The following is a 72,089-nucleotide window of genomic DNA, read 5'->3' as shown; positions in this document are numbered from 1 at the left end:
GGTCACCATAGAGTACCTTTTTGTTTCTCTTATTTCAAGTGAAGCATTGGGCAGCCAGTCCTCTCCTCTTGCATGAACCAGGCTGAACTAAGCACTCACAACCAGTCTTCCAAATGGGGTTTTCCACAAACTTTCCAGCTTGTCCTGTTCGAATCCCAGTTGTTGCTCCTGACTGTAAAACTGTTGAACTGATCGGTATCCCCCCCACCTCTCGCTCTCTGAGAAAACCTGTTTTACTCTGTCTGCTTACAAAATCACATGACCCCCATAGAACAGCAAGTTCCACTCTAGATCATCTGTGGCTCCGACAAGTTCTTTCATCTTTCATTACTGAAGTCTCTTGGGCACTCTCCAAAGCTTTTGCAAAGGCTCTGGGGCCAACAAATCTAGCATTAGCAGAGCTCCAGTATTTTAAATAAGATCTGTTTTTAAAGTGTTTGTATGTGACCTACACTAACAAACCTGCCCCAATTTATCTCCCAAAAACATATCTATATACTGTCACAGTATGTTATCCATGATCTCATGACCAGAGTTTCCTACTTCATCTGGCTTAATATTCTTTTTCTTAATGAATAAAAAATATCATTTAAAATTTCCCCATCTCTTCTGGCATTTCACATAGCCTACCCCTCTGATCCTCAAGGGGCTCGATTTTAATCGCTCACTATTCTTTTTCTTTTAATGTACCTTTAGAAATCCTTTGGATTTCTTTTTACCTTGCCTGCCAAAGTAGCCTCATCTCCTTTTTGCCTTTCTAATTTCTTTTTTTTTTAAATATGCACTCCTTAAATTCTTCAAGCACCTCATCGATTTCTTTCTGTCAAAACGTGTTGTACATATCTTTCTTCTTCAGAACCAAATTCCCAATGATAACCAAGGTTCCCAATATTTTCTAACCTTTCCTTTAATCCTCATTGGGACATACCAACCCTGTACCCTCAAAATTTCCCCTTTGAATATCCTCCATTTATCAGTTACATCCTTCCCTAAAAATAAATAATCCCAATCCACCCCTGTAAATCCTTTTGCATCTCTTCGAAATTTGCCTTTGGCCAATCAAGAATTTCAACCTTGGGCCCAGCCCTATCCTTCTCCATTATTAACCTAAAACTAATAGTATTATGATCACTAGACCCAAAGTGTTCCCCAACACACACCTGTCACCTGACCTATCTCGTTCCCTAAAAGGAGATCTAATACTGCCCCCTCTCTAGTCAGTTCTTCTATTTAATGATTTAGAAAAATTTTCCTGAAAATATTTGACAAACTCCAACCCATCCATCCCTTCTATAGTATGAGTGACCCAGTCAATGTGTGGAAAGTTAAAATCTCCTCTAATCACCACCTTGTATTGGTACACTTGGAGGGAATGGCCAGAACCAGTGCGAACAGCTCATGTCTAGACACAACAGCCACAAGGCATAGTGACTAACCAGCACCCATAGGTCTACTGAGAAGTCCTGGCCTTCTCAACTTAGCTATGTCATGAGGTTGTCAGCACTTCAGATGTCATGACACGAGGTCACATGTTTTGTGTCTATATTAAGCCTGATAACACTTGTGGCGGTACATCACTGGCCTACTGCAGGGGGAAACACCTGTACCTGCAGGAGTGTAAGGGGACAGGACAACACCTGGTCAGCTGTCAATCAGTCGACCTGAAGGGATCAAGCCCCACCCGGTCAGGTGTCAATTAGCCTCCAGGATACAAGCCTGTGCTGGCCTCCCGAAGCTCACTCAGAGTTACTGCAGCTACAGCCAGCCTGGCTCTGTGGAAGTCTTTGTGGATTAAAGACTGTTGTACAGTCTTTATCTTGTGTGTGTCTGATTTTGGCTAACAGAACACCACAATTTAATCCACAAAATTTTCCCACGGCTGCCATGGAAAAACTCCTGAATGCAGGGAGCCTCGAAGTCGACCCATGCCACCTGAAAGCCCAGACACATTTCGAGATCTGGCAGCACGCTGTCGAGGCAATCATGGAGGCACACGAAGGCGGCATCTTAGACTCAGATCGGAAGAGGTTAGCCCTATTCCGGTCAAAGCTGGGTCGCCACACCTTCCAGGCAACCAAAGGCTGCTCTACATACAAGAGCGCAATGGACACTCTTGAGAACTTGTACAAACCACCCATGAATGCAGTCTGTGCAAGGTACCTCCTCAACACCAGAGCCCAGCAACCTAGGGAGACAGCCGAGTCTTACCTGGGACACCTGCGAGAGTTGGCCCGACAATGTCTGGCTGAACCCGGGGTAGGTGCAGAGGAGGTCGAGAGGCTGATCTGGAATGCCTTCGTCCGAGGGCTACGCTCGAGGGCCACCCGGCAGGAGCTGGTGGAAGACAATATCTACGCCCTAACCAAGACAGTGGAAGTGGTCCAAACCCTGGAAGCAGCACCCCTGCACATTGAAGCCTTCGATTCCATGTTCCCCCAGGCTCCCTCATGCCCCTCTCACACTGCAGCTGCAGCCCCAGACTGAGCTGGGGAGGAAAATGTTGCTGTGGCAGGTACCCGGCACCCTATAAGTTCTGTGGGTCCTTGTGTGGGTCAGACCGATGATCGCACCAAAAGTGACTGGCTAGGAACCAGTATTGTTCCCAATGCAGCAAGAAAGGCCACTTCGCTAAAGTGCGCCTCTCAAAACCAGCTGGCAGCTCAGCGGCCCTCTATGACCTCCCCACCTCCCACACAGACCCCTCCACATGCGCATGCTGGGCAGCACCATTGTCCCCACTACGACTTCTGCCTTTCCTGACCTCTACAGTGAACATCCGGCCCCACCAACAACTGTCGCAGCGTGTGCCCCGAGCACCTGGACCAGCCCCCACCCTCGCCAGCGCCGCTCGCAAAGAACGACAGTGACGTCACTTCCGGCTCACAGTGAGATGTCACTTTTGGCTGACGTAATGATGTCACTTCCCCTGGCTGTGATTATGTCATTTCCCTGGCACAACGAACACGGCTGGGGAAGGAGGCCAGCCATGCAGTGGGTCCCCACGTGCCGCTGCCATCTGGGGCTAGGCAGCGGTCAACACAGAGGGACCCTGACAATGTTGAGAACGACATGATCAACACGGGTGGTGACCAGGTTGCCCTACCGACGCTCCCCACACCTCCCGATGCCAACAAATGCTGCACGCCACACCCCACAACTGACGTCTGTCTACGTGGTCAACATGGGCAACAACCAGGCCGCCATACTGACGCGTTCCATGCCTCCGGATGCCACAAATTGCTGCGCACAACCAGAGAGTGATGACTCAGACTCCGAGACAGTCCTGGCCACCATCGCACATCCAGGGATATCCCTCACAACCTCGGGCGCTCTATGATGGACGTGCAAGTCAACGGTCAGGTAACAAAGTGCCTGTTCGACAGTGGCAGCACCAAGAGCTTCATTCACCCAAGCGTTGCCCACTCCCTGAGATTAAAAGTCCACCCCACCACCTGTTCGATAGCCCTCGCTGCCAAGGATAAGACTGTTGGTACCCTAGGGTGCTGCTCGGCCGACATAACTGTGGGAGGGGAGACTTACACAGTGTTCAGGCTCCTGGTCATGCCCAAACTCTGCGCCCCAGTCCTCATTGGCCTAGATTTCCAGTGCCACCTGCAGAGTGTCACCCTTGCCTTCAGAGGGCCGCAACTTCCATTCACGTTACACAGCCCTGGCCAACCTGTGGCCTCCCCACACTGCGCATCACCCACCAGCGCTCTTCCCACATCTTTCGCTAGGGTGCAAGCTGATCGCCGCCAGAAGTAGGTGCTATTGCGCCGCAGACAGAGACTTCATCAAGGCGGAGGTGCGCCGACTCCTGGCGGAAGGTGTCAAAGAGCCCAGTAACAGCCCTTGGAAAGCCTAAATCCTGGTGGTCAAAGGGGGAAGTAAGCAGAGGATGGTCGTGGATTACAGCCAGACCATTAACCGGTACACCCAGCTGGACGCCTACCCCCTGCCAAATATCAATGACATGGTCAATGAGATAGCCCGCTACTGGGTTTTCTCCATGATTGACCTGAAGTCTGCGAATCACCAAATCCCCATCCACCCAAAGAACAAGCCCTACACCGCCTTTGAGGCAGACGGCCACCTGTACCAGTTCCGCCAAGTTCCCTTTGGGGTCACGAACGGGATCTCAGTTTTCCAGCGGGAGATGGATCGAATGGTAGACCAGCAAGAGCTGAAGGTGACGTTCCCGTATCTGGATAACGTCACTATCTGCAGCCATGACCAGCAGGACCACAATGCTAACCTGGAGAAATTCATCCAGACGGCTGGGGAGCTGAACCTCACTTACAACAAGGAGAAGTGTGTGTTTAGCACCACCCGCCTCGCCATCCTGGGGTATATCATGGCCCATAGAGTCGTCGACCCAGATACAGAGGGATGCGCCCATTAATGGAGTTACCTCTTTCCTCCCCCACCCCACGCTAAAGGCCCTCCGCAGGTGCCTTGGCCTTTTCTCTTATTACTCGCAGTGGGTCCCTCGCTTTCTCAGACATGGTCTGCCCACTGGCCCAAGCTACAACTTTTCCCTCCCACCCAAGGCGCAGGCAGCCTTCATCCGCATCAGGCAAGATATCGCAGAAGCCATGATGCAGGCTGTGGATGAGGACTCCCCCTTCTAGGTGGGGAGAAATGCCTCCGAGGTATCCATCACCGCTACCCTCAACCAAGAGGGGCGCCCTATCATTTTCTTCTCCAGGACCTTCCACGGCTCTGAGCTAGGGCATTCGACCATTGAAAAGGAGGCCCAGGAGATTGTGGAAGTGGTCCACCACTGGCGCCACTACCTGGCCAGCAGGAGATTCACCCTCCTCACGGACCAGCGGGCCATGGCATTCATGTTTAACACTACCCACAAGAGCAAGAACGACAAGATCCTGCGCTGGCAACCTACAGCTATGACATCCAGTACCACCTCAGGAAGTTTAACAACTCCTCCAATGCCCTCTCTCGCACCTGCACATCTACACACAACAACAGGCTGCAGGCATTGCATGAGTCCCTCTGCGATCCGGGTGTCACCAGGATGTACCACTTCATTAAGTCCCGGAACCTGCCGAACACCATCAGGGACGTCAGGGACATGACTGAGGTCTGTTGGGTCTCCGTGGAGTGTAAACCCCATTTCTTCTGCCCGCCCCAGGCCCATGTTGTAAAGACTTCTCAGCCTTTCGAGCATCTCGGCATGGACTTCAAAGGGCCCCTACCTTCCACGAACCAAAACATCAATTTCCTCACAGTAGTGGACGAGTACTCAAGCTTCCCTTTCGCTATCCCTTGCCCGGACACCTCCACGGCCACCGTCATCAGGGCCCTGGGTCAGATCTTCTCCATGTTTGGCTACCCACCTTCATCCACAGCGACCAGGGAGGTCTAGTTTCATGAGTGACGAGCTGCGCCAGTACCTGAAGGCAAGGGGCATCGCAACCAGTCGCACGATGAGCTATAACCTGAGAGGCAATGGGCAAGTGGAACGCGAAAACAGGGTCGTCTGGAAGGCAGCCCTCCTGGCTCTCAGGTCAAAAGAGTGGGGTGTTGAGTACTGGCAGGATGCCCCGCCCAAGGCACTCCATGCCATTTGGTCGCTGCTGTGCACGGTTACCAATGAGACCCCCCATGAATGTCTGTTCTCATTCCCCAGGAAGTCGGTGACTGGAATGTCCCTCCCAGCATGGCTCACATACCCAGGACCAGTGCTCCTGTGTAAATACGTACGGACACACAAGAGCGAAGCCCTGGTCGAGCAGGTCTTCCTCCTACATGCAAACCACAACTATGCCTATGTTAGGTTTGGCAGTGGCAGGGAGGACACCGTCTCAACCATGGACCTGGCACCAGCAGGAGCACCCACCACACCATGCCATCCTCCAGCCCAGGATGATGCTGACCGTGCATACACCCCCGTCCCCAGGCAGCTATGGGGCACGCAGGACCTCCTTGACCATCAGGGCCCCGCTTCAGCCCTGGGAAATGGACGTGACCCACCCCACCCATCCAATATGACCCTCATATGTCGACTCCGGCCCCCCAGCCACCCCTCCGCGCGGCACCATACCAGTCACACAGACCTCTTCCGCCAGCCTCCCCTCTTCCCCTCCGACCAGTGACCAGGAGCCAGTCTTACAACGGTCACAGAGTCCCCGGCAGCTGCCGGACCATCTCAACCTGTAAATATTGTATGTGTATAGTGGGTACGATTCCTTGTTACTGGGTACCTCCCCCCGGGACAATTTTAAAGAAGGGGGTGAATGTGGTGGTATACCACCAGCCTACTGCAGGGGGCAACCTCTATACCTGCAGGAGTGTAAGAGGACAGGACAACACCTGGCCGGCTGTCAATCAGTCAGCCTGGAGGGATCAAGCCCCACCCAGTCGGGTGTCAATCATCCTCCGGGATATAAGCCCGAAGCTCACTCAGAGCTACTGCAGCTCCATCTTAAAGTATGTTGTGTAACTTGAGAACTTTGATATTCCAGTAATAACAATGAATGGTCCGAGACTAACCTTACCTTATAATCCACAGATATAACCTTATCCTGTAAATGTGCCGAAATTAAAAAATAATCAAGTCTTGAAATAGAATTATGTCGAGAAGAATAAAAAGAAAAGTCTTTCTGTGTAGGATTAAATCTACGCCAAATATCAACTAAATTCAAATCTTTCATCATATTAGCCATATGTATCGCCATCTTAGATTTCTTAATTACCTTTGGATACTTATCCAATAACGGTTCTAATACCATATTTAAATCCCTCCCATCATCACATTGGAATTAGCTTGTCCCAATAATAAAGATATTTCTGTAATAAAAGCAGTGTCTTCAACATTTGGAGCATAAACATCAATCAAAGTCCAGGCTTCATTAGAGATCATACAATTCAACTTAAGTAGTATTCCTCCATTTTTCTCCTCGTCTTGCAATTGAAACGGTAAATTCTTATGTACCAAAACCACAACTCCTTTTGCCTTTGAATTAAATGAAGAATAGAAGACTTGTCCAACCCAGTCCCGCTTAAGTTTCAAATGTTCTTTATCTGTCAAATGAGTTTCCTGTAAAAAGGCCACATCTACTTTAATTTTTTTAAAATAAGCAAGTACTTTCTTACGCTTTATAGGATTATTCAAACCCTGAACATTAAGAGAAGCAAATTTAAATTTCAACATGTCTTACAACAGTTAGAAAAAAAACCCCAACTCTTACCCCCTTACCCTCTCTTAATACGATCAAAAAAAAAGAAAAAAAAGAAGAGAAAAAAAGGGAAAAAAAAATTTTTTTTTAAATTATTTAAACAAAAAAAACCCTTCACTCTTTAATCTAATAATACAAAAAAAAAGAAAAAAAAACGGGTAGGAGGTTAAAAATACCCCCTCCCGTCTAAACTGCGCAATGCGGTAACTCCCAAAAATAAAAATGGGTGTGAGATAACTCACACGTAGCAGATGACTTTCAGAAAATAGTGCCTATCCAGTTCTCTCCCCCAACTCTCACTTCATCTTAAACTAACATCATCATTATTTAATATCCCTTTTTAAAAAAAAGCATTAGAAAAAAAAAGGACAACTCTTCTTTCAATCAGCTCCAACTGCCGAGTCACCATTATGACCATTCCTTCTTGGAGCATGGCTCTTTTCTTCCATCTCTTGTCTCCTTGGAGATCGCGGCGGACTATATCTCTGTTGAAACTGAGTGATTGGCAGCTCTTGAGCAAATGCTATAGCTTCCTTTGGAGAATCAAAGAACTTTGATTGGTAACCATCTTGAAAAACCTTCAAAACAGCTGAATATCTAAAGGTTGCCTTATAACCTTTCTTCCACAACAACTCTTTAGCAGGGTTGAATTCCCGTCGTTGGAACATAACCTCTTGACTCAAATCCGCATAGAAGAAAACTCGATTATTTTGAAGCATCAAGGGTGATTTTCTCTGTTGTGCATTTCTAATAGCCACTCGCAAAATTATTTCTCTGTCATAATAATTCAAGCAACGAACCAAAACAGGTCTTGGACTTTGACCTGAAATAGGTCTTCTACGCAAAACTCTGTGAGCACGTTCCAGTATTATACCTTCCGGGAAATGTTCTTGACCCAGCACCTGCAGAATCCATTCAGTAAAAAATTTTCTTGGGGCTGGTCCCTCCATACCTTCCGGCAAACCAATAATCTTTATATTGTTCCGTCTGGATTGGTTTTCCAAATAATCATTCTTTTTCACCAAATTTTTATTTTGAGTTTGGAAGTCTTCAACCATTTTGGTCACATCAAGAACTTTTTTTTTTTTTTTTTAAATTTTTTTATTTTTCACACCATAAATCACATTAGCCATGATATACACTATTTCTTTTCACACATATACAGTGACTTTTTCTCCCCCCCCCCCTTTCCTCCCAAACCACCCCCCCACCCCCCCCTCTCATCCATTTTAGGTATACAATCTAGGTTGCATTAAGCCAGTCAGACAATGTTGTCATTCAACAAAATTACACCAGAAATTCTACTGAGTCCATTCTTTTCTTTCCTTCTCCTTCCATCAACTTAGGTAATGTTTGTCCCCGGTAGGTTTTCGCTATTGTATTTAATGTAAGGCTCCTATACTTGTTCGAATATTTCAATGTTATTTCTTAACCAATATGTTATTTTTTCTAATGGAATACATTTATTCATTTAAATTTGGTAGTTTCTTCCTTTTAATTTGGTTATGTATTCCATTAATATTTAAAGACATATAGTTTAGCGTAGCCCTTTTATATTTTGTTTATCTTCTCTTTCCGTTTTTCCATCATTACCTTTCCTCCTTTTCCATTTCTGTTTTCTTATTTTCAACTCTTTATAAGACAACATTCCTACAACATCCAACATTTTCCTTATTCTCCTATTTCTATCTTATTTATCCCCAATCTCCCCTTCACCTCCTGAGTTGTCCTTTATCCCTTGTCGGACAACCACATCTCCCCTCTCCATTTGGATTTGCGAATCCACTCGCAAGCGTCAACTGATTTTGCAGTGACCGCTATTTCCCCCCACCCCGCCTCCCCCAGAAAAGATTTCACTTTTCATATGTCACAAAGGTCCCTCTTTTAATTCCCTCCTTATTCTCTCTATTCCATTACCTTCCCTTATTAATTCTTGTCTATACTATCTATATTTTCCTCTAAGTACAGATACATTCATGTATGCTCATTGTCTCTATTCACTCTTATACCTCTTTACCTGCATACATATCAATCGTGATCATTTTTACTCTCATTACCCGTCTTCATCCCTCAGTCTATTTTTGTCTTTACCCACATACATATCAGTCGTGATCATTTTAACTCTCATTACCCGTCTTCCTCCCTCAGTCTATTTTTGTAATTGTTCTGCAAATTTTCGTGCTTCTTCTGGATCCGAGAATAGTCTGTTTTGTTGTCCTGGAATAAATATTTTCAATACCGCTGGATGCTTTAGTATAAATTTATACCCTTTCTTCCATAAAATCGCCTTTGCTGTATTGAACTCTTTTCTCTTCTTTAGGAGTTCAAAACTTATATCTGGATAAATGAAGATTTTTTGCCCTTTATACTCCAGTGGTTTGTTGCCCTCTCTTACTTTTTCCATTGTCTTCTCCAGTACCTTTTCTCTTGTAGTATATCTTAGGAATTTTACTACAATAGATCTTGGTTTTTGTTGTGGTTGTGGTTTAGAGGCCAATACTCTATGTGCCCTTTCTATTTCCATTTCATGCTGTAGTTCTGGACATCCTAGGGTCTTAGGGATCCACTCTTTTATAAACTCCCTCATATTCTTGCCTTCTTCATCTTCCTTAAGGCCCACTATCTTTATGTTATTTCTTCTGTTATGGTTTTCCATTGTATCTATTTTTTGAGCTAGTAGTTCTTGTGTCTCTTTAGTTTTTTTATTAGATTTCTCCAATTTCTTTTTTAAGTCTTCTACCTCCATTTCTGCTGCTACTGCCCGCTCTTCCATCTTGTCCATTTTTTTTCCCATTTCTGTTAAGGTCATCTCCATTTTAATTATTTTCTCCTCTGTGTTGTTTATTCTTTTTCTTAAATCCTTAAATTCCTGTGTTTGCCATTCTTTAAATGACTCCATGTATCCTTTAATAAGAGCAAGTATATCCTTTACCTTGCCTATCTTTTCTTCTTCTATTTCACCATACTCTTCCTCTTCTTCTTCCTCTGGGTTGACCATCTGTTGTTTCTTTGTTGCCCTTTCCTCCTCTTCTATCTTGTTTCTATTGTCTTCTGTGGTCTCTTCTTGCTGCAGGTGTTCTGCAGCTGTCGTTGCCGGCTGTGGAGATCGACTCCCCAGCTGGTCCCCCCTCCCGTCGGTGTGTTTTTTTTCATTCGCATCGCGCATGCGTGAAGTTTCGCGCATGCGCGGTTGCGCACTTTTGCTCGGCTCTGCGAGCCATTTTTGTAGTCCATTATTTACCGACCTGAGGGAGCGGGTTTCTCTCTCCGCAGCGGGCCTCTTCGGACAGGTAAGGCCTTCACCTTTTTCCTCCTTTGTCTTCTCTTCCTCTCTTCTTACCGTTGCTTTCGACTTTTCTTTTTTTGTCGCCATCTTCTTTCCACCTTTATACTCACTTTTCTGTAACTTTTATTTCTGTGCCTTTGTGTTTTCTCTTGTTTTTCCCGACTTTTCTGGAGAGGGCTGGAGTTCACCGTCCGGCCACTACTCCATCACGTGACTCCTCCCATCACATCACATCAAGAACTTGATCCCGTATTTCGTCTATATCTTCTTCACACGAATTAAATTTATCTCTCACTTCAAGCTTAAAAGCTCCAAACTCAGCCATCTGTTGAGAACTCAAATCACTTGCACCAACAAGCAGCTTGCTTGCAGTAATGCTCCAGTGGTCCAGGAACAAATGATGGACTACCTGACCCAGCTGAACCTACTTTCACACTGCTCCAGTTGACCGTAGCTTCGAATGACTGCAAATCAAACATTGTCACATCTCAAGAGGCTAGTCGTTTTTCCCTTCACGGTCCTCCAAACAAACAGCAAGGCGTGTCGAAGAAGGTAACTGTTTGGACGTTTGAAAGACTGTTTTACAACCTACTCAGGCCAAGCTGTTGTCTACTGTGCCTCGTGAACTTCACAGCAAGTCTGGCCAACAAGTTGCAAGGTCAGGGTAATACTTATCAGCAACATTTTAAACTGTCTGCAGACATCAAAAGACTGCATGTTTTTGCTCGACACAGCATAGCATTAGTGCCTCAGTTTCTCCAAAATGTTACTGCTCCCAGCACTCCATTAAGCTGAAGTGGTTGTTTATCAGCAAGTTGTCTGCAGCCGGCAGCACAGAAATTTAAAACTTGCCTGTTCGAACTTCAGGAGGTTTGCATTTCAGCAGCTGTGACCGGAGGGAACATCCCCCATGTTTCACCAGCCTCCCCCAAGGAAGACCACTTGATCCAGGAATGACCAGCAACCCCTCCTTGAGAGAAGCCTGCAATCCAACCCCTACTTGAGAGAAGCCTGCAATCCAGTGGACACTTTCTCCCCCATGGTAAGATCATGCGACCCAGGGGGTAGCCAGCCTGATGGAAGATTCTGTGACCCAGGTATTAACCTGCGAACTAAAGCATTTTAAAAAGCTGCCTGTTGATGATGCCATTGAGACCTTTTCCTGCCGACAAGGCAGATTGTAATAGGTTTTCAGTTATCCGCTCAGTAAAACATTGCTTGTCGTTGATGCTACTGTGACCTTTTCCTGCCAACCAGTCATATAGTAGATTTTTCAGTCCCAGCACAACACTGCTCAGTATAACATTGCCTGTCGTTGATTGTACTGAGGCCTTTTCCTGCTGACTAGGTAGACTGTACAGGTTTTTCAGTCCCAGCACAGCTTACCAGCCCGGCAGCCAGCCAGCAATGGACAGTTGCTCAGCAGAGCGCTACCTATCAGCTCCTGGGTTATTGCAGACTTTAGCTGCTACTTGACTTTCTACAGTTAAATCTTTCCTACCAGAGATTAAGATTAGCACTAGACTCTCACAGTTACCAACAACCTGCTTACAGTATGGACTTTCAGATTTGGTAATGCATCTCAAATGTTTGATACTGTTCTGGATTTTTCATGAGCCTCAACTGTTTTCTTTTTCTTTGGCTTGGCTTCACGGACGAAGATTTATGGAGGGGTAATGTCCACGTCAGCTGCAGGCTCGTTTGTGGCTGACAAGTCTGATGCGGGACAGGCAGACACGGTTGCAGCGGTTGCAAGGGAAAATTGGTTGGTTGGGTGTTGGGTTTTTCCTCCTTTGTCTTTTGACAGTGAGGTGGGCTCTGCGGTCTTCTTCAAAGGAGGTTGCTGCCCGCTGAACTGTGAGTCGCCAAGATGCACGGTTTGAGGTGATATCAACCCACTGGCGATGGTCAATGTGGCAGGCACCAAGAGTTTTCTTTAGGCAGTCCTTGTACCTCTTTTTTGGTGCACCTCTGTCTCGATGGCCAGTGGAGAGCTCACCATATAACACGATCTTGGGAAGGCGATGGTCCTCCATTCTGGAGACGTGACCCACCCAGCGCAGTTTGATCTTCAGCAGCGTGGATTCGATGCTGTCGGCCTCTGCCATCTCGAGTACTTCGATGTTGGTGATGAAGTCGCTCCAATGAATATTGAGGATGGAGTGGAGACAACGCTGGTGGAAGCGTTCTAGGAGCCGTAGGTGATGCCGGTAAAGGACCCATGATTCGGAGCCGAACAGGAGTGTGGGTATGACAACGGCTCTGTATACGCTAATCTTTGTGAGGTTTTTCAGTTTGTTGTTTTTCCAGACTCTTTTGTGTAGTCTTCCAAAGGTGCTATTTGCCTTGGCGAGTCTGTTGTCTATCTTGTTGTCGATCCTAGCATCCGATGAAATGGTGCAGCCGAGATAGGTAAACTGGTTGACCGTTTTGAGTTTTGTGTGCCCGATGGAGATGTGGGGGTGCTGGTAGTCATGGTGGGGAGCTGGCTGATGGAGGACCTCAGTTTTCTTCAGGCTGACTTCCACGCCAAACATTTTGGCAGTTTCCGCAAAACAGGATGTCAGGCGCTGAAGAGTTGGCTCTGAATGGGCAACTAAAGCAGCATCATCTGCAACTTTAGTCGACATATGAGCCTCAACTGTAATTATCTATAATCAACACTGACTTTTTGCATACGTTAAGTGTCTCATATGATTCCTACTGTATTTATTTGTGTTGTCAATAATTGTCTGCTGCTTTCTACTTGATTGAGCCCTATTAGGATGTACAATACATATCACTTCCTCCCCCAGCAGCTTCATACACGATGCACTGGCACAGAGCCACAAATGGCAAGTTGGTTTTTGCTCTCCCTGCTCAGTTCTATGGCAGAACATCTGCATTAATTCAGAACCGCTGAGCCAGTTGGTCACTTACTGCTGGTTCTGGGGGACAGCTGTGTAGTGGTACGCTTGGAGGGATGGGCAGAACCAGCGCTAACAGGTCCCATCTTGTGACAGCTAGACACAACAGCCTCCTATCTACTGGCAACTAGCCACTACAGCCACGAGGCATAGTGACTCAGCAGCACGTTAAGAAGCCCTGGCCTACTCAATATACCTATGTCATGAGGATGTTATCACTTCAGATGTCATGAAGCCAAGTCACATGTTTTGTGTCTATATTAAGTCTGATTACACTGTAATAAATGCTCTTCTCTTCACTGGCTGACAACTTCAGGCGTGGTCTCATTGTTTCAACAACATCCGCCACAACCTTATTTCACATATATGCCAAATCTCCTTCCAAATTTGCTCCTCTAATTTTCTCTGTCCGTTAAGGACCTTTTCCATTCCTCAATTTCACCCAAACAGCCTCAATGGACGAGCCCTCCAATCTATCCTGACACAGCACTGTTGTAATGTCTTCTCTAACAAGCAATGCAACTCCTCCACCTTTTATCCTCCACCTTTTATTACCCCCCCCCCCCACCCCATTCAATCATGCATACAACAACAGAATCCTGGAATATTTAGCTGCCAATCATGCCTCTTCTGCAACTAAGTTTCACTGATATCATATTTCCATGTGTCAATCCATGCTCTAAGCTCATCCACCTTTCTTGCAATGCTCCTTGCATTGAAATATACACACTTGAGAGAATGCCCCACACATACACTTCTTTGATTGCCATCTGCTTTAACCCACTCCGCCACCCCGAATTAACCTTAACATTCTGGTTCCTCTCTCCCATCAAATCTAGTTGTTTTTCTAGTCTAATCTCCATACTCTCATTCAGATTCCAAACCCCACCCAAACCACTAAACTAGTTTAAACCCTTCCCAACAGCTCTAGCAAACCTGCCCACCAGGTTATTGGCTCTCCTCCAGTTTAAGTGCAACCCATCCCTTTTGTACACATCAGAGCTTCCGCAGAAGAGATTTCAATGATCCGCAAATGTGAACCCCTGCCTCCTGCACCAACTCTTTAGCCACACATTCATTTGTTACATCTTCCTGTTCCTACTCTCTCTAGCACATGGCACAGGCAGCAATACTGAGATTACCACCCTTGAGGTCCTGCTTTTTAACTTCTTTCCTAACTTCATATACTATTTCTTTAGGTCCTCATCCCTACTCCTATCTATGTCATTCGTCCCCACATGGACCACAACATCTGGCTGCTCGGTCTCCCCCCTCAGAATGTAATGTACTCCGAGACATCCCTGACCCTGGCACCTAGAAGGCAACATACCAACCAGAAGCCCCAATCTCATCCAGCAAACCTCCTGTCTACTCCCATAACTAGCTGTGGTGGTACTGCAGGGGACAACACCTGTACCTGCAGGAGTGTAAAGGGACAGGACAACACCTGGCCGGCTATCAGTCAGCCTAAAGGGATCAAGCCCCACCTGGTCAGCTGTCAATCACCCTCCGGGATATAAGCCTGCGGCAGCCTTCTGAAGCTCACTCAGAGTTATTGCAGCTACAGCCAGCCTGGCTCTGTTGAAGTCTTTGTGGATTAAAGCCTGTTATACAGTCTTTACCTTGTGTGTGTCTGATTCTGGCTAACAGCGCACCACAATACTAATAAACGCTCTTCTCTTTGCTGGCTGACAACTTCAGAGCGCAATGGACATTCTTGAGAACTTGTACAAGCCCCCCCATGAATGTGGTCTGTGCAAGGTACCTCCTCAACACCAGAGCCCAGCAACCCGGGGAGACAGCGGAGTCTTACCTAGGACACCTGCGAGAGTTGGCCTGACCGTGTCTGGCTCAACCCGGGGTAGGTGCAGAGGAGGTCGAGAGGCTGATCCAGGATGCCTTCGTCCGAGGGTTATGCTTGAGGGCTATCCGGCAGAAGCTGCTAGAAGACAATATCTACGCCCTAACCAAGACAGAGGAAGTGGTCCAAACCCTGGAAGTGGCAGCCCTGCACATCGAAGCCTTCGATTCCAGGTTCCCCCAGGCTCCCTCACACTGCAGCTGCAGCCCCAGACCGAGCTGGGGAGGAAAGTGTCACTGTGGCAGGCACCCAGCGCCCCTGTAAGTACTGTGGGTCCTTGTGTGGGTCAGACAGATAACTGCGCCAAAGCTGCTACACTGGGCTGCTCCTTCAGCTACCCCTTTTTTTATTGGTCCCTGCCAATTACCTCAATTACCCAATTACTAACTCTCCCAAATCAACTCTAAATTAGTTTAACTCTACACTCCATTTTTAAATAGTCTCCCCCCCCCAAAAAAAATTCAAATCACTGTTTACTCACCAGCCACTCACCCCACCTCCAATTGCAACACCCTTGCCTGAAAATGAAACCAGAAAGCTGGTTTCCTGGGAGCATTGCTTAAATAGAGTTCAAAGAATTTTAGACAGTCCTTTCTCCAAGCACACAGTATTTCTGACCCATTACCATCAGAAAGAGATCCAGGGGGAGGAGTCACGTGATGGAGTAGTGGCCGGTAGGGGAACTCCAGCCCTCTCCAGAAAAGTTAAAAAAAGATAGAGAAAAAGCAAAGGCACAAACTTAAAAACCAAAACAAAGTGAAAGTAAAAGTGTGGAGAAAATGGCAGCGAAGAAAGAAAAACCAAAAACAACGGGAAGAAAAGAAGAAGGAAAGACGTCGGAAGAAGAAGGTGAAGGCCTTACCAGTACGAAGAGGCCCGTCGCGGAGAGAGAAGCCCGCTCCCACAGGTCAGTGGAAGTCCCGGGCTCGGGACTACAAAAATGGCTCACAGAGCCGAGTAAAAGTGCGCAACCGCGCATGCAAAAAAACACACTGACGGGAGGGGGGAAAAGCTGCGGAGTCGATCTCCACAGCTGAGAGACACCTGCAGCACAGCAGCAGGTGCAGAACACAGACAATAACGACAACAAGAAAGAAGAGGGTAAAAAGAAAACAAGGAAACAACACATGGTCAATCCAGAGGAAGAAGAAGAAGAAGAACAGAAAGAAGTGGAAGAAGAAGAGAAAAGCAAGACAATGAATGTATCTTTTTTTAAAGAATATATGGAATCAGTGAAAGAATGGCAATTACAAGAATTTGATGAGATAAAAAGAACAATTAAGAATGCAGAAGAAAAAATGAATAAAATGGAAATGGCCATATCAGAGTTGACAAAAAGAGTGGAAAATATGGAAAAACGAGAAACATTTGTAGATATGGAAGTAGAAGACTTAAAAGAAAAATTAGAAGAATCTAATAAAAAAGCTAAAGAGGCACAGGAGCTGTTAGCTCAGAAGATAGATATAATAGAAAACTATAATAGAAGAAATAATATAAAGATAGTGGGCCTTAAGGAAGATGAAGAAGGCAAGAATATGAGAGAATTTATAAAAGATTGGATCCCCATGGTCCTAGGAAGACCAGAATTACAGGAAGAAATGGAAATAGAGAGGGCACATAGAACTTTAGCCCCGAAACCACAACGGCAGAAAAAACCAAGACCATTTTAGTAAAATTCTTAAGTTATACAACAAGAGAAAATATATTGGAGAAAGCAATGAAGAAAGTAAGAGAGGACAAAAAGCCACTAGAATATAAAGGTCAAAAATTTTTTTTCTATCCAGACATAAGTTTTGAACTCCTGAAGAAGAGGAAGGAGTTCAATACAGTGAAAACGATCTTATGTAAAAAAGGATATAAGTTTATGTTAAGGTACCCAGCGGTACTTAAAATAGTTATTCCAGGGCAACAAAACAGACTATTCTCGGATCCAGAGGAAGCAAGGAAATTTGCAGAACAACTACAAAACAAGCAGAGAGATGAAGACATGTAATGAGAGTAAAAATGACCACGAACTGTATGTATGTGTATATAGGGGTATATGTGTGTATATATATATATATATATGTAGTGTGTATACATGAATGTATCCGTATTTAGAGGAAAATATATAGAGTATAGACAAGAATTAATAAGGGAGGGAAATGGAATAGAGGGAATAAGGAGGGAATTAAAAGACTGACCTTTGTTACATATGAAAATTGAAATCTTTTCTGGGGCAGGCTGCGTGGGGAGGAGTTACAGTCACTGCAAAATCAGCTGACGTTTGCGAGTGAATTCGCAAATCCAAATGGAGAGGGAAGATGTGGTTGTCCGACAAGGGATAAAGGACGACTCAGGAGGGGGAGGGGAGAATGGGGTTAAAGAAGTTTTAAATAGGAGAATAAGGAAAATGTTTGATGATTTAGAAATATTGTCTTATAAAGTGTTCAAAACAAGAAAGCAGAAATGGATAAGAAGGAAAGGTGATGATGGAGAAACGGAAAGGGAAGATAAACAAAGTATAAAATGGCTACGCTGAACTATATGACTTTAAATATTAACCGAATACATAACCAAATCAAAAGGAAGAAACTGCTAAATTTACTGAAAAAAGAAAAAATTGATATAGCATTTGTGCAAGAAACACATTTAACTGAATTGGAGCACATGAAATTAAAGAGAGATTGGGTAGGACATGTAACAGCAGCGTCGTATAATTCAAAAGCAAGAGGAGTAGCTATATTAATTAGTAAAAATGTGCCAATTAAAATAGAAGAGGAAATAATAGATCCAGCAGGGAGATATATAATGATAAAATGTCAGATATATTCGGAGTTTTGGAATCTACTCAATGTATATTCACCTAACGAAGAAGATCAAAAGTTTATGCAAGATATTTTTTTGAAGATAGCAGATATGCAAGGGAACATATTAATAGGAGGGGATTTCAACCTGAATTTGGATTCAAATATGGACAAAACTGGGAAAAAAATTAACAGAAAGAACAAAGCAACCAAATTTATAATTAAATTCATGGAAGAAATGCAACTTTTGGATATATGGAGGAAACAACACCCAAAGGAAAAGGAATATTCATATTACTCGGCTAGACATAAAACATACTCAAGAATAGACCTATTTTTGTTATCAGCTCGTATGCAAAATAGAGTAAGAAAAACAGAATATAAAGCTAGAATATTATCGGACCATTCACCCTTAATATTGACAATAGAGTTAGAGGACATCCCTCCAAGAATGTATAGAGGGAGATTAAACTCCATGTTACTCAAAAGGCAGGATTTTAGAGAATTCATTGAAAGACAAATTAAAATGTGTTTTGAAATAAATACGGAATCAGTGAAAGATAAGTTTATACTGTGGGATGCAATGAAAGAGTTCATTAGAGGGCAAATAATAAGTTATTTAACCAAGATGAAGAAGGACTATAATCAGGAAACAGAGCAGTTGGAAAGGGAAATAGTAAATATAGAAAAAGAATTAGCAATGAAGGAAGATACAACTAAAAGAAGAGAATTGGCAGATAAAAAAATAAAATATGAAACACTACAAACATATAAGGTGGAGAAGAATATAATGAAGACAAAACAGAAATATTATGAACTAGGGGAAAAAACGCACAAAATCCTAGCATGGCAGCTTAAGACAGAACAAGCTAAGAAAATGGTATTGGCATCAAGGAAAAAAGACAAACAAATCACATATAATCCAAAGGAGATCAAGGAAAACTTTAGAGAATTCTATGAACAATTATACCAAACTGAAAACGAAGGGAAAGAAGGGAAAGTAGATGAATTTCTAACTAAAATTAAACTACCAAAATTACAAATAGAGGAACAAAATAAATTAACAGAACCATTTGAAATAGTAGAAATACAAGAGATAATAAAAAAATTACCAAATAATAAAACACCAGGAAAGGATGCATTCCCAATAGAATTCTATAAAACATTTAAAGATTTATTAATTCCTCCCCTCCTGGAAGTAATCAACCAGATTGATAAAACACAAAGCTTACCAGATTCATGTAAAACAGCAATAATTACAGTAATACTAAAGCAAGGGAAAGATCCACTCGCACCAGCATCATACAGACCAATATCATTACTTAACACAGATTATAAGATAATAGCTAAACTATTAGCAAACAGATTAGCAGAGTATGTACCGAAAATGGTAAATCTAGACCAAACTGGATTTATTAAAAATAGACGCACAACAGACAATATTTGTAAATTTATTAACTTAATTCATGCAGTAGAAGGGAGTAAAGCGCCAACAGTAGCAGTTGCTTTAGACGCAGAGAAGGCATTTGACAGAGTAGAATGGAATTATTTATTCAAAGTATTGCAAAAATTCAGTTTACCAGAGAAGTATATTAATTGGATTAAAGCATTATATAAGGGACCATTGGCGAAAGTGACAGTAAATGGATATATATCAAAGCAATTTAACTTAAGCAGGTCAACACGGCAGGGATGCCCACTATCACCTTTATTGTTCGCGTTAGCTATAGAACCACTAGCAGAATTGATAAGAACAGAAAATAATATAAAAGGGATAAAAATAAAAGACAAGGAATATAAAATCAGTTTATTTGCGGATGATGTTATAGTATACTTAACAGAACCAGAACTATCAATAAAAGAATTATATAAGAAATTGAAGGAATATGGAGAAGTGTCGGGTTACAAGATTAACGTAAATAAAAGTGAAGCAATGCCTATGAATAATGCAGATTTCTCAAAATTTAAGAAGGAATCACCATTAAGATGGCAAATGCAAGCAATAAGATACCTAGGTATACAAATAAATAAAAATCTCGTCCAACTATATAAACTCAATTATTATCCACGAATGAAAAAATTACAGGACGATTTAGAGCATTGGAAAGATTTACCACTAACACTAATAGGAAGGATAAACTGTATTAAAATGAACATTTTCCCAAGGATATTATACCTATTTCAGGCATTGCCAATATACTTGACAGATAAATTCTTCAAGGAGTTAAAGAAGATAATAAGGAAATTTTTATGGAAAGGGGGGAAACCGAGGATAGCACTAGATAAATTAACAGAATGGTATAAACAAGGAGGCTTACAACTGCCAAACTTTAAAAATTATTATAGAGCCGCACAATTAAGATACCTATCAGATTTTTATCAAACAAGGGAAAAGCAAGATTGGACTAGATTAGAATTAGATAAAATAGGGGAAAAGATACCTGAACACATATTATATAAATGGGATGAAAAATTGGTACAACATAGAAGTTCTCCAGTATTACATCATCTACTCAATATTTGGAAGAAGATTTATGTAGAAAGGAATAAAACAAATTACCAATTACCAAAACTAATATTGACACAAAATAAGTTACTCCCTTTTACAATACATAACCTTTCCTTTAGAGAATGGGAGAAAAAAGGGATCAAAAGAATAGAAAATTGTTTTTCAGGAAATAGATTATTATCCTTTGAACAAATGAAAGATAAATACAATATAACTCAAGATACAGTGCTGGCAGATTACCAATTGAGATCCAACTTGAAGGACAAATTAGGAAGCAGTCTGTGTTTACCAGAGGGAAGTAACTTTGAATATGTGATTACAGATACAATGATAATCAAAAGATTTATAACAAATATGTATATTAAACTGCAAGAAAAGGAGAATGAGGAAACAAATGGTAAAACTAAACATAAATGGGAACAAGATTTAAATATAAAGATAAAAAAGGAAACATGGGAGAAGTTATGTTCTGGAACGATGAGAAATACAATAAATACGAGGTTACGTATGATACAATATAACTGGATACACAGGCTATACATTACACCTCAAAAGTTAAATAAATGGGACCCAATAGTATCTGATAGATGTTTTCGATGTAAAAAAGAAATGGAAACAACAATTCATGCAATCTGGACATGTGAGTAAGTAGAAAAGATTTTGGGAAGATCTAAACCAGATATTAAATAAAATCACAAAAAGCAATATACCAAAAAACACAGGGATCTTCCTCCTAAGTAACATAAAAAACAAAGAATTTGGAATTGATTTGGATGGTGCACAAAAAAGATTTGTTAAGATAGCTCTAGCCGTAGCAAAAAAATGTATTATGTCAACCTGGAAATTGGAAGATAATTTGAAAATACAACAATGGTATATAGAAATGAATAAATGTATTCCATTCGAAAAAATAACATATAGTTTAAGAAATAATAATGAAATATTTGAACAAATATGGGAGCCTTACATGAAACACAATAGAGAAAACCTACCGGGGACATTCACTACCTAAATTAACGAAAGGAGAAGGAAATGAAAAGAATTGACTCAGTGGAATTTCTTGTTTATTTTTATTGAATGACAACATTGTTTGATTGGTTTAATGTATCCTAGATTTTGTACTTTAAATGGACGGGGGGGGGGAGGTAGGGAGGGTGGGATGGGAGGAGGGGGGGGAGAAAATGGCACTGTATATATTTGAAAAAGAAAAAGTATGTATCATGGTTAATGTGGTTTATGGTGTGAAAAATAAAAAAAAAATTTAAAAAATTTTTAAAAAAAGAAAGTGATCCAGGAATATCAAAATTAGGACTGCCAGTCTGGAAAATTGCTCCTTTCTGCAAGCTGAGATCAATGAACCTGTAGTAGAGTAAATTCCAAAATAATTTATCGTTAAAATAATTTATTTTAAATTATATATTTATCTCTATGTGATTATTAATCCTAACCCTAATGTGTGTTTATGTGCACGCACCATATTCCAGAGAAATACTGTTATGTCTGGTTGCTTGCAGTCAAATGAGAATAAATAAGCATGAACTTGAGAGTTCAACTGAGCTAGTACTATTTACCTGCATTTAGATACATTAGTTAATTGTATTAAAATTCTATCCTAATAACATGATACAGATACTGTTCCTGTTGTCTGCTTCAATCATTTGCTAGACTATATGGTTCGAGAGTCCAAAATTAGTACTGTTTGCCAAGCAACATTTAAAAGGATCAAAAGTTACATTTGTTGTAGCTGTTTTGAAAATGCTTTAAATAAATCTTGCTGGATAATATTTAGAAAGTACCAAAGTTTTTTGTAACATCCATTAATACCAATGTTTTTTTTTAATTTTTTATTTTTCACACCATAAATCACATTGACCATGATACATACATTTTCCTTTTCAAATATATACAGTGTCATTTTCTCCCCCCTCCCTCCTCCCATCCCATCCTCCCTACTTCCCCCCCCCATCCATTTAAAGTACAAAATCTAAGATACATTAAACCAGTCAAACAATGTTGTCATTCAATAAAAATAAACAAGAAATTCCACTGAGTCAATTCTTTTCATTTCCTTCTCCTTTCGTTAATTTAGGTAGTGAATATTCCCAGTAGGTTTTCTCTATTGTGTTTCATGTAAGGCTCCCATATTTGTGCAAATATTTCAATATTATTTCTTAAACTATATGTTATTTTTTTCTAATGGAATACATTTATTCATTTCTATATACCATTGTTGTATTTTCAAATTATCTTCCAATTTCCAGGTTGACATAATACATTTTTTTGCTACGGCTAGAGCTATCTTAACAAATCTTTTTTGTGCACCATCCAAATCAATTCCAAATACTTTGTTTTTTATGTTACTTAGGAGGAAGATCTCTGGATTTTTTGGTATATTGTTTTCTGTAATTTTATTTAATATCTGGTATAGATCTTCCCAAAATTTTTGTACTTTCTCACATGTCCAGATTGCATGAATTGTTGTTCCCATTTCTTTTTTACATCGAAAACATCTGTCAAATACTGTTAGGTCCCATTTATGTAGCTTTTGAGGTGTAATGTATAGCCTGTGTATCCAGTTATATTGTATCATACGTAACCTCGTATTTATTGTATTTCTCATCGTTCCAGAACATAACTTCTCCCATGTTTCCTTTTTTTATCTTTATATTTAAATCTTGTTCCCATTTTTGTTTAGTTTTACCATTTGTTTCCTCATTCTCCTTTTCTTGCAGTTTAATATACATATTTGTTATAAATCTTTTGATTATCATTGTATCTGTAATCACATATTCAAAGTTACTTCCCTCTGGTAAACACAGACTGCTTCCTAATTTGTCCTTCAAGTTGGATCTCAATTGGTAATCTGCCAGCACTGTATCTTGAGTTATATTGTATTTATCTTTCATTTGTTCAAAGGATAATAATCTATTTCCTGAAAAACAATTTTCTATTCTTTTGATCCCTTTTTTCTCCCATTCTCTAAAGGAAAGGTTATCTTTTGTAAAAGGGAGTAACTGATTTTGCGTCAATATTAGTTTTGGTAATTGGTAATTTTTTTTATTCCTTTCTACATGAATCTTCTTCCAAATATTGAGTAGATGGTGTAATACTGGAGAACTCCTACGTTGTACCAATTTTTCATCCCATTTATATAATATGTGTTCAGGTATCTTTTCCCCTATTTTATCTAATTCTAATCTAGTCCAATCTGGCTTTTCCCTTGTTTGATAAAAATCTGATAGGTATCTTAATTGTGCGGCTCTATAATAATTTTTAAAGTTTGGCAGTTGTAAGCCTCCTTGTTTATACCATTCTGTTAATTTATCTAGTGCTATCCTCGGTTTCCCCCCTTTCCATAAAAATTTCCTTATTATTTTCTTTAACTCCTTGAAGAATTTCTCTGTCAAGTGTATTGGCAATGCCTGAAATAGGTATAATATCCTTGGGAAAATGTTCATTTTAATACAGTTTATCCTTCCTATTAGTGTTGATGGTAAATCTTTCCAATGCTCTAAATCGTCCTGTAGTTTTTTCATTAGTGAATAGTAATTGAGTTTATATAGATGGCCGAGATTTTTATTTATTTGTATACCTAGGTATCTTATTGCTTGCATTTGCCATCTGAATGGTGATTCCTTCTTAAATTTTGAGAAATCCGCATTATTCATTGGCATTGTTTCACTTTTATTTACATTTATCTTGTAACCCGACACTTCTCCATATTCCTTCAATTTCTTATATAATTCTTTTATTGATAGTTCTGGTTCTGTTAAGTATACTATAACATCATCCGCAAATAAACTGATTTTATATTCCTTGTCTTTTATTTTTATCCCTTTTATTTTATTTTCTGTTCTTATCAATTCTGCTAGTGGTTCTATAGCTAACGCGAACAATAAGGGTGATAGTGGGCATCCCTGCCGTGTTGACCTGCTTAAGTTAAATTGCTTTGATATATATCCATTTACTGTCACTTTCGCCAATGGCCCCTTATATAATGCTTTAATCCAATTAATATACTTCTCTGGTAAACTGAATTTTTGCAATACTTTGAATAAATAATTCCATTCTACTCTGTCAAAGGCCTTCTCTGCGTCTAAAGCAACTGCTACTGTTGACGCTTTACTCCCTTCTACTGCATGAATTAAGTTAATAAATTTACAAATATTATCTGTTGTGCGTATTTTTTTAATAAATCCAGTTTGGTCAAGATTTACCATTTTAGGTACATACTCTGCTAATTTGTTTGCTAATATCTTAGCTATTATCTTATAATCTGTGTTAAGTAATGATATTGGTCTATATGACGCTGGTGCGAGTGGATCTTTCCCTTGCTTTAGTATTACTGTAATTATTGCTGTTTTACATGAATCTGGTAAGCTTTGTGTTTTATCAATCTGGTTGATTACTTCCAGGAGGGGAGGAATTAATAAATCTTTAAATGTTTTATAGAATTCTATTGGGAATGCATCCTCTCCTGGTGTTTTATTATTTGGTAATTATTTTATTAACTCTTGTATTTCTATTATTTCAAATGGTTCTATTAATTTATTTTGTTCCTCTATTTGTAATTTTGGTAGTTCAATTTTAGCTAAAATTTCATCTATTTTGCCTTCTTTCCCTTCATTTTCAGTTTGGTATAATTGTTCATAGAATTCTCTAAAGTTTTCCTTGATCTCCTTTGGATTATATGTGATTTGTTTGTCTTTTTTCCTTGATGCCAATACCATTTTCTTAGCTTGTTAAGCTGCCATGCTAGAATTTTGTGCGTTTTTTCCCCAAGTTCATAATATTTCTGTTTTGTCTTCATTATCTTCTTCTCCACCTTATATGTTTGTAGTGTTTCATATTTTATTTTTTTATCTGCCAATTCTCTTCTTTTAGTTGTATCTTCCTTCATTGCTAATTCTTTTTCTATATTTACTATTTCCCTTTCCAACTGCTCTGTTTCCTGATTATAGTCCTTCTTCATCTTGGTTACATAACTTATTATTTGCCCTCTAATGAACGCTTTCATTGCATCCCATAGTATAAACTTATCTTTCACTGATTCCGTATTTATTTCAAAATACATTTTAGTTTGTCTTTCAATTAGTTCTCTAAAATCCTGCCTTTTAAGTAGCATGGAGTTTAATCTCCATCTATACATTCTTGGAGGAATCTAAACATCTATACATCCTCTAACTCTATTGTCAATATCAAGGGTGAATGGTCCAATAATATTCTAGCTTTATATTCTGTTTTTCTTACTCTATCTTGCATACGAGCTGATAACAAAAATAGGTCTATTCTTGAGTATGTTTTATGTCTACCCAAATAATATGAATATTCCTTTTCCTTTGGGTGTTGTTTCCTCCATATATCCAAAAGTTGCATTTCTTCCATCGATTTAATTATAAATTTGGTTACTTTGTTCTTTCTGTTAATTTTTTTCCCAGTTTTGTCCATATTTGAATCCAAATTCAGGTTGAAATTCCCTCCTATTAATATGTTCCCTTGCGTATCTGCTATCTTCAAAAAAATATCTTGCATAAACTTTTGATCTTCTTCGTTAGGTGAATATACATTGAGTAGATTCCAAAACTCCGAATATATCTGACATTTTATCATTATATATCTCCCTGCTGGATCTATTATTTCCTCTTCTATTTTAATTGGCACATTTTTACTAATTAATATAGCCACTCCTCTTGCTTTTGAATTATACGACGCTGCTGTTACATGTCCTACCCAATCTCTCTTTAATTTCTTGTGCCCCAATTCAGTTAAATGTGTTTCTTGCACAAATGCTATATCAATTTTTTCTTTTTTCAGTAAATTTAGCAGTTTCTTCCTTTTGATTTGGTTATGTATTCGGTTAATATTTAAAGTCATATAGTTCAGCGTAGCCATTTTATACTTTGTTTATCTTCCCTTTCCGTTCCTCCATCATCACCTTTCCTTCTTATCCATTTCTGCTTTCTTGTTTTGAACACTTTATAAGACAACATTTCTAAAACATCAAACATTTTCCTTATTCTCCTATTTAAAACTTCTTTAACCCCATTCTCCCCTCCCCCTCCTGAGTTGCCCTTTATCCCTTGTCGGGCAACCACATCTCCCCTCTCCATTTGGATTTGCGAATTCACTCGCAAACGTCAACTGATTTCGCAGTGACCATAACTCCTCCCCACCCAGCCCCCCCGGAAAAGATTTCAATTTTCATATGTAACATAGGTCACTCTTTTAATTTCCTCCTTATTCCCTCTATTCCCTTTCCCTCCCTTATTATTTCTTATCTATACTCTATATATTTTCCTCTAAATACGGATACATTCATGTATACACACTACATATATATATATATATATATACACACATATACCCCTATATACACATACATACAGTTCGTGGTCATTTTTACTCTCATTACATGTCTTCATCTCTCTGCTTGTTTTGTAGTTGTTCTGCAAATTTTCTTGCTTCCTCTGGATCCGAGAATAGTCTGTTTTGTTGCCCTGGAATAACTATTTTAAGTACCGCTGGGTACTTTAACATAAATTTATATCCTTTTTTCCATAAGATCGTTTTTTTCTGTATTGAACTCCTTCCTCTTCTTCAGGAGTTCAAAACTTATGTCTGGATAGAAAAAAAATTTTTGACCTTTATATTCTAGTGGCTTTTTGTCCTCTCTTACTTTCTTCATTGCTTTCTCCAATATATTTTCTCTTGTTGTATATCTTAAGAATTTTACTAAAATGGATCTTGGTTTTTGCTGCGGTTGTGGTTTCGGGGCTAAAGTTCTATGTGCCCTCTCTATTTCCATTTCTTCCTGTAATTCTGGTCTTCCTAGGACCCTGGGGATCCAATCTTTTATAAATTCTCTCATATTCTTGCCTTCTTCATCTTCCTTAAGGCCCACTATCTTTATATTATTTCTTCTATTATAGTTTTCTATTATATCTATCTTCTGAGCTAACAGCTCATGTGCCTCTTTAACTTTTTTTATTAGATTCTTCTAATTTCTCTTTTAAGTCCTCTACTTCCATTTCTACAATTATTTCTCGTTCTTCCATATTTTCCACTCTTTTTCCTATCTCTGACATTTTCCTCTACTTCCATTTCTACAATTATTTCTCGTTCTTCCATATTTTCCACTCTTTTTCCTATCTCTGACATGACCATTTCTATTTTATTCATTTTTTCTTCTGCATTCTTAATTCTTCTTTTTATCTCATTAAATTCTAGTAATTGCCATTCTTTCACTGATTCCATATATTCTTTAAAAAAAGATACATCCATTGTCTTGCCTTTCTCTTCTTCTTCTATTTCTTTCTGTTCTTCTTCTTCTTCTTCCTCTGGGTTGACCATCTGTTGTTTCCTTGTTTTCTTTTTATCCTCTTCTTTCTTGTTGTCGTTATTTTCTGTGTTCTGCACCTGCTGCTGTGTTGCAGGTGTCTCTCTCAGCTGTGGAGATCGACTCTGCAGCTGCTCCCCCCTCCCGTCAGTGTGTTTTTTTGCATGCGCGGTTGCGCACTTTTACTCGGCTCTGTGAGCCATTTTTGTAGTCCCGAGCCCAGGACTTCCACTGACCTGAGGGAGCGGGCTTCTCTCTCCGCGGCGGGCCTCTTCGGACAGGTAAGACCTTCACCTTCTTCTTCCAACGTTCTTTCTTCCTCTTTTCTTCCCATTGTTTTCGACTTTTCTCTCTTCGCTGCCATTTTCTTCTCACCTTTATTTTTACTTTATTGTAAATTTTAATCTTGTACCTTTGTGCTTTGTATGTTTTTTTTAAACTTTTCGGGAGAGGGCTGGAATTCCCTGACCGGCCACTACTCCATCACGTGACTCCTCCCCCATTAATACTAATGTAATGGAGTTAATTTTTCACCTGTGCACCCTGAAATGAAATCTACCAGTGTATTACATACCTATTATGGAACCTAATGAATGAAGGCAGTTTTACAGCCAACGGGCATATAAATATTTTTTTAAAATCAGGTACCTGTCCCAATATGAAAGTAAAAACAGCCTTCAAATGCAGCATTTTACCAATGCAACAGAGTTTTGCACAAGATATCCTGGGCTGCATCCAGACTTTGATATTGAAGTTAGAGGTTGTGGCAGGTGCAAATGTAACATTCCAAAGACATTTAGACAGACAGGTACATGGATATAAAAATTTTAGGATATAGGCCAAATGAAGGTGTACAGGACTGTTGCCATATCAGCCTTATTATATGGATGTGAGACATGATGCCCATATCAGTGTCACTTACATCAGCTTGACCAACTGCAGCAGCATCACCTACGTTCTCTGATGAAAATCACCTGCTGAGACAAGGGGTCACCAATATCAAGGTCCTTTCTCGAGCTGGAATGCCAGCAGTTTCAACTGTGGTGAAGTCAGCCCAATTGCGCTGGACAAGATGTGTTGACAGAACACCTGATGGAAGACTGCCCAAGGACATCTTGTACGACCAACTGCCCAGTGGTACCCAAAAACAAGGAGGCCAGCGACTACAGTACAAGGATGTTCTGCACAGGATCCTCAAGAAAGCTGACATTGGCATGAGAGGATCTGGCTCAAGATCGCTCGCAGTGGAGGGACACCCAAAATGTGGACGCTGCTGAGAAATAGCTCAAAGAGGCAACAGAGGAAAGACACAGGAAGTGCCACAACAGGGCTTCTGCCCCTGCTGCCCCTCCAGGCCTCACCTGCCAAGTATGTGGCCAGCAGGGCCTGTCCAGGATCGGCCACCCCAGGACACACATATCAAACCCCACAAACTGACTGAAAGGAAACATTGATGGATTGACAGAAGAAGAAGAAGATTTGAGTGGGGAAAGAAGGGTTGAGAATCACTGCTCTAGATCCAATTGTTACTGAAATATTTTTCTTGAGAAAAATTGTCATTGGTCCATTTCCTTTGGAGTTATGAAACTCTGCGCATAATGAGTCAATTAGGTATGATTAAAACAATGGTTTTCAAACTTTTTCTTTCCATTCACAACCCACCTTAAGTAATCCCTTAATAATCACAGAGCACCTATGGCACAGGGAATACTTAAAGGGGTACGTGAGTGGAAATTTTGAAAACTACTGATTTAAGTCTTCTCATGGCATGGAGGACTTTTAAAAGGCTGAAATAAATGTCATTCTAGTTCTTAGCAGGGAATACTCTGAACTGTAGAACATTACAGCAGAGAAACAGGATCCTTGGCCAATCTACTTGTGCCAAAATATTATTCTGCTTAGTCCCATTGACCTGCAACCAGACCATAGGCACATGGATGGGAGAGACATGGAGGGCTATCTAAATTCTTCTTAAATGTCAAAAATGAGCCCGCATTCATCACTTCAGCTGGCAGCTCATTCCAAGAAGATCCCGTGAATGTTTCCCCTTGGAGTACAAATTACCTCGCCCTTACTTCCTTTTTAGCTACAGTTGTTGAATTCTTCTCACACAGTATCCATATTATTAGTATAAAAATCAAATTAACAAAAAAAGATATAAAATATTTGATTGCATTAATGATAGCTTTGAAAGAACATTAGATGAACAAGGAAAACTATAACAATCCAAATTTTCAGCTTAAGACTTCAAAGAAATCATCTCTCATCCACTCTGGGAACATCCACATCACCATTAAAATGCTATAATCACCAGCAGATGGAGCACTGTCTGCCCAATAAACTCCAACACTGATTAGTGTCATTTGTTTTCACCTTCTTTTACTTGCTGGATCACCACTGTTAACTCAGTGAGGACCATCACTACATAGCTATGCTTACATTTTTTTGATTTTTTTTACTTTGATGGGATTCTAAATGTTAAAATCTGAAAATGTGTATTTCACCTTTATCTTAAATTGTTAATTTTCAAAAGGCAATTATAAAAAAATTGACGAATGACATAATGACCAGTGAAAAGGAAAGATTGAATGCCTTGTATCCACTGGTTTCAACAGAGCAGAATGGAACATGATTGATGAGTTTGTGAATCTTCTAAAAAATTCTTTTCATGCTTGAGTTAAAAGATTTTAGAGCAACATGCAATCGTGAAAGCATTTAACAGTTCAATTTCAAGTTTATTATCATTTGATTGTACAAGTACAGTAAAACCCCTGGTATCCCGCACCTATAGGGATTGGTAGATGCCAGATTAGTGAGTTTTCCGGTTGGCTGAGACTCATTCTTACAATGGCTATCTAATACATGTGCATTAAGAATAAACAGTTTAAAAGACAAAAAAATACTATACAATAGGTGCACTGAACAAACTTCACTTGCATGAATATATAAATATTAAAGTATTTTATTTTGTGATAGTTTTTGAAAACATTTAACCATTGTTGCATCTGTAGGTTCCTCCCCCTCCATGGAACTGCATGAAAGAAGAATAATAACATCAAAAATACCCCGCATCCAAGTTTTCAGATAAAGCCTTAATAATATTCTAATAAAGATAAAGACTCTTTCTAAGCAAGGATAAGGAGTTTCTTACCAAGCAGGGATAAGAGAGTCACCCCAATGGCGAGCAGCTTCTTCCCAAAGCCAGATATTCATCCCGGGGGATGCCACTTTATTCAAACTTTATTTAAACAGCGGTTCCGAGCAAAGCACGACCAAAACACTCCACTGGCTGGAAACGTTTATGTAACTTCAGAGAACATTCACTTTTACAATTTTAAACTTTTATTTAATTTTTTAAATCTTTCTTATTTATTTTAATTTCATTTACTTACTTATTTTCATTTTTTTCCTGGTTCCTTGAGGTTGCCAATGGCTTGAATTCTGGATAACAGGGATTTTATTGTCTTTCTTTGGCTTGGCTTCGCGGATGAAGATTAATGGAGGGGTAATGTCCACGTCAGCTGCAGGCTCGTTTGTGTCTGACAAGTCCGATGTGGGACAGGCAGACACGGTTGCAGCGGTTGCAAGGGAAAATTGGTTGGTTGGGGTTGGGTGTTGGGTTTTTCCTCCTTTATCTTTTGTCAGTGAGGTGGGCTCTGCGGTCTTCTTCAAAGGAGGTTGCTGCCCGCCAAACTGTGAGGCGCCAAGATGCATGGTTTGAGGCGATATCAGCCCACTGGCGGTGGTCAATGTGGCAGGCACCAAGAGATTTCTTTAGGCAGTCCTTGTACCTCTTCTTTGGTGCACCTCTGTCTCGGTGGCCAGTGGAGAGCTCACCATATAACACGATCTTGGGAAGGTGATGATCCTCCATTCTGGAGACGTGACCTACCCAGCGCAGTTGGATCTTCATCAGCATGGATTCGATGCTGTCGGCCTCTGCCATCTTGAGAACTTTGATGTTGGTGATGAAGTCACTCCAATAAATGTTGAGGATGGAGTGGAGACAACGCTGGTGGAAGCGTTCTAGGAGTCGTAGGTGATGCCAGTAGCGGACCCATGATTCAGAGCTGAACAGAAGTGTGGGTATGACAACGGCTCTGTATACGCTAATCTTTGTGAGGTTTTTCAGTTGTTTGTTTTTCCAGACTCTTTTGTGTAGTCTTCCAAAGGCGCTATTTGCCTTGGTGAATCTGTTGTCTATCTCGTTGTCGATCCTTGCATCCGATGAAATGGTGCAGCCGAGATAGGTAAACTGGTTGACCGTTTTGAGTTTTGTGTGCCCGATGGAGATGTGGGGGGGCTGGTAGTCATGGTGGGGAGCTGGCTGATGGAGGACTTCAGTTTTCTTCAAGCTGACTTCCAGCCCAAACATTTTGGCAGTTTCCACAAAACAGGACGTCAAGCGCTGAAGAGCTGGCTCTGAATGGGCAACTAAAGCGGCATCGTCTGCAAAGAGTAGTTCACGGACAAGTTGCTCTTGTGCCTTGGTGTGAGCTTGCAGGTGCCTCAGATTGAAGGGACTGCCATCTATGCGGTACCGGATGTAAACAGCGTCTTCATTGTTGAGGTCTTTGTAGAATCTGACAAAATAGCGTTCTTAGTCTTCAGTGCAAAAATATGCAAACACCTAATCAGGCATAACTCACATACAGAAAATTAATATATATGCAATTTGTATATACATATATAAAAATAAATATTGTTTAATAAATAGTAGAGTCTCAGAGGATTTGTACAAGCTGTGAGAAGAAGTTGTTTCTCAGCCTGGTGGTATTGGCTCTGATACTTCTGTATTTCTTTCCCACTGGGAGTAGCTGAAAGATGCTTTGTGCAGGGTGGTTGGGGTCCTCAATGATTTTCGAGCCCTCTTCAAAGAAAATCATGATGGTTCACATTGATGGGTGGGGAGGGGGGGGTGGAGGGAGACACCAGTGATCTTCTCTGCCACTCTTATAGTCCTGTGGATCAATCTCTACTCCATTGCTCTATAGTGACCATTCCATGCTGTGATGCAGCAGCCAGGAAGCTCTCGATAGAGCTCCCATTGAAAACTGACAGGATGGTAGCCGGTAGACTTGCCTTTCTCAGTCTTCTTGGGAAGTGCAGTGGCTGTTGTGCCTTCCTGACAAGTGCGGAGCTGTGTTTGCAGGATAGGTCACTTCTTAAGTGGTCTCTGAGGAACTTGGTTCTCTCTGCCCTCTCTACTACTGAGCTACTACCCCGGTCCTCCTGAAGTCCACAATCATTCTCTTTAACTGATCCATGTTGAGACTCAGGCTGTTATTCTTGCACCATATCAATAGATTTTCTACCTCTTCTTGGTAATGTTACTCATTATTGTTATTAATGAGGCTAACTACTGTTGTGTCATCTGCAAACTTGAAGACTCTGTTGGATCTGAAGCTGGCATTGCAGTCATGGGTTAGTAGTGTGAATGAATCAACAAGAATATTGCAATCTATCTTTGCTCCTTAACTATTCACAAAAATGAATCATCATAATTAAAATTAAAATTGTGTTGGTAAAGGCTGTCTAATCAAATCATAATGTATTTTGTCCTACATCATTAGATTCTGCAAGCCTGAAGACACAGCTTCAATTTGTTCAGCTGTTTCTACCCTAATTTTGAAATATATTTCTTTGCCATGGAACTAAAAGATATACTGGGTACCTGGTAAGTTCCCCGCAGAAAAGGGTTTTAAGGAAAATGATCTCAGACCTAGCACCAAGCAGCTGTCACCAGAACAAGAAATAGGACCAGACTTTTGCCATCCATCCCTTCAAGCTGCTCCATCAATATCATGGCTGAACCTGCACCTCTGCACCATATTCTTGCACTATTCCCACACACCTTGCTTCCCTCAAAATCTAGAGATCTATAAAATATGTTTTGATTCTTCAAAGGTCTCCAAGGTAGAGAATATTAGAGGCTCACCATCCCCCTCGCCATGTTCATAAGTCCTTTACAAACCTGCATGTCATTGGGACATAGAAAGAAATTAGACCACATGGAGAAAACTGACATGGTCACAGAGAAAACACACAAACTACACACAGGCAGCATTGGAGGTCAGAATTGAATCCTGATCATTGGATCTAGGAGGCAGGCAGCTCTGCTAGCTGTGCTACTGTGTCATCAATGCACTTGTTTGTTGGCTTTCAATGACACTTGTGTGCACCTAAATCTCTTTGATCATCAACACCACCAAACTTCGTGACATCTAACAAAATCTTCTGATTTCTTTCTTCCTCTATGTATCAAAGCCACACGAATTGTTTAGTAGCCACTTCAAAGCACATATCTTCATTTGAGCCAATTAACTCTCTCACCTGCCCCCCAAAAGGTCCAGATTTCTACCTACAGCATTTCTACCTATTTAGACAGACACTTAAAATATCTTGCCTTTAAAAGCATACTTGATGCAGGCATATGTAGATTTTCTTGTTCACCTGGATAGAAAAATGCAGTCCTAATGTAGGCAAATGGGATTATAGAGGTTGGGTAGGGAAGTCCCCCTGAACATGGTGGACCCAAGAGGTACGTTTCTGTACTGATTTGATGTTTAGCGTGTCCATAATTTTGCTTTCATCATTTTTTGGGTCCAGCTTTCAAAGCGAAACAGGAGTAAAACACGAAAATCTGCAGATGCTGGGACTGAAGTAAAAACACAGTTGAAGAAACTCAGCAGGTCAAACAGTGTACTTTATATAGCAAAGATAAAGATACACAACCAATGTTTTGTGCTTAAGTCACTCACCAAGCTATGTGCAAAATGTAGCCAAGTGCCTGAACAAAATGGTGGGGGGAGGGGCTGGTAGGAGGTAATAGGAAGATAAGGGGAGGAGGGCACACCAGCAAACCAGGGGAGGGAGAATGACTCTATGAATGGAGAGAGAAGGGGGGGGTGAAGGAAAGGAGAGGGAGAATAGAGAGTGGGTAAGCAGAAACTGGAAGTTGATGTTAATGCCATCTGATTGGAGAGTGTCCAGATGGAAAATTAGGTGTTGCTCCTCCAATTTACAGGTGGTCTTGGTTTGGGTCTACATGAGGCCACAGACAGACCACAGTGTGGGAGGACAGTACAGGTTTTAAAAATTTACAAAGTTAGCACTGAACCACGTAGTATCTCTACAATCATTTAAAATATGTCCGGATTTGCTTCTGATCACTGTTTCTTATTTACTATCTCAATCAATCATGAAAGCAGCATTCTGAGTCAGTATTAAAGTAATTTTGTAACAGTATTTGTCACTATCTCTAACATAAAACAAATTGTAACAAAAAATACATCATTAACATCATTCAGTTCATCTGATTGTCTTAAAAGACAACTATTATGAAATGTAGTCAGAACTTTTGTAATCAAATGATTTAAATACATCTCTTTTGGTGTATTATTATGAAAATTTTTCTATGTACCTACATTAAGTTACTTGAATTTCACTTGTAATTAGAAGTTTAATAGGTCAGCTCGCGTGGTGGTTATATATCACCCACCAACTGTGAGGAACATTAAAATAAATTTTAAAACCTGCAGATGCTAGTAATCCAAAATCAAAATTCGAAAATGCTGCCAAACACTCACCTGTGGAAAGAGCAGCTCACATATCTCGTGAGAAATCAATTTCTGGACCTGAAAGTTTAAACCTGTTTCTCTGTCCACGGATGCTGCGGAGTGTTCCCAGAATTTTCGGATCTCGTTTCAATAACAGTGTGATTGAGAAAGTGGAGGCTTCGCAGCGGACAGCACTGATACAAGAGAGATAACTGCAAATGGGCGTCGCTAATGTACTTGTAACTCAATACTTGGAACTTAACAAATGCGGATATTACAAGCGATTCTTGGATCAAAATTAAACCAATCAAATGGACGAATTGCTATCTCGCGTATATCCTACTAGACAGGTCCGGTTTAAAGAGAGGTAACCCTGACTTCACCCATCATCCGAGGACGGGCATCACAAGGCATGCACCAGAGTCGACCAATGCAAAGAATGCACTTGCACTAAACAGAGCCCTGAAGATGTTCCAACTTTAAAGTGCGAGGTCTCAGCGCATTCGGCCAATGTTAAGGCTGGCCGAGGAGCTGCACGGCCGTCTAAACGTGCTATGGGCGCAAGAGATGGCTGTTGGCACTCTTACTTCATGAGCAGAATTGGGCTCCGGGCCAGCTCACGCCGGGTTACTTTCCATCGTTCGGTTTCCGAGGCGCTAGGATTTGTCAGAAGCTGGGGCTAGAGACTTCAATGCCAGTAGCTCCATTCTCCTTGGCAGACAGAATCTTCGACTTCGCGTAGCCAAGAAGCCAGTGTTCAGGATGGTACAATGTGAGAACTCCAGCACGGTGCACAAGGATGGCCATGTCATGAGTAGCATTCTGCTCTTTTCCGCTGGGCTGATCGGAAACATCATTGCGCTGTTAATTCTCTACAAACACAAGATGGACACCAGGCGGAATGTGTCTGTCTTTTACATTCTAGTCACTGGGCTCGTGGTGACCGACCTCCTGGGGAAGTGCTTGATCAGCCCAGTGGTGTTCGTGTCCTACGCTACCAACCGCACCTTGAAAGCCCTGTCAAGCCATAACAGCCTGTGCGATTACTTCTCGTTTACCACGTCCTTCTTCGGTTTGGCCTCGATGTTCTTCTTGTTTGCCATGGGTGTGGAATGCTGGCTATCCATAAACCACCCTTTCTTTTATCAGAATCACTTCACCAAGCGCCGGGTGATTATTATCTTCCCCGCTGTGTACTTAGGCAGTCTGTCAATTTGCTCGATGCCTTTCATGGGATTGGGCAGTACCAAACAGTATTGCCCGGGGACCTGGTGCTTCTTTAACATGGCCAAAGATGAAAAGAAGTCTGCATTCTTCTCGGTGCTTTACGCGACCCTCATGGTGATTCTTATCGCCGCCGTGTTGGTGTTCAATACTACCGTGGCCATAAACTTGACCAAAATGTACAAGCAGAGACAAAGGAGCAAGTCGAGCTTAAGGGGCAGCCGCATGAAGCGCTTCACACACTATGAGGAGCTGGACAATCTTATCCTGTTACTTCTCATGAACGTAATCTTCCTCATCTGTTCTCTACCTCTCACGGTAAGCTACCTCTTCCCAAAACACACACACACACACACGCACGCACACACACACACACACACACACACACACACACATTGCCTCCTACCAGCTGACTTCCAAAATATTAAAAGAACAACTTAAGCAAGAGTCTGCTCCTCCACTGGCAGTTGTGCAATTGCGGAACGCGTGCTCAGTTGCTCGTCCCTCAGTATTTTTAGTCTACAGTATGTTAAGAACTGGAACAGGCATACTTACAAAATTTGCCCAAGTCACCAAGCTCAGAAATATAGGAAGAATTAGGAAGATTTTACTAGTGGATAAATGATTGCATTTAACCGAATTTACAGTGAGGTAAACAAGAAGGCTGTTGAAAAGGTTTGGTGAGTGAGGAACGGTAGCATCAACTAAACCAGTCAAACTTTCGATTTCCTTAAATAATCGCTGTGCCAGAAGTCCTGTCATTATTAAGAAATGACTTAAGGTTGTACGTGAGTGGAAAGAAAAAGCTTGAAAAACCACTGTTTTAATCGTAGCTAATTCGTGATGTGCACGATTTCATGACTTCCAAAGGAAATAGACCAATGACAATTTTTCTCAAGCAAAATATTTCAGTAACATTTGGATCTAGAGCAGTAGTTCTCAATCCTCCCTTCCCACTCACATCTCACCTTAAGAAATCCCTTATTAATCACAGAGCACGTATGGCATAGGGATTACTTAAAGTGATTGAGGGGGGGCATTTTGAAAACCACTTGAACTAAACGTTGCAATGCTAAAGAGCTGTTGAAAAAAATATACTGGTTAGAGAAGTATACCGGGCTCATGGTACTTATATTGTTCAGGGGAAAAACACAATGCTGCAGAAACTCAGCAGGTCAGTCATCTTTATATAGCAAAGACATTTAGGGCTTGATGAAGAGCTATATACAGAAACTCACCAGGTCAAATAATGTTCTTTATATGGCCCTTCATCAAACCCGAAAAATTATATATCTTTATCTTTGCTATATAAAAATGACTGTTTGACCTGCTGAGTTTCTCCAGCGTTGTGATTTTATTTCAATCACAGTGTCTGCAAACTTTCAGGTGTCAAGTCAGAGTGGACTTATGAATAATGAAAAGCTTAAATTTGACAAGGACCTCAGGGAAATGTACTGTATTAGAAAACATGTTGTGTGAAGATTGAAGAGACACTTTCTAAAAGTTTTCAGTGGGTAAATATGGGAAAACTCTTTCCTATATATGAAAAATAAATAAAAATAATCAAAGCAGAGAGATTTAAAATGACTGGCAAAAAATCCATTAAAAATGTAGTCAGGATTTACGATGAACTGGATCACTGTGTTTGAAAGAGGTAAAAAAGCATATTGTATAATTTTCAAATAGGAGTTCCTTTATGAAAATTGGGAAAGAAGGACTAAGATTTGAAAGGGGAATTTGTAGTTAAATGAGCAGCCTAGTTTATTAACATCAAATGTCATAATCTTCATAGTTTTTTTGCAAACGTTTTTTTCAATATGTAATGTGCCAGCAAAATCATACATTAACTACGGGAAATGAAGCCTTCTCCAAAAAGGCAGATTTAGCATGAGGGGAATAAGGAGTTTGTACTTTCTCCCCATATCTGCATGGGTTTTCCCCTGGGGCTCTGGTTTCCTCCCACCCTTCGAAACATACCAGGAGTGTAGGTTAATGAAGTGTAAATTGGGTGGCACGGACTCATGGGCTGAAGTGGCCTGTTACCATGTATCTTGGGTAAACTTATACCTCTCATTTTGTTCGTTTTAGATTGGGTCACAGTGTTTGAGCTACCGAAAGAAAATAGACACACACACCGAGAGCAGTTCAGTTTATACAAATGTTTATTACAAATTCAAAAGCTGATTTCACACTACAATATGCAAGCCCTTCCCAACTATACTTATCAATGCTTGGACTGGTCCCAACTGCTGAAGCGAGGCAACGACTGCACACTTGTAGTTGGTTGTCAGGGCGCCGGTAGCAACTTCTCCACCTCCCCTGACCGGGACGTTGGCTGGACTCCAGAAGTTCTTCTTGATGAGAGATGTTGCCACCTCTTGGAGAGTCTCAAACTTCAGCAGCAGGACCATGACTTATATTACCCAAAAACTGCTTACCCAAGCACCTATTCCCAGCACAGCAAGAAAGATAAGCGACCAAGCTAGCATGCTAGGCTATTAACGAATAACATAATTTTCAGCTTATCACTTTGAATACAATGGTTTATTTTGCATCAAGGCTAGGCCTCTGACAGTCTGTGACCAAAACAAGCAGGAAGATTAAATGTTCTTGGTACACAGATGTCCTTTCTTCAGATAACAGCATCTCTGGTCCCTTGGTGGAATTTAGCTTATGTCTGCTGATTCAAAAACACAAGCAGATTCTCAGCCTTGCAGAACCCAGAGCTGCAAGTTTTAAAAAAACAGGTTAGAATCTTCCATTACACCATGCTGTATGTCTAAATTTAAACATATAAAATGTATTTCTATTTTCAGAATTTGAATATTTTCAAAAACATCTGAATATATATGTCCATGCTGCATAATAAAATGATTGAAAACCTCTGCTTTTAATTTTTCTAAACATAAACTGGGACTATAAACAGAATTTCTCATTTTCCACTTATCTTGATTTTGTTGTTAAAAACTTTGACATAATATTCTGTGCTTTTATGTATAGAATAAAATTTCCCAATAAATTTGCAGAAATTTATGTGTATACATTTTGAGGTGAAATACAATGAATTGACATAAATATGTAGCATGTTGAGGACTGAGACTGTGGAACAATTTTTTCTCAACCCCAATGAATGGTTTTCCGTTTGGGAGAGAGCAAACATTACCATTTATTTCAGAATTACACACTACTGTCATAAGTGAGAGTATAATCTGTACATTACCCAGTTGATGCTAGAAATCTGAAATAAAACTATAAACTATCTAAAACACAACGACATCAAAAGCATTTTGACACTCAATATATCCAACATCTAGTAGTCATGAAATCTCTTGACATTTGAAATAAAATATTTCAAACACCATGCAGTAATTCCATGAATAAAAAATCTGGAAATTTCCTTTCTAATGTAGTGTAAAATAAACATGCTACATAGTAGTCATACCAAGAAATTCAGTCACTAATATTGAATTAAGTCTGCACACACCATGTAATTCAAGCATCAACAACATCTCATCTAATTAATGATATGATCCAATACATCATTACAGGCATCTACTTTATTTATTTTTTGCCCATTTAATACATTATGTTTGTACAGAACTTATTCATAAGTAAATACCTCTCAGCTGAAGGTCCTTCTGATAGACTACCTTTGAGATTTTCTTAGGATTCCAATATCACCCATCATTTTAAGAGATCAACATTAGATGTAGAGTTCAAATGAAATTCAACCAGTTAATTGTACAAGACCATAATTTTTTTTCAGTTAATTCTATTTGGCTCACCCGAATGTGAGTGCATATGTTTAGAAATGTGTATTGTAAAATTTATATCCTTTTCCTGTTCAATGTGAGGAGCTTCTTCTACTCTGTTCATGCATTATTGCTGAGAGAGTGACAAAGCATTTGAAGAAATAGGAGCTCATCAGAGAGTTATACAGCACAGAACAGGCTCTTCAACCTAACTCATCTATACTGACCAAGTTGGTATTTTGTCCATATCCTCTGAACCCTTCCTATCCACATATCTCTCGAAATATCTTTTGAATGTAGTAATTGTACCTAGATTCATAGCTTCCTCTGGCACCTCTATACAGATGTGGACTGCCCTCTGAGAGAAAAGGATGCACCTCGGATCTTACCTAAGTCTCTACCCAGAGGGGAAAAATTGTGAATATTCACTTCATCTATGACCCTCATGTTTTATAAACTTTTATAAGATCACCCTCAGCCTCCAATGAGATAGAGAAAGAAAATTAGGATGGATAAGTAAGGTTGATTCTTTTTAGTAAGTTTTAGATGAAAAAAAATGTCAATTGACATTGAATATGTTCTGTTATACTGAGTGGGAGTCTATCCCTTTACAAAGCCAAATGTCTATAATGACTGTCTGTCACCTCTCTGTACAGCTCTGATAAATTAGAACGTTTGCCAGATTCTGATAAACTACATAATCACTTCATTCAAGCAACAATAAATGATTGAAACCAAATTTTCAATGCAAGTCTGTATGCCTCTAATTTTCTTTTTTGTAAAACTTTATTTATTTGAAAAATCATTAGTAATAATACAGCATACATTCCACAAAGACAATTTTATATAAGTATATATAAAAAAACAGTAAGAAAAAACAGAAAAATAAGAGAAAAAAGAAAAAAAATGTTTACAAATTAAATCCCCACCCAACCTCCCACCCCATCAGTTAGGTCTCTTAAGGAAAGCCAAAAACATATAAACTGAAACTAAGAATATATAATAAATCAAAGTACATCTAAATTCATATATTCCAAATATGGTAACCATTTATTAACAAAAAAAGAATAATTCTCATGCAAATTATATGTAATTTTTTCCATAACAATGCAAGCTTTCAGTTCATTATGCCATTGCACAATGTTAATCACTATATTATCTTTCCATGTACTTGCAACACATTTTCGAGCAACAGACAATGCTAAGCGTACAAATGCAATGTGAAATTTATCCAACCCTAAACCCTTTAAAGGAACCATATAACCCATTTAAAAAATAGATGGATCTAATGGTAACTTAATAGCATAATTTTTTTCCAAAATTAACCTAATTTCTTCCCAAAATAGTTGAACATGAACACAAGACCAAACAGCATGTAAAAAGGTACCAATACACACACCACATCTAAAACAAGAGTCCAAATTAAAACCATATTTTTTCAACTTCTCTGGAGTTAAATACAGCTGATGTAAAAAATTATAATTAACTATTCCATATCGCACATTCGTCAATTTAGTGAAACTATCATAACACATATTCACCCAATAATTTTCTGGAAAAACAAAAGCTAGATAATTTCCCCTTTTAAGCTTAGACTTGTCCCATTCTGGTTTATCCATATTATCTTTTTTTTTAAACTTTATTTATTCGTTCAAAAAACAAATAATATATGACATATGCAGCAGTTAAACATGAACATGAACTTTTTTTATATATATATAGAAAAAAAAGAAAAAAAAGAAAAGAAAAGGACCCCCCCCTTCAGCCAACTCTCCTAAGGAGAGCCATAAAAAAAGAAAGAATATTAAACAAAAAGTTAAATATACATATTAAAATCTAGTCAATATAAATTGAAATGTTAATATTCCGAGTATAACAGCCACTTATTAATAAAAAAATTATAATTATCATGTGAAACATTTGTAATTTTTTCCATTATTAAACAATATTTCATCTTATTATGCCATCTATTAACATAAATCATATTTGTATCTTTCCATGTACTACCAATACATTTTTTTGCTTCGGATAAAGCTAAATATACAAAAGCAAGCTGGAACTTATCTAATCCCAAACCTTTCAGAGGTTGTAAATTACCCAATAAAAATACTGTTGGATCTAAAACTATTTTAATCTTATACAGGTATTCTAAAAACGATTGAATTTTCTTCCAAAAAGATTGTATATGTATACATAACCAAACAGCATGAAAAAAAGTTCCAACTGTATCATCACATTTAAAACACAAATCTGATTCATTAAAACCAAATTTTTTTAAATTTTTCAGGTGTCAAATATAATTGATGTAAAAAATTGTAATTAATCATTGCATAATGTGCATTTATCAATTTAGTTACACTATCATAACAGATATCTAACCAATTATCTTCAGAAAAAATAAAAACAATATCTGCTTCCCATTTAATTTTAGATCTATCCCAACCCTTTTTATCCATACCATCCTGTAATATTTGATTCACAGATACTAAATGTTTTAGTATAGGCACATTATATTGTTGTAACAAATTTATATTCCACCTAAACAAAAATTGATGTATTTCAAATTCAGAAATACTTGCCATCTCAATTTTAGCCCAACGAGGAGGCTGTACCAAATCCATCAATGAACTAATAAATTTAAGTTGGGCTGCTTCATAATAATTTTGAAAATGTGGTAAACGTAGTCCCCCATACTCACATTTCCAAGTTAATTTATTCAAAACTAGTCTTGAAAATTTACCCCTCCATAAAAACTCCCTAACCATTTTATTCAAATCTCCAAAAAAAAGTTATCAAGTAAATACGGAATAGATTGAAACAAATATTGTATACGCGGAAAGATATTCATCTTAATTGTATTTATCCTTTCCATTAAATTAATAGGTAAATCTTTCCATTTAATCAAATCAGTTTTAATTTTTTTCATTAACAGAGCATAATTTAATTAATATAAAGATTGATAATTAACATTCAAAATTATACCCAGATATTTAATTCAATCAGTCCACTTCAAATTAATAATATTCTTATAAACTGAATAATCTCCTTCACTTACCGGTAATATTTCACTTTTTTCCCAATTAACTTTATATCCAGAAAGACATCCATATTGTATTAAACATTCCTTCAAATGCAAACTACACCAATACATCATCAGCAAATAAATTAATTTTATACTATTCATCTAAAACTTTCATACCTTGTATCTGTGTATTTTGTCTTATCAACTGTGTTAAAGGTTCAATCACTAACGCAAACAAAGCTGGTAATAAAGGACAACCTTGTCGAATTGATCGAGTTAACTTAAAAGATTCCAAAATCAAACAATTCGTCAATACTCTAGCTACCGGTTTACTATATAGAGCCCTAATCCAACCAATAAAAGAAGGACCAAACTTAAATTTCTCCAAACCTTTAAACAAAAAATTCCATTCAACTCTATCAAATGCTTTTTCTGCATCTAAGGATATCACCATCGGGTGATCTAAAGATTGTCAAAATCTATTAATCAAACTAATCACGCACAAAACATTATCTGAAGCATATCTATTCTTTATAAAACCTGTTTGATCAATATGAATCAACTTTGGTAAAAATTTAGCCAATCTATTCACTAATATTTTAGCTATTATTTTATCATCTACATTTAACAAAATTGGTCTATATGAAGATACTTGCAAATATATTATCTTATAGCACTTGGTACATAACTGAAATATAACCCTTTTATGGTATAGAAGAAATCAAAGATTCAAATTCTGTCAATACATGTAAAATCATCTCTCTACCATACATATCTTTCACCAAAGCTCGAAGTTGATAATAAACAAACAAAGAATATTCAGCAATATCAAAACGCTCTTTCAATTGATTAAAAGAAAGAAACTGTCCTTCCACAAAACAATCCTGTAATGTCTTTATACCCTTAGAATCCCAACTCTTTAAATGATTATTAAACATTGAAAAAGGAATAAGCTGATTATTATATAAGGGAGTTAAGATTGACAATTTATCTTTTGATCCTAAAATCTTATTTTCCTTTGTCCATAATCTTTAATAAATGTTTTAATATCAGCATATTATATTCCCACAACAAATTTTCATTCCATCAAAATATAACTTGATGCACTTCGACTTCAGATATACAAGCCATCTCAACTTTAGCCCAAATTGGGGGTTGCTCCAAATCCATCAATCTACTAATAAACTTCAGCTGGGCTGCTTCATAATAATTTTTAAAATGGGGTAATTGAAGCCCACCTAATGCATACTTTCAGGTAAGTTTATATAACGCTACCCATGGTAATTTACCTTTCCATAAAAAATTCTCTCACAGCCTTATTTAGATCCTGAAAAAATCCCTTTGAAAGAGAGCACGATATTGATGGAAATAAATATTGAATATGGGGGAAAATATTCATCTTAATACAATTAACTTGACCAATTAAAGTTAACGGAAGATCTTTCCACTTAATTAAATCTGCTTTAATCTTTTTTAATAAAGGAGCATAATTTAACTTGTATAAAGATTGATACTCAGCATTTACAATTATTCATAAACATTTAATTTTATCAGACCATTTCAATTTTATAATATTTTAATATTCTGAATAGTCTCCTTCTCCAACTGGCAAAATTTCACTCTTGTCCCAATTAACCTTATAACCTTATAATAATGTTCCATATTGTAATAAACATTCCTGCAAATGTGGCAATGATTGTTCTGGGTTTGTTAAATCTATCAAAACATCTTCTGCAAATAAATTAATCTTGTACTCTTCATCCATAACTCTCATCCCTCTTATCTGTTCATTCTGTCTGATTGTTTGAGTTAATGGTTCACAGAAATGCAAACAGGGCTGGTGACAATGGAAAACCTTGTCGGGTTGAACGCATCAATTTAAACGATAAAGAAACTTGACCATTTGTCACCACCCTAGCAATCAGGTTCATACATAAAACCTTAACCCAACCAATTAAAAAAAGGGACAAATTTAAACTTCTCTAATACCTTAAATTAAAAATCCTATTCGACCCTATCAAAGGCTTTTTCCACATCAAGCGCAAACAGTGGTTGGGCTGCTGTCGATATGCATTGACCAAACTAATCAATTGAAGAATATTATCTGATGCATTTCTATTTTGAATAAAACCTGCTTGATCAACATGTATCAATTTAGGTAAATACTTGGCAAGTTGGTTTGCCAACACTTTTGCTATAACTTTATAATCTACATTCAATAAAGAAATAGGTCTATACGAAGACACTTTCAACAGATCTCTATCTTTTTTCAGGATTACAGTAATTAAGCACTAGAGCAAGATTCTGTTAATTCGTGCTCTTCAGTCACTTGTTGTAATATCTCCTCATAAAAGGTTTTATAAAATTCCACTGAGAATCCATCGTCGCCTGGTGACTTCCCATTTGGCATCTCCAATTCTGTGAACGGAGCTTCCAGATCCATAACATCCTCCTCTTCTAATGCTGGTAATGTTAACTTAGATAAATAAGAATCAATGGAACCATTATCCTGTTTCCCCTCAGAAGTATATATTTTTTTATAAAATGAATAAAACTGATCATTAATTTCCTGAGGTTTATAGGTAACTGTTGAATTATTTTTTACAGCATTAATAGTCCGTGAAACCTGTTCCGTCTTTAACTGCCATGCAAGTACCTTATGTGCCCGCTCACCCAACTCATAATAACGCTGCTTAGATCAATTAATTAAATGTTCAAATTGATAAGTCTGCAACGTATTATAATGCAATTTCAAATTAGCCAAAGCCTCTTTTTTTATCTTCTGTCACTTCCTTCTGAAATTTCTTCTCCAATTCATCAATTTGCTTTTCTAATTCTACACTTTCTGCCATATACTGCTTCTTAACTTTAGTAGTGTAACTAATAATCTGTCCTCTTAAGTAAGCTTTTAATGCATCCCATAACACAAAATGACTTTCTACTGAATTAGCATTCTCAGTCAAGAACAAAGTAATCTGTTCTTTAACAAAGGTAACAAATTCTGTTTTTTTCAACAACATTGTATTAATTCTCCATCTATAAGATGAACGTACCACTTCTGGACTTACACATGAAAAAAATAATAAAGAATGATCTGATATAACCCTGCTTTTATATTCTGCCTGTAATACTCTTCCTTGTAAATGTGCCGATACTAAAAAAAATTTATTCTAGAAAATGAATCATGTCGAGACGAATAAAAAGAGAAATCCTTCTCTGTAGGATTGACCCTTCTCCAAATATCCACCAAATTTAAATCCTTCATCAAGACCCCAATTTGTGTCACCATCTTTGATTTCTTTATACTTTTTGGAGATCTATCCAGCAAAGGGTCCAAGACACAATTAAAATCTCCTCCAACTAAGATATTTTCATTAGCTTGATTTAACAACAAAAAAGCATCTGAAATAAAACACTCCTCGTCTACGTTAGGTGCGTAAACATTAAGCAAAGTCCAAGATTCAGCAAAAAATTTTACAATTCACCCTTAAAACCCTTCCAGCATTTCCTTCTATAATTTGCAATTCAAAAGGCAAATTCTTATGAATTAAAATTGCTACACCTCTTGCCTTAGAATTAAATGAATTAAAAAACACATGCCCAACCCAATCTCTCTTCAATTTCAAATGTTATTTTTCAGTCAAATGTGTTTCTTGTAAAAAGGCAATATCAATGTTCATTTTCTTGATAGAAGCCAAAACTCGCTTTTGCTTAATCAGATTATTTAACCCCTGAACATTAAAAGTTGCAAATTTCAAATTAGACATCCTTATAAACTAACAATATAGTCCCTTACTACAAAATATCGCTCCCCTTATAGTAACTTAGGACCACTATCCCTCTCCTAAATATTCTTAGGAAAAAAAGTTTAAAAATTTTGACTATCCCCAAAAAAAACTTCCCAAAGGTAGTAACGCCCTAAAAAACTGAGTATGGTAAACCCCACTAGTGGCGGATGACTATCAAAGATTTCAGTGCTATCCACCCTCCCCAGCCAGAAATACATTGTTCACATCAACACAATCCAATACTGTAAATATATTCAACCCAATGACTCCATTCCCAATGATTGTTCCAGATCTTCAATGTCAATAAGACTTTGTGTTAAAACTTCTTTCTTTCCATTCTTCCCGTTCTTTCCATTCCCATACCGATTTCCATTTGTCTTCTTTTTAGGTGACAGTGGCAAAGATCTTCCATGTCCTCGCAAATCTGGTAATGAATTAGCAAAAATTAATGCGTCATGGTCATTCTCAAAAAATTGAGATTGAAAGTTACCATAAAAGACTTTTAAGATGGCAGGGTATCGAAAAGCACAGTACCTCTTTAGCTGAATTAAATTCCCGTCATCGCCTAATAATCTCCTAACTCAGATCTGCGTAAAAAAAATACTCTGTTACTTTGAATCATCAATGGAGATTGACTTTGTCGAGCCTTCTGTTCCACCAACCGTAGTATCATTTCTCTGTCCTGGTAGTTCAGACAACACCTGGAAATCCAATTCTTGAAAAATTTTATTGGATCAGACCCTTCAATGTCTTCTGGGAGACCCACAATTTTCACATTATATCTCTGACTTTGATTTTCCAATGAATCAACTTTTTTCATTAAGTCTTTCTTCTGGATTCCCCAATCCACAAAAGAATCTTCCACTTTCTCCATCTTTTCCCTATTACGTTCAACTTGATTTTTACATTCAAGGAAAGATATATCAATTTTTAAAAAATTTCTTGCACTGTATCCGCTGATTTAATACATTTATTAACATCATTCTTAATTGTAGATATATTTTTAGATATATTAGATATTTTAGTTGTCACATCCAGAAATCCTTGAGTCATTTGTTTAAACATATTGTCCATTTGATAAGCAATCCCTTCCAGGACTGTACAAACAGACTCCATTCCAGATTTCAGTTCCACATTTTGAGCCCTACCTTCTCTAACCTCCACCTCCAATTGTTCCTTTGAGCTGCTCGTTAAAGGTAGGTCTTCCTCTTCTTCCAGCATTATCGGTCCCCTCCTGGTGCGGCTGTGGGTTTGTACACCTGGCGGCGGCATCCTGACCATGTCAGGACTGTGGGGCCCCCCCACAGTCCAGTAATTCGTGGACCCTTGGAGCGCCGCGCATGGCTGGTAAGGCCAGGGACTGCGCAGAGACAACTTCCGATGCCATTCTGTGCGTCCCCAGTCCACCCGACAGCAGCCTGGGCTCAGACCTCTTCTCTCAGCCGGGTCGCCTGCGCGCCTGACATCGCGGACACGCGATTCGACCCTGACCGAGCTCGTCATCATGCCAGCGCCATCTTGTGGAGGCAAGATCGGCGCTGATGTAATACTCAGTCTGGCAGGAGTTCTCTGTGTTTGGACGTTCCAAACATCGAGTCCGTGGCTTCAGTTGAACAGGTAGGCCTCAATTCTTCAGCATTTTTAAAAGGTAATTTCTTCTGTGGTTGAGTTTTTGTTTTTTTCACATTAGCAGCTATTATGACCCACTAATGTTCCCAAAAGTAAAATTACAACTTTTAATCACTTTTATAAACTTTAAAGATGGGTGCTTAAAAAACTGGCTGAGGAAAGGTGGGATCGCATGTCTGTCCTCTACGCCATCTTGCCACGCCCCTCTGCCTCTAATTTTCTCATGTGCATATTGAAACTTTCAATGTATATGTCAACTGACACAAGACATATATCTTTCTGCTTCTAGTATCTTATCCAAACCACAAGGAAAGATCTTTGTTTAGCTCTCCACTTCTAAATGTCTCACTATGTCACAGGAAGAGATACAGGAGCATAAAAACCAGGACTGCCAGACTGGGAAACAGCTTCTTCCTGCTGTGGAATAATTCTAGAATTATGTAAATTATATTGAGCAGGAAAGGGCTTTGGCAAATACTAGAGCGCATCGGATGTCCCCCAAAGTTCCTCAACATGATTATCCAACTGCACGAAAACCAACAAGGTCGGGTCAGATACAGCAATGAGCTCTCTGAACCCTTCTCCATTAACAATGGCGTGAAGCAAGGCTGTGTTCTCGCACCAACCCTCTTTTCAATCTTCTTCAGCATGATGCTGAACCAAGCCATGAAAGACCCCAACAATGAAGACGCTGTTTACATCCGGTACCGCACGGATGGCAGTCTCTTCAATCTGAGGCGCCTGCAAGCTCACACCAAGACACAAGAGCAACTTGTCCGTGAACTACTCTTTGCAGACGATGCCGCTTTAGTTGCCCATTCAGAGCCAGCTCTTCAGCGCTTGACGTCCTGCTTTGCGGAAACTGCCAAAATGTTTGGCCTGGAAGTCAGCCTGAAGAAAACTGAGGTCCTCCATCAGCCAGCTCCCCACCATGACTACCAGCCCCCCCCACATCTCCATCGGGCACACAAAACTCAAAACGGTCAACCAGTTTACCTATCTCGGCTGCACCATTTCATCAGATGCAAGGATCGACAATGAGATAGACAACAGACTCGCCAAGGCAAATAGCGCCTTTGGAAGACTACACAAAAGAGTCTGGAAAAACAACCAACTGAAAAACCTCACAAAGATAAGCGTATACTGAGCCGTTGTCATACCCACACTCCTGTTCGGCTCCGAATCATGGGTCCTCTACCGGCACCACCTACGGCTCCTAGAACGCTTCCACCAGCGTTGTCTCCGCTCCATCCTCAACATCCATTGGAGCGCTTTCATCCCTAACGTCGAAGTACTCGAGATGGCAGAGGTCGACAGCATCGAGTCCACGCTGCTGAAGATCCAGCTGCGCTGGATGGGTCACGTCTCCAGAATGGAGGACCATCGCCTTCCCAAGATCGTGTTATATGGCGAGCTCTCCACTGGCCACCGTGACAGAGGTGCACCAAAGAAAAGGTACAAGGACTGCCTAAAGAAATCTCTTGGTGCCTGCCACATTGACCACCGCCAGTGGGCTGATAACGCCTCAAACCGTGCATCTTGGCGCCTCACAGTTTGGCGGGCAGCAACCTCCTTTGAAGAAGACTGCAGAGCCCACCTAACTGACAAAAGGCAAAGGAGGAAAAACCCAACACCCAACCCCAACCAACCAATTTTCCCCTGCAACCGCTGCAACCGTGTCTGCCTGTCCCGCATCGGACTTGTCAGCCACAAACGAGCCTGCAGCTGACGTGGACTTTTACCTCCTCCATAAATCTTCGTCCGCGAAGCCAAGCCAAAGATGTAAATTATATTGATACAGTATATATTTATTTTGGATCGAAAGTATGTATGTAATTTGTGCGTAAGATGTATTGCGTGTCTGTGTTTGTTTACTATGGTCTGGAGATATGCTGTTTCATTGGGGTGTATATGTATGTGTACAATCCGATGACAATAAACTTGAAATTGAGAGCTAACAAAATGACATTTCCTTAAAATGTTCAAAAGCAATGTTTAGTGGGTGGGGAAGGGAATGGGAAGGAGGGAGGGAAGGGAGGGGGGCAAAGGGGAGAAAATGACACTGTGTATATTCAAGAGGGAAATATTTATGTGTATTTTGGTCAATATGGTTCATAGTGTGAAAAATAAAAAAATTTTAAAAATTAAAAAAATGTTCAAAAGCATGTAAATGAATCTCAAGAGAAAGCTATTAATTTACTATTTCCATAGAATCTTCATCTTTCGTGCAGATGATTCACACTCACCTCTACCCACATAACAACACAACTGAGAAGCATCACCGTGATGCCCAGACATTCTCAATCTATATTTGGGTATGTCTTCCCAGGACTCCACTCAAACTTTATGGCCTCCCTTTCCTGTGAAGCAGTCAAGTTTTGGTTTCTTCTAACTGCATAAAAAACATTAAAATATTTATGTTATGTGAGGTGAAAAGAAAGCAAGGCTTTTACTTAAATGTGATGTGGCCCCCAGCAGGGCTGAGGGGAACCATGCAGACCCAGTTGAGAATGGTTCATTTATACTTCATTCATCTGAGGACAGCTAATCTTGCATCCTCTTTTAAAATTTGTCAATAGTCCCTCATTATGTTGATGTGAAAGATATGACTTGGTAACACTATCAGTACAACACAATTGTGGTAACGTCCAAGTAAAATCACTTTGTTCTTTTTATTTTCATAACATGTATTTTTGCTCTTCCAATGTTTCCCTGTTGTTTCTCTTATTTTAACTGTTGTTATCTTTTTTTCTGACCTGTCTTATTATCATTCATTCCAAATTATCTCATTGGCAATGAGGATTCCAAATTATCTCAACAATCATGTCTCCATCCATACCCCTTTACTTTTTCAGTTCAGTAGTGAGTGAGACCTGTATCTGTATGTATCTTTGTGCACTAGCGTATTGATGGGGGGGGACAGGGGGGGTCTGCCCCAAGCACCAGCCTGAGGGGGTCGCCAAAATCATAAAAAAAGGGACACCAGAAAGTAAGGGATGAGGCTAATGCAATTTTGATGCATTCTCTGTGAGAAAAAAATGCCAGAATCTTTTATTACATTTTTCAGTTCTAAGAAATAATAAAGCATTGATTAATCTGTTTCAGGGAGCTCGCCCTGTTGTATTAATCTGTTTCAGGGAGCTCACGCTGTTGTATATTCAAATTGAGCAGACCAAGCAAGCAAAAAGGTTCGTCAATATTCAGTGGTTCTTAAAATTTGGTTTTATACCTGCTGTACACGATGAACATGCACTTTTTTGCCTATTATGACAACAGACTCTGCCAAATATATCAATGAAAGCAGGCCGTCTTGAAGCTCATTCGAGGGTAAAATATCTTAAGCATGTCAATTTGAAATTGGAATATTTTAAATCACTGAAAGAGAAGTTTGAAAATTAATTAAAATCACTTCATTATTCACTGCGCAAACTACAGCCCTGAATCGTACCCTTGAAGCTAGCTATGAAATTTCTCTGCTAATAGCAAAACATGGGAAGAATCATACGACTGGGGAGGAACTGATTAAACCCGCAATATCATTGATTTTCAAAACAGTTCTGCAAAAGGATGACAAAGATGTCCAAGCAATGCCATTGAGTAATAGTACTGTCTGCAACAGAATAGATGACATGGGTCAAGATATTGAAAAACAGCTTATTGAGAAGCTAAAATCATGAAAGTTCTCAATACAACTGGATGAATCTACCATACAGGACAGTGAGACTCTGTATTTTGAAATATGTGAGATATATTGATCAAGAAGAGTTTCAAGAAGAGATGTTGTTTTGTGAATCATTTGAAACAACCATTACTGCAGTTGATATCTACAGCAAGTTCAAAAATTATTTGGATGAAAATGAAATACCAAAAGAAAACATTGTATCTTGTGCTGCAGATGGTGCACCTGCTATGATGGGTAAAAAAAAACCAAGATGTTTAAAATGAATGAAGGATGAAAATCTAAATGTTTTGGTTGTGCATTGTGTTATCCACCGAGAAAACTTAGTTGCCAAGAGAGTTTCCCTCGTTCTACACGAGGTACTGAATTCTGTGATCAAAGTTAATGCCAAATGTGATCGTCTGTTTAAGCAGTTTTGTGTTCATAAAAATGCAGAACATGTGAGATTATTGCTTCACACTGAAGTAAGTTGGTTGTCAAAGGGAAACTGCTTCAAAACATCTATGGAACTGTTTGATCTCCTCAGCAAATTTTTGAAGGACAAACCTGAAATGAAGTTCTTGCTAACAACAGATGGCAAAATTTATGTGAGTTACCTGATGGACATTTTTGAGAAACTAAGTACATTGAACAAGTAACTCCAAGTCGCAAAGATGGTGCTCGTTGATGCAAAAACAAAGATATCTGGATTGATGACACTTCTAGAATTATGCCAAAGGAATATTTCTGCAAGAAATTTCAGTCAATCCTATTGGTTGAAAAAGTGTGAGGTAACTAATGCTGCTACAAACATCATTGTTGACCATTTAAAAATGTTTGTTACCAACTTCAATGATAAATATTATGATTTAAAGGCAATGGATTTTCCCTTTTGGTTAACTCAGCCATTGCTGGTGGACTTATTTGAAGTTCTAGTGCAATACCAAGAGGAGTTATCTGAGTTGCAACATGATGAATCTGCAAAAGCACTGTTCAAAGTGAAAGGAACCATGATGAGGCTGTCTGACAAGATCGAAAAATACCCAAACTCGACTACTTTAGCAAGGGAACTATTGATACACTTTTCATTGTCTTATTTAGTAGAATGTGGCTTCAGTGCTGTTAGCGATTTGCTACAAACTAAGAGAAAGTGACTGGAAATTACAAAATGTGGAGATTTAAGGTTGAAACTAACAAAATTAGTCCCTTGAATCAAAAAAATCTGCAGCCAGTGTCAGGGGCAAGGTTTCCACTGAAATGACGTCAATTGTTACATGTGCGTTTGAGATGGATGACATATTGAAGTAGAAGTTGAATATGAAATATGTGTTCCAGTGTATTCCTGACCTTAATTGCATTGAATTACACTTGCCGTAAATTATTTAATTAAAATTTCTTTTGAATATATAACTTTTTTCCACTAATGATGGGGGCGTACATTTTTTTGAAAAATTAAGGTCAGGCCTAGGGCAAAAAAAGCTTGAGAACCACTATGTAACTAGTCAGTACATAAAAATGAAGAACTCATAAATGTATTAAGACAAAAAATACACGAATTAGAGGAGCTCTTGAAATACAAAGCTGAAGGGACCTTGAGATTTTTGAAACAAATTCCATAATTGTGCAGAAGTTAAAGGCAGAACTGACCAGCATCCATAACTATGGATATTGGGGAGGGAATGTACCACTGATACTCTTTTCCAGGAGTTAGGACAGTAGGCATCATTCCCACCCTTACACATTACTGGTATGAATCTGTCTTTTAGAAATGTTCCCCAAATTATTTGAATAACAATATCTGCATTGAAACCTACAAAGTCTAGATATGATGCAAATATTACATTATCTAAAGAATGGAAGAAACATCAACTTTAGAATATAATTCAAGGGAAGGAGGCATGCAAATTATTTGTATTATAGAATTCTCAGGCAGAAAAAACTGGTACTTTTACAGAAACTTATAATCAAATGTAAATAATACACCACATTCCATGAATTTAGCAGTAAAGAATTTCAGATTAGCACTACAGGTATTTGGGGAATGTTTGCAATCATTCAAATGCCTTTGCTCTGACTGCACATTTGACAAGAATGTAAGAAAGTGAAGCAGATGAAGACTAATAAACCTCTCATTCTTGCTTCATCATTTGATAGTAGAGGCCTCACCTTCGTCCCCCATCACCCACACCTCAACAAGTTCTGCACAATCCATGACGCCAAACTCTTCTTCTGACAGTTCCGTTTCAGTGTCCACTTCTACAACCAAGATTCTCCACCCCCATCACAAACCCCTTCTACGTTAAACCTTCCTCCTCCTGGACACCTTATTCCAGTCTTGTGCCTGCTCTGGACCTTCATATTTCCAACTGCCACCAAGACATCATCCATCTCGATCGACTTCACCACTCCACTCACTCATTTCAATCTCACCTCTTCAGAACGCCTTGTCCTCCACTTTCTCCACACTAATCTCCAACTCACCATCAAATCCACAAAGGGTGGCACTGTTGTGGTCTGGAGTACTGATCTCTTTCTAGGAAGACATTAGACAACTCTCAAACATCTTCTCTTCATTATCTCAACATCAGGACCCCACCAAAACTCATCAAACCACTGTCTCTGAACTCATCACTTCCAGTCTTCTCCCTAGCATGGCCTCTAACCTCATTGTTTCCCATCTTTACACTGTCCAGTTTTACTACCTTTCCAAGATCCACAAACCCATTGTTCCTGTGTGCTCCTGTCTCATCGAACTGATATCAGCCAACCTCAACTCTGTTTTGTCCCCCCCGGTCCAGTCCCTCCCCACCGACATCCACAATACTTCACATGCCCTCCATCACTTTAACAATGTCCAGTTCCCTGAACTCAACAACCTCATCTCTACCATGGATATCCAATCACTATACACTCCATCTCCATACTGAAGGCCTCAAAGACCTTAGTTTCTCTCTCAACAACAGATCCAACCTCTCGCTAGCAGAACGTCCTCACTCTCAATAACCTTCTTTGATTCATCCCACTTTCTCCAAGACAAAGGAGTAGACATGGGTACCTGAATGGGCCTCAGCTATGCCTGCCCTTTTGCTGGCTACTTGGAGGAGTCCATGCTACCATGCTACAAGCCTACCCAGGTAAAACCCTGAAATTCTTCCTCCACAACAGCTACAACTACTTTGATGCTGTCTCATGCATCCATGATGAGCTCATCGACTTTATCCACTTTACTTCCAACTTCCACCCAATCTCAAATCCATTTGGTCCACCTCTAGCACCACTGTCCCCCTTTTTGATCTATCTCTATCTTGGGAGACAAACTCTTGACAGACATCTTCTACAAACCCATAAACTCCCACAGCTACCTCAACTCTACCTCATTACACCCTGTCTCCTGTAGGGATTACATTCCTTCATCTCCACCCAAACTGTTCCCAGGATGAGCTCATCCATGCCAGATCATCAGAGATGTCCTCCTTCAAATAATGTGGCTTCCCCTCTACCACCATCAACTCAGCCCTCACTTGCATATCTTTCATTGCCTGCACATCAACCGTGGCCCCCTCCACCCCCATGCGCAACAAGGATAGGATTTCCCTTGTCCTCACCTACCACCTCACCAGCCTCCACATCCAACATATTTCCACTAATTTCACCACCTACTAAGTGATTGAACTACATGACACATCTTCCCTTCTTCTCCCCACTCCTCCTTCTGCAGGGACCCTTCCCTTCATGACTCCCTTGTCCATTCCTCCCACCCCATCAATCGCCACCTTGGCACCTACCTTGTAACAGCAGGAGGTCCTCCATTTATGCCCCACACTATCAACTGGGGACTCCAAACAGCCCTTCCAAATTAAGCCACACTTCACTTTTGAATCTGTAGAGGTCATCTATTGCATCTGGTGCTTCTGTTGTGGTCCCCTCTGCATCAGAGAGACTGTACACAGATTGGGAGATCACTTTGTTAAGCTCCTTGGCTCTGTCTGGTGCAATATCAGGGATGTCCCAGTGGCCATCCATTTCAACATTTCAACAGTCATACCCTTGCTGGCATGACTGTCCATAGTTTCATGCACTGCCAGATTTACACCATCCACAAATTGGAGGAACAGCACCTCATATTCTGCTTGGGCACCTTCCAACTGGGTGGCATTAACATCGACTTCTCTGATTTCCGTTAGCCCAAAAACTCCCCACCCCCCAGTCTTTCCCTATGTCACCTTTCCTCAAGATCTGACTCTCTCCCTCTCTTCCTTTTTCCCTCTATCTCCTTTCCCCCAGCTCTGCTTCCACAGAGACAAAAATAAGCCTCCCCCTTCCCCAGTCAATTCTCACCTTTCCTCTCTCCAGTGTCCCATCCATATTAATTAACATTTTTTGTCTCTTGGTCTGTATTTCTCCCCCTGCTCATTTTTCCCTCTACAACCTTTTAATTTAGGTGCCTGACTGCTTTTTACTCATACCTTAAAAAAGGGCTCAGGCCCAAAATATTGGTTATATATCTTGACCTCCTATGGACTCTGCAAGACCTGCTAAGTTCCTCCATCATTTCTGTGTTTTTTTTTCCCACTATCACAGTGTCCTGTAGATCTTCATGTTTCACTTCTGTCAATAGAGGGGCAAACCATCATTGTTCCAGTACATATATTCAGGGTGATTCAATTTCTCTCTTCTTTGTCAGAATTGAAAAGCATTAAGTAACTTTAGATGAATCAACAAATCAAAAGCAATTTGGAGATTAACAATATTATGAACCATAGGATCTACTCAATTCTCATTTTAAGTGTACATTGTACAGGCAATTTTCCATGTTTGCCCTGCCACTCTGGAGTCTCTATGAATGAAATTGTATGAGGGCTTTAGTTATGATGTCTAGAATCTACAAAATGATTATAGACTGATCTCTTTATAACAAAGAAAGCTACTGTTAAGTTTATCACAGATTTTCATAATAATGAGGGTTTTCAATTGAAACATTCTGCAGTTGCTGATGCTAATTTGCACTAACCCAATTTTTTGGAAAAGTAACAATATTTCATTTGCATTCTGCTCTCCCAGAGTTGTAACATCATAAACGTTTTGTTGACTACAGTGTGATATACATGTATCTTTCTTTCCTTTCTTTGGCTTGGCTTTGCGGACGAAGATTTATGGAGGGGTATGTCCACGTCTGCTGCAGGCTCGTTGGTGACTGACAAGTCCGATACGGGACAGGCAGACACGGTTGCAAGGGAAAATTGGTTGGTTGGGGTTGGGTGTTGGGTTTTTCCTCCTTTGTCTTCTGTCAGTGAGGTGGGCTCTGCGGTCTTCTTCAAAGGAGGTTGCTGCCCGCCGAACTGTGAGGCGCCGAGATACACGGTTGGAGGTGAGATCAGCCCACTGGCGGTGGTCAATGGGGCAGGCACCAAGAGATTTCTTTAAGCAGTCCTTGTACCTCTTCTTTGGTGCACCTCTGTCTCAGTGGCCAGTGGAGAGCTCGCCATATAACACGATCTTGGGAAGGCGATGGTCCTCCATTCTGGAGACGTGACCCACCCAGCGCAGTTGGGTATAATGTATAAGGTTTATATATTCATTGCAAGTGAAGTTTGTTCAGTGTATGTACGTTTCCGATTTTCCAAAAACCACTCACCAAAATTCTCAGTTATCCAAAAAATTTTGGTGGCAACAAGATATCACAAATTGAAAAAAAAATTTCTTAAATTTATGCATTTATCTTATTTTGTAAGCAGAGATCACATTGTTTTTGGTAATTACACATTATTTCATGTTGAAAAATCTTCCTTTTTTTTGTTTAATTGCAGATATTCTGCTAATGCTACTGGACTGCTTAAAGCAATTTCTCAGTTATCCAAAAAATCTGGTTAACTAAAAAAACGTCTGGTCCCAAGCATTTTGGATAATCAGAAACATACTGTATAGTGTTTTTGTCTTTTGTTTTTCTTAAACGGTTTATTCTTAATGCAGGTGTATTAGTTAGGCCCTATAGAAGGCAGTCCCAAGCACTGGAAAATACACTTATCCCACATCTACCAATCCCCATTGGTGTTGGATACCAGGGGTTTTACTGTCCTTCATTCAACATATTATAATTTTAAAACAATAGCCAAATATGTTGAATTGTCCATTTAACTGGAAAAAGTTATATATTTTAAGTGTATTACGTTATGCATAAACTACTACTTTCCTCAGAGATTCCCAGATTATTTCATTGATTCTGCCCACCTCGGAAAGATTTGTGTCAGATTTATTTTTACTCTAATTACAAATATTGAATGAAAGCATCATACCGTATATTTCAGCAAATAAGATGACCCGAGAAGCACCCAAAAAAAAACCGCCAAAAACAGGGGTTGTCTTATAGTCCAGATATAAAAATGTGACATTAAAATTCTACTCAAAATGCCACTCGATTGGTTCCATAACCACTCAGACCCCAGCCTACAACAATTTTTTAAGCTACCGGTAGATTAGAATTTTTTTTTATTTTAAAAAAAAGCACATCTAAAATCCTTCAAAATCACTACCATCATCTGATGCAAAGAATTCAGCAAAGCACATCTGGAGTCTCACTGTTTACACAGTCATCATACGGTTACATGGTCTATACTTCTGGCTTGCAATTTTATTGCCTTTCGTGTCAAAATTTATGGGGGTTTTGTTCATGTTTCCAATATTTGATAATGGAAACTGGCGTTTCTGCCACTAACGTATAATAAACTGTTGAAAACTGATAACTTTATGATCAAGATCGTTTGGTAGTTTCTGAGCAATTTTTGTTTTTTGTCGTATTACCAGATTTTTCCTGTTCATGAAATGGCTGCACCAGCCTACTGTACCTTTAAAATCTCTACTTTGTTCTGGTTTGACCTTGCCCACTTCAGTGCATGTGCTCTGATTTTATTTCTTGTGACTATGTAGCAATCTTGCCTCTGATCGAGTACCCATTCTGCAACATGATTTTCCAACTCTGGCCAACGAATGATACCTCTTCTCATCAAACATTATTTCTTTGATATTTTTCTTAAAACATCTTCATTCTTTCTCCACTCTCTTACCATCTTCACAGTTATATCAAATGTTCTTGCAGCAGCATATTTGGTAGATTCGTTGGTCACTTCAATGACTTTTAACTTAAAACTTGCTCCATACTTTCCTCATTTTGGTGGAGGTTCCATAATAACACCCACTTTCCGGCCACCCCAACAGCTTGGTCAACGTGACATCAGCTCAGTCAACACATGAATTTTTTTTTGGGGGGGGGGGCGTTGTCTTATACACTCGATATGATAAAACCATGAAATTCAGGCTGAAATTGGACCCGTCTTATCTGAAGGTCATCCTATATCCTGAAATATACGGTATTTATAATTTAACCCAGGTCGCCCTACTTCTTATCTTACTGTGCTCACAATCCTTCTATTTTTATGGAATGCACAAAGGCTCACCATCCTCCTTCAGTTTGAAAATGTGGCCCTTAACTAAAATGAGTATTCTTTAGGTCAAAAATGTAGAAATAAATTTTCGAGCAAAGCTAGTAGAGACACAGCAAATTATGCAGAATCTTTAAGCTGAAAATGATGTGCCTGAAACCTATCACTGTGTTTATGGTTTTGTGGGCTGAACTCAAGTTAATATTAAAATATTACAAAGTAGTATCAAACAGCAGATAAAATGCTTTCAGTTTAAAACTGGTTTTTCCAGTGTGAGGTAAATGATGTATTATGTTCAGCTTGTCCAGATAAGATATTAGAAAATAAAGTGAATAAAGCAAAGGTATTTTTGGATAACACTGTGACAACAAACATCACACAATGTTCTTTACCAGGAAGAATAAAAAAAATTAAAGAACCTGATTATGCAATTTTATTGTTATCTGTAATGAATTATTTAACAGGGGTTACTCCTGGATTGCAATTTTCAACGAAAACCAATATATCCCTCACTTTGTTAATATTGAAAGAGATTAGGCTATTTTTAATTACTTAATTTCCAATTCTTTTCTCCCTTATCCCTTAATATCTTAGATTCACAGAAATAAAATCCATTGTAGACTTAACAGAAACTATTAACCTGAATCAAATATTGCTTGCAGAATTGTTTAATTGTGATTAAGATAGATAGAAGGAAAATATTGTTGCTAGAAAATCAGTGGCGCCAAATATACTTGAGATTAGTCAGAGGTTGGGAAGCAGCTAACACAGAGGAAGTGGCATGATCCTCGTCCACTCACTGTCTCTGAAGGGACTTCCTTTCCTTTCTTTTTTTGCCTTTTGGCAAAATGGCACTGGACCATTGTGTGACTCTTAGCCTTTGAATGGGATGTAAAAACATGTTTTTCACTAAATCTGGATACACATGACAATGATGATACATTAAAATCTAATCAATATGTCCAAAATGAGCAAAGTACATTATACTCTACCTCTGGAATCCAGTTCCATTGACATTATTGAATGTTGCCTAAATTAATAACTTTTTTCAATGAAATCAGGAAACACTTCTGTATGTGAGAGATTTAAAGAAAGTTTAAACAATTCTGCAAGCAATATTTGATTCCGGTTAATAGTTTCTGTTAAGTCTACAATGGATTTTATTTCTGTGAATCTAAGATATTAAGGGATAAGGGAAAAAAGAATAGGAAATTAAGTTAAGGCATAGATTAGCCATGGCATCAATGAATGATGAAACTCTTGTCTGACTATTTGGCTCAAATGAGCCACCAGAAAAGGGAAAAATGACACTGTGGTGGAAGAAAGATAATAAGTTTTGAGACAATTTCTAAATACCAAATCCATTTAGAACACTTATGGAATGAAGAACTACAGTATATTATAAAAAGTAAAATGTTCAATCTTCCTATTACCCTAAATGACTGCAAACATGTTTTGAACCCTGATGTTTGCAACCATGAGTAGCGTGTGCATACCTACCGGTATTTCTTTTAAAGATTTCCACAATTCTGTTCTGTTCTACCAGATCAGACAGACAGCAGTGTTTTTCAGATATTTCTTTAACTGAGCACATTTAAAGTTATGTGTAATTTTGTGGATGTCTGAAATCTATCAATCTTTTTAAATATTTTAGATTCGTGCATATATTGGTGCATTTGCTCCTGACAACAGAGATGAAGATGATTTGATTGCCCTAAAGTTTGCTTCGGTGAATTCGATTGTTGATCCATGGGTTTTCATAATTTTCAGGACATCTGTTTTTCGGAAACTAGTTTTTTGTGTGCTGCAAACGTTTTTCCACAATAATGAAGTTAGAGTCAGTGTCTCCAGTTGAAAATTAATATTTGATAGACAAAATATTTTACTGTCTTGCCATTACTTTGATTTCTTAAAATGTAATACTATAATAATGGGCATTGCTTTAAATGGTAAAATTATTCATAATGATAATAGCTCTTAAGGTTCTGAGAGATATAATTCTCAAATTGGAACAGAGAATGCTAAGATTAATTTATATGCTTTGTAATATTCTACTTAGAAGTTGCAAACTATATTATTGAATGTTTTCATATACATTCCTGTGATTTGTATGCTTGTTAATGACTGTTGCCTCAACCATGAAGCTTTTCAAGAATAATATATTTAATGGACAATTTTCATTTCCGTTCTAAATTGAATGCTAGAATTGCTTTAAATGTGCATGAATCTCAACTTCAAATTGCTTGCTGTGTTCATTTTCTTAATTATTTATATATATCTACAAAATGCACAATTTCTTGACTCAATTATACCAACAGCATCTCCCAAGTGTGCAGCCTGTGCACCAAGATTCACAAATGAATTCCCTGCAATAGAAACTCCCTGTGGATCCTCTGAGAGGTTCACATCATCCTTGCCTCATAAATATATCACTGTGTTTTTAAAATTGTTGCAAGATCTATTCCTCGAACTCACAACTCAACAGCATTGTAGTATTTATTATCTTCACTGGAAGAAATTCAGCAGTTCAAGAAGTTGGAACACCACCATTTTCTGAAGAACAATTCAGCAAAGCCCACAAATGCAGATCTTGCCAACAATTTCCATATCCTGATCAATTATATTTAAAAAAGAGTGCACTAAATCCAGAGAAAACCAATGAATAACATCACAGTTTTGTCTTGTCTCTTGATCTCCAACTTTTAATGATGATGGTCAGATACTAGTCATAAAACGTTGCAATGTTTAAAATGTTTACACCAATGAACAGATTAATGAATGAATTAAAGGTAGATTTATGTTTGATTTTGTTCATTCTGTGAATGTGAAACCCTGTGAATTAATAACAATGCATGTGGTTTAAAAATCTTTATATCTTATCTCTCAAATATTTAATATTATGCATGTCTGTACTATATTTATGTATTTTTCTGCCTCTGATTCCTCCCCCTCCCTAAAAGTCTTATATCGTGTTGTATGAACTTTCACAGATGGCAATAACCTTGCCACAAGGCTCCTCATTACATACAAGATCAAATGTCCAAACATATATTGTAGAGGGATTACAGCATAAGACAAATTTATCCTCACCCAAATGTAACAGCATGTGGTGATTTTAAACCAGTCATTTGAGAGTTTACAAGGCTGGTAGTTCTAAAATAAATCCTGAACAGAATGTTGCATGGTAACATTGACTTTATAATGTGTGCATTGCTAAGTAATGTATATCATGTGAAATTCAGCCTCATACCAAAATGTATAAATTTATATCATGCTTCAATCATAGTTGGACTATTGTCTTCTCCATGTAAAGAACAGTTTTATAGTTCTATCTATGAATAAAAATATTCTTTCTTCTTTGGCTTGGCTTCGCGGACGAAGATTTATGGAGGGGGTAAAAAGTCCACGTCAGCTGCAGGCTCGTTTGTGGCTGACAAGTCCGATGCGGGACAGGCAGACACGATTGCAGCGGTTGCAAGGGAAAATTGGTTGGTTGGGGTTGGGTGTTGGGTTTTTCCTCCTTTGCCTTTTGTCAGTGAGGTGGGCTCTGCGGTCTTCTTCAAAGGAGGTTGATATTGCATATATAAATCAACTTCATGATCAATGTCATTAAAAATCATAATTCAGAAATTAATTTGCTGTTAAATTTAGCAATGGGAGGTTATGATATTGTCGGAACAACGGAGACATGGTTGCGGGAAGGGCAGGATTGGGAAATAAATGTTCCAGGGTACACGTCCTTTAGAAAGGACAGAAAGTTAAGAAGAGGAGGTGGGGTAGCTCTGTTGGTAAGAAATGAGATTCAGGCGTTTGAAAGGAAGGACATTGAAACAGGTGAGGTAGAGTCTGTTTGGATTGAATTAAGAAATTGCAAGGGCAAGAGGAATATAATGGGGGTCATTTATAGGCCTCCGAAAAGTAGCTCAGATATCGGTAGTAGTATAAATCAGGAATTAAGAGTGGCATGTCAAAGTGGTAACAATACGGTAGTTATGGGGGACTTCAACATGAAGGTGGACTGGGATAATCAGACGGGGGCAGGAACACAAGAGAGCGAGTTTATAGAATGTCTACAAGATACTTTCTTGGAACAGCTAGTGGAGGAACCTACCAGGGGGAAGTCGATTCTGGACTGGGTGCTGTGCAGTGACGCCGACTTAATAAGTGACCTTGATGTAGGGGAGCCATTAGGGAATAGTGACCATGGTATGGTTACTTTTAAGCTGCAATTAGAAAGGGAAATGGAAAGGAAGTCGGAAGCATCTGTACTTCAGTTAAATAAAGGGAATTTTGCAGCTATGAGGGAGGAGCTATCCAAAATAAAATGGGAAGATACACTAGCTGGGAGGACAACTGGGGAAAAATGGCAGGTTTTTATGGGCATTTTTCACAGGATTCAGGACAAATTTATTCCAAAGTGGAGGAAAGGCTCTAGGAGATGCAAATGGCAGCCCTGGCTAACTAAAGAAATCAAGTGCATTATCAAGTCCAAAGGGAGTAATTATAAGATAGCGAAGCGGAGTGGGAAATTAGAGGATTGGGAAACCTTCAAAGAACATCAGAGGGTAACTAAGAAAGCCATAAGAGACGGGAAAATGAAGTACGAGAGGAAATTAGCAGATAATATTGCGGAGGATAGCAAAAGCTTTTTTAAGTATGTGAAGAGGAAGAAATTGGTTTGGTCTAAAATTGGCCCTTTGAAAATGGGCAAGGGTGAAATTATTACCGGAAACAAGGAGATGGCAGAGGAATTTAACAAATACTTTGCAACTGTCTTCACCAAGGAGGATATAGGTTATAGTCAGTTAGGGGGTAGTGGTCATGCGGTACCAAGAGACTTGGGGAACTTTACTGGGGAGGTAGGGGATCTAATGGATATCCGGATCCAGAAGCAGGAGGTTATGAGTAAATTGTTGGGACTGAGGGCTGATAAATCCCCAGGGCCTGATGGGCTGCATCCTAGGGTGCTTAAAGAGGTGGCTATGGAAATTGTGGAGGCACTGGTCGACATTTTCCAAAGTTCCATAGATTCTGGGGAGGTCCCTGAGGATTGGAGAGTGGCTGATGTGGTGCCGCTTTTTAAGAAAGGAGGGAGGGAGAAAACGGGAAATTATAGACCGGTTAGCCTGACATCAGTGGTGGGGAAGATATTGGAGTCCATCATAAAAGGAGAAATAGCAGAACACTTAGTCAGTAATAATAGTATAAGGGCTAGTCAGCATGGATTCCTTAAGGGTAAGTCATGCTTGACTAACCTTCTGGAATTTTTTGAGGATGTGACAAAGAGGGTGGACTCGGGAGAGCCAGTGGATGTGGTGTATTTGGACTTCCAGAAGGCCTTTGATAAGGTACCGCACGGGAGTCTAGTGGGCAAGATCAGGGAGCATGGTATTGGAGGTAAGGTGCTGACATGGATAGGAAATTGGTTAAGAGATAGGAAACAAAGGGTTGGAGTGAATGGGTCTTTTTCAGAATGGCAGGATGTGACGAGTGGAGTGCCTCAGGGATCGGTGTTGGGTCCTCAGTTGTTTGTAGTTTATGTTGATGATTTGGATGAGGGGATTGTGAATAACATGAGCAAATTTGCAGATGACACTAAACTGGGTGGCAGTGTGGGGTGTGAGGAGGATGTAAGGAAAATGCAGAGGGACTTGGATAGGCTGGAGGAGTGGGCGGCTAAATGGAAGATGAATTTCAATGTGAACAAATGTGAGGTTATTCATTTTGGGGGAAGTAATAGGAAAGCTGAGTATTATTTAAATGGAGACAAGCTAGGGAGTGGGGAAGTGCAAATGGATCTGGGTGTACTTGTTCACCGGTCACTGAAGGCTAGCATGCAGGTTCAGAAAGCTGTGAAGAAGGCAAATGGAATGTTGGCTTTCATAAAGAGGGGATTGGAGTACAGGAACAGAGAAGCCCTTCTGCAGTTATACAGGGCCCTGGTGAGACCCCACCTGGAGTATTGCGTCCAGTTCTGGTCTCCAAACTTGAGGAAGGACATACTAGCTATAGAGGGTGTGCAGCGCAGATTTACAAGGTTAGTTCCAGGGATGGCAGGGTTGTCATATGCAGCAAGGCTAGGAAAACTGGACTTGTATCCATTGGAGTTTAGAAGGATGAGGGGGGACATGATTGAGGTATATAAAATCATCAGGGGGATAGACAAGGTGAAGTCTGATTACTTGTTCCCAATGATGGAGGAGACGAGGACTAGAGGGCATAGTTTAAGAATACAGGGTAGGTCCTTTAGGACGGAGATGAGAAAGCATTTTTTTACCCAGAGAAGTGTGAATCTGTGGAATGCTCTGCCACAGAGGGTGGTAGAGGCGGATTCGCTGACTATGTTCAAAAGAGAGTTAGATAAGACTCTTGTGGGTAACGGAGTTAAGGGTTATGGGGATAAGGCTGGAAAGGGGTACTGATGGTAATGATCAGCCATGATCTAAAATGGCGGTGCTGGCCCGACGGGCCAAATGGCCTACTCCAGCTCCTATTGTCTATTGTCTATTGTCTATTGATAAGCAAATGAATATATACACATAGATATGAATAAATTTACAGGCATATTAAAATAATCTCTGGTACGTAATGTTGAAGTGCAACTCAAAGATCACAATGGGAGGAGAGAGGAGGTGGTAGTGAGCATTTTCAACCTGAGCTGCTTGGTTAATGCTGCACAGCATCCTTTTATTTCCCAGTTCAAAACTTGCAATGCAGTACTCAGGCATCTGTTTCTACCACAAAAGGTGTTACATTTCCCTTCATATATTACGCAATGATTGGATCTGACATCAAAATTACATACTAAGTAGGACAAGCTAAAAGCTTTGCCCAGAACCATTTTCATGGTAAGTGCTAGATTCACCTGTTCCTTGAAATTTCACACAACCTTTCAGTAAGCATGCTAACAGCCCATGAACACCTCTCTCTCTAAACTGCCCCATTATGGACTTCAGCTGAATCCTCTGGAGCACACCCCATGTATGACCTTGCTTCCACTTGCACCTGTCTATCTTTACCCCTGAACTGGCTGTAAGTGATATGTCCAGTGATTCAACTCCTCAGCCTGGATCATTCTGAAGGAGATCTTTAAGATCCTGCAGCATAGGTATCCAAATTCATCATCACCTTCTGCCGCTCTGCTGTCGCCACCTTTCAACTCAACTATTTCAATGCCCTCAAGGCTCTATAAACTTCAGTTCATCCACATTGCTGCTAACCAAGTAAAAACTACATCATGCCCTATTTAGCCACCACTCTCATGCTTGCTGATACCTGGTTCCAAAAATTCTAAAATGTAAATGTCTCCATAACATGTAAATTATTCTAACTCATTCAGAACTAGATGCCAGACAAGTAATATGACAACAGGCACTCAGTGGAGGAGTCAAGGGGAGTGGATGATACAATTAGTGAGGAGAAAGCTAAATAAAATCCAATTTGAATTTGAGAAATACTTTCCAACCACTGAACCACTGATAATTCATTCCATTAATTGACCATAATGGTTTAAAATACAGTACAACTCCGATGATCTGAAATCTAATTCTCAGATATCCAAAATATTTAAAAAATTTTGGATAAAGAAGGTTATCAGAAACAAATCAGAAATCCTCATTTACCTGAAATTTTTTCAGAACCAAACTGACCAGGGACATCAGGCTCCCAGCAGCAGCAGATCTCGGGCTTCCGGGCAGGTGTGGGACCCTCGGGCTCCTAGCACGAGTGGGGCCTCAGTGGGGAGGTGTCGGTGATTGGCTTGGTCAGAATTAAACATTATTCTAAAGCTTTAAAAGCCTTACCTTGTTTGTTGTTGTTTAAACTCTGTTACAAGTGATGTGCCTTTGTTACTGGGCTGTTTTTAAAAAATGACCGGTTCTCTTAAAAAAAACATTTATCCAAAATAGGCCCTGTCCCAACCATTTTGGATAATCAGATTGTAATGTACATTTTTAAAATGATCATTTCCTCAAATGCATTTATTAATCACTATTGTCCATAATTTTTTCAAACAATTAATCTTAGAAACATTTGAAATTTGGTTATTCTCAAATATGGAATCTAAATAAATTATAAAATATTACAACTATGATTAAAATAAATCTTAGATATTGATGTAAAATTGTTACATTGAGTTGATCTTTTTCTAAATGGTGTTTTTTTTTGTTCTTAAAACTGGTTCTATATACCAATCCTGGCCCCTAGAGGGTGTGGAAGAATTAGAACATGGGACACGACAGCACAGTAACAGCTCATATGTCTGTGCTGAACATGATGTCCAAACAAACAAAAACTCTGCCACTTGCACTTTATAGATATCTATCCATTCCCTTCATATTCATGTGTCTATCTAGAAGCCTCTTATATGTAAATACTAATCACTGCTGTTGGCAGCCCATACCAGGCACCTGCCACTCTGTGCAAAATATTTGCCCAGGACATTGTGGTGCGCTGTTAGACAGAATCAGACACACACAAGGTAAAGACTGAACAACAGGCTTTAATCCACAAAATCCTCCACAGAGCCAGGCTCGTTGTGGCTGCAGCAACTCAGTGTAAGCCCTCAGGAGGCTGGCACAGGCTTATACCCCGGAGGGTGATTGACACCCGACTGATTGGCAGCCGGCCAGGTGTTATCCTGTCCCCTTACACTCCTGCAGGTACAGAGGTTGCCCCCTGCAGTAGGCTGGTGGTGTATCACCACAGACATTCTCCCTTAAACTTCTGCCCCTTCATTTAAACAGATTTCATTTAGCTTATTATACTTTTTCCCTGGGAAAAAATTCTGTCTACCCTATCAAAGCCTCTCATGATTTTATAAACCTCTATCAGGTTGTCCCTCAGCCTCCTACACTATGGAGTAAACAACACGCTTATCCAATCTCTTCCCATATCTCATAACTTTTAAACCTGATAAACCTCTTCTGTATCCTTTCCAAAGGATCCTTTCTGTGATGGGGTGTCCAGAATTGCAGTGTTTCCAGGGTGGCCAATCTAAAGTATATAGCTGCAACATGCATTATCTACTTACTTTTATACTCAATACAAGCCCAATGAAGCCATGCATAACAATTCACCTTCTTTACCACTTTATCTACTTACTTGGCCACTATCAATGAGCTATGGATCTAGGCCCCCAGATCCCGCTGCACATCAATACTCTATCTTATATTTTGGTGTATAAGACGACCTTCAGATAAGACGGGTCCCCCAATTTCAGCCTGAATTTCATAGTTTTGTCATATATTGGGTATATAAGACGGCCCCCAAAAAAAAGTTTGTTAACTTGACTGAGCTGTTGGGTGTGGCTGGAAGGTGGGTGTTACCATGGAGCCTCCGGCAAAACGAAGAAAATATGAAGCAAGTTTTAAGTTAAAAGTCATTGAAGTGGCCAAGGAGACTACCAAATACGTTGCTGCAAGAACATTTGATATAACTGAGAAGATTGTAAGAGAGTGGAGAAAGAATGAAGATGTTTTAAGAAAAATGCCAAAGAACTAATAATCGATGAGAAGAGGGGTCTTTCATTGGCCAGAGTTGGAAAATCACGTTGCAGAATGGGTACTCGAACAGAGGCAAGATTGCTACATAGTCACAAGAAATAAAATCAGAGCACATGCACTGAAGTGGGCAAGGTCAAACCAGAACAAAGTAGAGATTTTAAAGGTACAGTAGGCTGGTGCAGCCATTTCATGAACAGGAAAAATCTGGTAATACGACAAAAAACAAAAATTTCTCAAAAACTACCAAACGATCTTGATCATAAAGTTATCAGTTTTCAACAGTTTATTATAGTCATCGACAGAAACACCAGTTTCCATTGTCAATTATTGAAACATAGTCAAAACCCCCATGAATTCCGATGTGATAGGCAATAAAACAGTGGAATATAAAGCACAGGATAAAGTGTAAGTCGAGGCTATAATAAAATCTTTCAAAATGTGTGGTATCTCTAGTGCAATGGATGGTATGGAGGATGAGTGTGTGGGACAATGACGACGCAGCAGAAGCCAACTCATCAGATTCAGACTGGACCCGTATGATGACAGTGTAAACAGTGGGACACCTGAAGTGCTCACTGAGTTCTTTGCCTCAGATGATGATAGTGATTTTAAAGGATTTTAGATGTGTTTATTTAAACAATAAAAATTTCTAATATACCAGTAGCTTAAAAAATTGTTGTATGGTGGGGTCTGAATGGGGTTATGGAACCAATCAAATGGTATTTTGATTAGAATTTTAAGGTCACATTTATGTATCTGGTCTATAAGACAACCCATGTTTTTGCCAAGTTTTTTAGATGCTTCAAGGTCTTATATGGCAAAATATATGGTAATTGTATACCCTCCCTAACATTTGACCTCCCAAAGTTCAACATCTCAGATTTGTTTGGATTAAACTCCATCAGCCATTTTTTTTCTGTCCATATCTGTAACAAAACTATAACCTGATGTTTTCTATACTGACTCCAATTCCACCATGTTTTGTAACTAACTAACCCGCCCACCAACTTTTTCACAAACAACAGTGATCCCAACACCAATCCCTACAGAACATCACTGGCCATAGATCTCCACTACCCTCTGTCTTCTACGGGTAACCAATTCTGTATCCAAACTATAAACTCACAATCAATTCCATACATCTGCACCTTCTGATTCAACCTACCATGTAGAAGGTAGTTAAAACACTTAAATGCCATGTAGACATCATCCACATGATGAGGGTTGTCTTACCCTCATCAACCACCTTTGTCAACTTCTCCAAAACTCAGTCAAATTGATATGACACGACCTGCCCTCATAAAACTGTCGACTGTGTCCCCCTAATCTGACAATGTATTTCCAAATGTGTGTAAATCCTAGCCCTAAGCATCCTTTCCAACAGTTTCTGATATGAGGCTTACTGGCCTAATTTCCTGGATAGTTCTTTTTTCCCTTCTTGAACAGAAGTACATGAGGTTCTCTCCTGCCATCTGGAACTCTACTGTCACTACAAATATCGTTGTCAAAGCCCAAGCAATCCCTTCATTTGCTTCTTTCAATAATTGGTGGTATATCCCATAAGGTCCAGAGGACTTATCTACCACCCCTTTCTCCACATTTTCCGGATGACGTTCCCTGTTGCGTGGTCCTTTCCTCTCCCTAGTTATTCTCGTTTTTAATGTCAGTGTAAAATATCAATAATCTTGCTCACCGGGAGCATCTTATGGCCCCTTTTTGCCTTGCTAATGCCTTGCTTGAGCTCTTTCCTGCAATCCTCACATTCCTCCTTGACTGTGTCCGATTGTTGTTTCCTAAACCTTGCGTACATACATACATTATGGGGCATCATAGCAATTATTGCAACGCTGTTACAGTGTCACAAATGTGTTCCGATTCTGGTACTGTCTATAAGGAGTTTGAACATTCTCCCCGTGTCTGTGGGGGTTTCCTCAGGTGTTCCACTTACCTCCCATCCTTCAAATTGTACCGGTGGCATAGATTAATTGGGTATAATTGGGCAGCACGGGCTCATGGGGTGAAAGAGCTTGTTACTGGTGCTGTATGTCTAAAAAAAATTAAATTGAAATTTATATATGCCACCTTTTTTCTTCTTGACTGTAAATAATATTGTGTTCAAATTTCTTTTAACCTTATTCTTCTGTGAATGTGTTGGGTGGCTGCATGCTTTCATCTTCCAGATTCATAACATTTAACCATGAACAAAGATGAACAACCATGAACAGGTGGATTTCTTGTTCAATTGCTTGACAAGCCAATCCATGTTACAATTACGTTAATTTGGAAATTACTCAAATAAACCATTCAGTAATGGAGATGGTAACCATATCTCCACAGTATTGTAACAAATGAATCAAAAACACAAAGACTGATATGAAAGAACAATGACTAAAAATGAAGAGAGAGGAAACTAGTTTTTCTACATGACAGACATTTAAACAATATTGTGGGTGCTCATTCATATTTGTAAGTTGGGCATTCATATGAGGATTGTCTGCATGTGATTCTGCGGTTGTTTTAGCTGCAATTGAGAAATCTAGTATATTCTTCTCTTGTGTTAAATTTCTCATATGTTCTGGATTTAAATAAATAGGTCTTGTTTCATTTTTGTTCACTTTTAAAAATAATTTGTTTT

General features: G+C 39.4%; 1 protein-coding gene across 1 annotated transcript; it reads left to right on the top strand.

Moving 5' to 3' along the window:
* Positions 1-35,830: 35,830 nt before the first annotated feature.
* On the top strand, positions 35,831-63,250 carry LOC138753704 (prostaglandin D2 receptor-like). The gene is given in 3 exon segments (XM_069917028.1): positions 35,831-36,984; positions 61,606-61,746; positions 61,748-63,250. Coding segments are annotated over 3 exon segments (987 nt in total). The 5' UTR covers positions 35,831-36,204; the 3' UTR covers positions 61,814-63,250.
* Positions 63,251-72,089: the final 8,839 nt, after the last annotated feature.

The sequence above is a fragment of the Narcine bancroftii genome, chromosome 2 (genome assembly GCF_036971445.1).
Source record: "Narcine bancroftii isolate sNarBan1 chromosome 2, sNarBan1.hap1, whole genome shotgun sequence".
Taxonomy (NCBI): Eukaryota; Metazoa; Chordata; class Chondrichthyes; order Torpediniformes; family Narcinidae; genus Narcine; species Narcine bancroftii.
This window is presented reverse-complemented; position numbering and strand designations above follow the sequence as displayed.